The 55,639-nt window shown below is 42.0% G+C and overlaps 2 protein-coding genes and 1 pseudogene across 2 annotated transcripts; all 3 read left to right on the top strand.

Annotated features, from left to right (window-relative positions):
• Nucleotides 1–11,675: 11,675 nt before the first annotated feature.
• On the top strand, nucleotides 11,676–17,047 carry LOC132893980 (b(0,+)-type amino acid transporter 1-like). The gene is made up of 6 exons (XM_060933164.1): nucleotides 11,676–12,386; nucleotides 12,600–12,733; nucleotides 12,850–12,979; nucleotides 13,141–13,265; nucleotides 13,664–13,751; nucleotides 16,817–17,047. Exons 1-6 carry the CDS (start codon nucleotides 11,676–11,678, stop codon nucleotides 17,045–17,047), a joined length of 1,419 nt encoding a protein of 472 aa, XP_060789147.1.
• Nucleotides 17,048–31,505: 14,458 nt separating this feature from the next.
• LOC132893675 (b(0,+)-type amino acid transporter 1-like) lies at nucleotides 31,506–47,542 on the top strand (annotated as a pseudogene).
• Nucleotides 47,543–50,399: 2,857 nt separating this feature from the next.
• Nucleotides 50,400–52,207, top strand: LOC132894604 (rho-related GTP-binding protein RhoB). The gene has a single exon (XM_060934668.1). The coding sequence runs from the start codon at nucleotides 50,464–50,466 to the stop codon at nucleotides 51,052–51,054; it is 591 nt and encodes a 196-aa protein (XP_060790651.1). The 5' UTR covers nucleotides 50,400–50,463; the 3' UTR covers nucleotides 51,055–52,207.
• Nucleotides 52,208–55,639: the final 3,432 nt, after the last annotated feature.

Raw genomic sequence — 55,639 nt, 5'->3', positions numbered from 1 at the left:
AATTACATCTAATTGGAAAATAATGAGAGTGATCCACTTTTGAGACGTGTCTTTTCAGATCCACCTATTACTGTATTCCAGAGAGCACCAACCATAAAAGATAAACTCGTAAGGAGCTATTTACCAGCTCCCAAACAAAAAACATGGTTACAGACAGAGCTAAGGGGAACTTATAAATGTAGTTCCTGTAAACACTGTGGAGGAGTTGTCCAAAGTAAATGTTTTCATGACCTGAGGACACAGAGAGAGTACAAGACAAATGGGTTTATTAATTGCAATTCAGAATATGTGGTGTATTGCTTGAGATGCCCATGTGGATGTTTTTATGTGGGTAGGACGAAAAGAAAATTAAAAGAGCGTTTTTATGAACATAAATATGCAATAAGAATTCAGAATGAGGATTATCCTATGGCCAAGCATTATAAAGATGCACATCACAGTGACCCTTCAAGCCTGAAAATCCAAGGCATTGAAATTGTAAAAACATCAATCCGTGGAGGTGACAAACTGAAGTTACTATTACAACGGGAAACTTTTTGGATTTGGAAGTTAAAAGCAATGGAGTTTCCAGGCTTGAATGAGGAAATAGGCTACACACCTTTTTTGTGATGGTTTTTGGCTTTGCATGGTTCTATCTGAAAGAAAAGATTTTTATATTTTTTTCTCTCTCTCTGTACCCTTTGTGCATGTATGTGGGTTGTGTATACTTGCAGTGACTGGAATATATGTGTATTTTTGATGTTTTTGCAATATTTTGAATGATGGCTGTCTTGGATTGGGAGCCGTGTGAGAGGCGGGCCCAAGCCATTGATTGACAGTTTTTGATGGAAAATTTTTTAGTGCTGGGAGCTGTGTGAGGGGCGGACTCAGCAATGTGTAGAGTTTCAGGACTAATTATCCAATTGTCTTCACCTGTCCTTTTCTACATCTTGAACAAAGCTACCTTGTTCCTTTGTGATATTGCCCTGAAGAAGGCACCCATGCCGCTACGCGTGGGCTTTGTTTTTAATTTGTCCATGTAGGACTTGTCTAAAATATTAAAGACATTTTAATCTGGAGTGCCTTAGTCAGAGATTTTTTTTTCTCTTTTTTGGCTGTAAATCATTATTCCTTTCAGAAAACTGAAACACGGATTCTAGGTATGGCCATGGGTGCGTGCATTCCCCAGAAGAACCACCTCCTTCCATTCTGCCATCAACTGATCATGTTCAAATAATGCTGTGGAGAAATCATTGAACTTGATTTTATACAGTCTATGGATGTGACGTGACCCTAGTGATTACTGATAGGCTGTCTCAATGTCACCTGTGGAAAAAAAATGTTTTAGAAAAGAAAACATCCACTTTCAAAGCTGCTTCATAGTAATGAGTAACGAGGACCTTGATAGAAATGTAGTGGAGTGAAAAGTATATTTGTCTTTCAAATGTAGTGAAGTTAAAGTCATAAGTTTCCAAAAAAATACTCAAGTAAAGTACATATAGTCAAAGTGTACTTAAATACAGTTGTGGCAGCAGGGGCGTGGTCAAGCGTCAGTTTGTGACCGGAGGGCGGAGTCAGGGAAGGTAAGTGGCAGAATCACTACACCTGATGTCAGTTAACATGTGTTTTGTGTGTCTTCGCCAGTGACCGCACCGTATATAAGGAGAGAGAGGGCAGAGGAAGGGAGCTCTCTCCCCAACCAGACGCCTTGTGTGCGTGCGTGGCTGGGAGAGTGGAAAATAAGTACACTGAAAAGTGGAAAATAAAAGAGTTTTGTTGAACTCAGTTCTGGCCTGCCGTCCTTCTGTGCTCCACCCACCCGTCAGAATTGCTGCAACAGTATTCAAGTAAATGTACTTTGTTACTGTCCACCTCTGGAATTAAGCCGAAGAAAGTTAATAAGCATCCAGTGTCTAGTGTCTTTTACACATTCCTCAGTTTTATTAAGTTTGTGTCTCTTATCTGGCTTTGCTAAAACATACAACTTTGTGTCATCAGCATAACAGTGGAAACTAAGACAAAATAATATTACCCAGAGGTAGCATATATAAAAGAAAAAGCAGTGGGCCTCAGACAGAACCTTGTGAAACACCAAACTTTACCTTTAGTATAGAGGTTTTTCACCTGACGTCACAGGGTCACGTGACGCCCTGGTGTCCGCCATTTTGAAGGTCAAGCTAGCTAATGTCAACAACATAGCTAGTATGTTACTGTAGCAATGTTTACGTTCAGTCATTTGGATGACTGTTAAAACCTTTCAGTCTCAAGTTTTTCCTTTACTGTATTTACTAGTTTACTGAGCTAGCGCGCTCGGGCAGGCCGGGAACTAGCGCGCTCGGGCAGGCCGGGAACTAGCGTGCGCCGGAGCGCGCTAGCTCCCAGCTTGCCCAAGTGTGCTAGCTCAGTAAACTAGTAAATACAGTAAAGGAAAAACTTGAGACTGAAAGGTTTTAACAGTCATCCAAATGACTGAACGTAAACATTGCTACAGTAACATACTAGCTATGTTGTTGACATTAGCTAGTGCTAACAGCTAGCTGCTAGTACACTGCTACAACACAGACACCGACCCTAATAATACAGTTCTTGGTCATTGCCTGGTAACAGCAAATTTATAATGGGCCATGTCTCAACAGACTAAGAAGTTATTTCAATGACATTTAATAACATTTTGTTTATCCTGAGGACCGAAAGTAAATGAAAATGTGAACAAACCTTAGCTGTAATAAGATGGCGACCACCGGCTCCAGGGACGACCCACTGATGTAGGCATGTTACCCAGCCTGACACAAAATATTTGTAGGCATCCAAACTCTTATACGCTTTCAGATCAATACCTGTGTATGGCGATGGGTTTTTAACGACATAGGTATACAGATCATGTGGGATACAGATATACAGGTATACAGATCTAGCGGGAGTCGCCACTGTTGTGACCGCTAAAATGGCGCCATCTACTTGTCGACATGGCAACGGTCACGTGGGTCGAAAACCTCTATACATAGAAAAGTCACCATTTACCAGAGGTGGGTAGAGTAGCCAAAAATTGTACTCAAGTAAGAGTATTGTTACTTTAGAATAATATTACTCAAGTAAAAGTAAAAAGTAGTCATCCAATTAATTACTTGAGTAAGAGTAAAAAGTACTAAGTGAAAAAACTACTCAAGTACTGAGTAACTGCTGAGTAACTTTTGTTTATTGATCAGGATGTCATAACAGGCAGAGATTTCATATATATTTCACACAAACTGTGTGTGTGTGTAGTTCTGTGTATTAACAATAACAACAGAAGCTCAAGGCGGTCTGCACATAAACCATAACACTGTGTGTGCGTGCGTGCGCATGTTCACTCCATGAAATGACTGTTCAGCTTTAACAGCAGCTGGCTCTCAATTTTGCACTGTGAAGCTGTGACCTTTTAGCCGTGAACAGGTGAAAACAATAATAAATTAAATATTAACTAATTAAATCTTTACAAAGTAACATAAAACAATGGGTAGAGGTTACAAAGAAAAAGAAGAAAAAGGCAGTCTGCACATAAACCATAACACTGTGTGTGGGCGCGCGCGCATGTTCACTCTGTGAAGTGACTGTTCAGCTTTAACAGCAGCTGAACATCACACGTAATATCTCCTCGTACGAAAAAGACTGGAAATAATCCTGTAAGATGCGATCAACGATGTTAATCCTTTCATCTCCCAAAAAGTTCTTTACTGGATCCATCTCGCAGAGGAGTTAGCAAGTGGAAGTAACAAGCCAAAAGGTTGCTAACTAGCTACCAGTGCCCAGCTTGGCTGGGTGGTGGTGGGGATTGCTAGCAAGTGGTCAAGCTAACAAGCTAATACCCTTCCTTTTGTGAACAAGCACTTGTAGACAAATAATAAAACAAATCTCACAGAAAAAAAAACCACCTAAAGTCTTCACAAATCCCTCTAATCCACAAAAAATACAGTAGCTTGAAAAATGGAGATTTCACAAACGATATGTTACGCGTTTTATTTAGTAAGTTTTTATCAGTCTTCAAATCAAATCAAATCAAATCAAGTTTATTTGTATAGCGCTTTTAACAATAAACATTGTCGCAAAGCAGCTTTACAGAATTTGAACGACTTAAAACATGAGCTAATTTTATCCCTAATCTATCCCCAATGAGCAAGCCTGTGGTTACGGTGGCAAGGAAAAACTCCCTCAGACGACATGAGGAAGAAACCTCGAGAGGAACCAGACTCAAAAGGGAACCCATCCTCATTTGGGCAACAACAGACAGCCTGACTATAATATTAACAGTTTTAACAGGTATAACCCTCAACTGTCCTCATGGGGCCGTCCTTCACAGGAGCGGTGCGATAAAACTCCGACCAGACACAGGGCACCAGGATGGATCAAGCAGGTCCGAGGGGCAGAAGAAGCCAGCATCTCAATCCCAGGATCAACATGTAACTCAAAGGGACAGATTGGAGGGGGGGAAGAGAGAGAGAAAGAAAACACAGGTTGTTAGGTATGCCCTAAAAATGACAAGTATTAAATCTGTGTGGTAGGCTCGCAGAGACGAGAGTCTTTACATCAGGCATAACACACAACAATGGCATGTTAATATAGTAAAAAAATATCATGACCTGCTCTGGCTGGATGCTTGATTGGGTGATGGGAGCACACTCCTCAGCAATGATGAGATGCAGATGGGACCCTTAGGGCTGGCCAAGACAATTCAGTTACATTTCACCGGGTCTGGGACATGCGACAGAAAGTCTGTCTTCCATTCCCAGTTTTTGACCAGAGCCGTGTACAACTGTAACGCTATTGAGGAGCTGACATTAGGCGAGCAACCTTATTTTCATGAGCATTTTTTGGTTTCACATCAATAAAAAGTGATTGTTAGGAAGATTTTTTGTAGTTTTATTTCTTGGTTCTCTGGTGTGTGTGTGTGTGTGTGTTATCTTGCCATCTGAGGCTGCAGTGCGTCAATACATTTCCACAAAACAATGTATTTTACAGTTATTTATGATGTTACAACAGGGCTAACGTCTGCCTATGAAGACAGCCAAAAGCACACAGCCTACTTACCGCAATGTTTCCTCAAATTCGACGTTGGGTTTTTATAAGCTGAAACGTCCACTGGTTTGGGGAGACACATGTGACACCGCATAACATAACCTATTATTTTTTGTTTGGAGAGTGAACATGGTTTGTATGTGTGGCCAGGGGTGTGCCTCTTTAGCTTGATGAGAAATGCTGGCCGTTGTCTCTGCCATTTTTCTTCTGCTTCCGTGCTCTTTTCCACCTGGACTGGTCTTGCCATGGGAATTTTGTGTGCGGGCACGCGCAGCGGCTTGGCTCTGTTTGATTGGCGAAATGGAGTTAAACCATAGCTGAGCCACTATGGCTCTGGCTGCTACATTTGATCGGTGAGATGCTGTCATGTGACAGAGCCTCTACTGGAAGTCTCGACAAAACATAAACAGACCACGCATCGCACGGATCAATAAAAATAAAGTAGAGAGTAATGAGCAGAATATAGCCCAATGTAACAGAGTAAAAGTACCGCTTCTTCTTCACAAATATACTCAAGTAAAAGTAAAAAGTATGCTGCATTAAAACTACTCTTACAAGTACAATTCATCCAAAAAGTTACTCAAGTAAATGTAACGGAGTAAATGTAGCGCGTTACTACCCACCTCTGCCATTTACATCAACAAACTGATAATGATCAGTTAAATAAGACCTGAGCCAGGAGAGGACTGTTCCCCTAACTCCAATGGCATTTTTTAATATGTCAAGGAGAATGGTCTAATCAGAGGTGTCAAAACCTGCACTAAGGTCAAGCAACACAAGCAAGAAGACACAACCCTGATGAGAGGCCAGTGGTAGGTCATTTACTACTTTAACCAGTGCTATCTCTGTACTATGAATACAACCCCAATTCCAAAAAAGTTGGGACAAAGTACAAATTGTAAATAAAAATGTAATGCAATAATTTACAAATCTCAAAAACTGATATTGTATTCACAATAGAACATAGACAACATGTCAAATGTTGAAGGTGAGACATTTTGAAATTTCATGCCAAATATTGGCTCATTTGAAATTTCATGACAGCAACACATCTCAAAGTTGGGACAGGGGCAATAAGAGGCTGGAAAAGTTAAAGGTACAAAAAAAGAAACAGCTGGAGGACCAAATTGCAACTCATTAGGTCAATTGGCAATAGGTAATTAACATGACTGGGTATAAAAAGAGCATCTTGGAGTGGCTCTCAGAAGTAAAGATGGGAAGAGGATCACCAATCCCCCTAATTCTGTGCCGACAAATAGTGGAGCAATATCAGAAAGGAGTTCGACAGTGTAAAATTGCAAAGAGTTTGAACATATCATCATCTACAGTGCATAATATCATCAAAAGATTCAGAGAATCTGGAAGAATCTCTGTATGTAAGGGTCAAGGCCGGAAAACCATGCTGGGTGCCCGTGATCTTCGGGCCCTTAGACGGCACTGCATCACATACAGGCATGCTTCTGTATTGGAAATCACAAAATGGGCTCAGGAATATTTCCAGAGAACATTATCTGTGAACACAATTCACCGTGCCATCCGCCGTTGCCAGCTAAAACTCTATAAATCAAAGAAGAAGCCGTATCTAAACATGATCCAGAAGCGCAGACGTCTTCTCGGGGCCAAGGCTCATTTAAAATGGACTGTGGCAAAGTGGAAAACTGTTCTGTGGTCAGACGAATCAAAATTTGAAGTTCTTTATGGAAATCAGGGACACCGTGTCATTTGGACTAAAGAGGAGAAGGACGACCCAAGTTGTTATCAGCGCTCAGTTCAGAAGCCTGCATCTCTGATGGTATGGGGTTGCATTAGTGCATGTGGCATGGGCAGCTTACACATCTGGAAAGACACCATCAATGCTGAAAGGTATATCCAGGTTCTAGAGCAACATACTGTATGCTCCCATCCAGACAACGTCTCTTTCAGGGAAGACCTTGCATTTTCCAACATGACAATGCCAAACCCCCCTCCTAGAACTGCCACCTTATTGTGGTGGAGGGGTTTGTGTGCTTGAATGATCCTAGGAGCTATGTTGTCAGGGGCATTATGCCCCTGTCAGGGTTTCCCAAGGCAGACAGGTCCTAGGTGACAGGCCAAACCAAGAGAGGGGCTGGACTTTCCACTTCTCTGGAGTCACCCGTGGTGAGCAGCGGCGGGCTGGTGTGGGCTTGCTTATAGCTCCCCAGCTCAGCCGCCATGTGTTGGAGTTTACCCCAGTGAACGAGAGGGTCGCCTCTCTGCGCCTTCGGATTGGGGAGAGGGCTCTTGCTGTTGTTTGTGCCTATGGGACAAATAGCAGTATAGAGTATCCGGCCTTCTTGGAGTCCCTGGGAGAGGTACTGAGGGGTGCTCAGACTGGGGACTCCATTGTGCTACTGGGGGACTTCAATGCTCATGTGGGCGACGACAGTGACACTTGGAAGGGCGTGGTTGGGAGGAACGGCCTCCCCGATCTGAACCCGAGTGGTGTTTTGTTATTGGACTTCTGTGCTAGTCACGGTTTGTCCATAACGAACACCATGTTCGAGCATAGGGGTGTCCATAAGCACACGTGGCACCAGGACACCTTAGGTCGGAGGTCGATGATCGACTTTGTAGTCGTTTCATCTGATCTCCGGCCCTATGTCTTGGACACTCGGGTGAAGAGAGGGGCTGAGCTGTCAACTGATCACCACCTGGTGGTGAGTTGGATCCACTGGCGGAGGAGGAAGCTGGACAGACCTGGCAGGCCCAAACGTATGGTGAGGGTCTGCTGGGAACGTCTGGCCGAGCACTCTGTTGGGGAGGTCTTTAACTCCCACCTCCGGAAGAGCTTTTCCCAGCTTCTGAGGGAGGCGGGGGACATTGAGTCTGAGTGGACCATGTTCTCTACCTCCATTGTGGACGCAGCTGTTCGGAGCTGTGGCCGCAAGGTCTCCGGTGCCTGTCGTGGCGGCAATCCCCGAACCCGGTGGTGGACACCGGAAGTAAGGGATGCCGTCAAGCTGAAGAAGGAGTCCTATCGGGCTATGTTGACCTCCGGGACTCCTGAGGCAGCTGACGGGTATCGGCAGGCCAGGCGTGCTGCAGCTCGGGCAGTTGCGGAGGCAAAAACTCGGAACTGGGAGGAGTTCAGGGAGGCCATGGAGAAGGACTATCGGTCGGCCTCGAAGAAATTCTGGCAAACCGTCCGGCGCCTCAGGAGGGGGAAGCAGTACTCTGCCAACACTGTTTACAGTGCGGGTGGGGAGCTGTTGACCTCGACTGGGGACATTGTCGGGCGGTGGAAGGAATACTTTGAGGATCTCCTCAATCCCACCGTCATGTCTTCCACTGAGGAAACTGAGGCTGATGACTCAGAGGTGGACTCATCCATTACCCAAGCCGAAGTCACTGAGGTGGTTTGCAAGCTCCTCGGTGGCAAGGCACCGGGGGTGGATGAGATCCGCCCTGAGTATCTCAAGTCTCTGGATGTTGTGGGGCTGTCTTGGTTGACACGCCTCTGCAACATCGCGTGGCGGTCGGAGACAGTGCCTCTGGAGTGGCAGACTGGGGTGGTGGTCCCTCTTTTTAAGAAAGGGGACCGGAGAGTGTGCTCCAATTATAGGGGAATCACACTTCTCAGCCTCCCAGGGAAAGTTTACTCCAGGGTACTGGAGAGGAGAATTCAACCAATAGTCGAACCTCGGATCCAGGAGGAACAATGCGGTTTTCGTCCTGGTCGCGGAACACTGGACCAGCTCTATACCCTTCATAGGGTGCTCGAGGGTTCATGGGAGTTTGCCCAACCAGTCCACATGTGCTTTGTGGATCTGGAGAAGGCATTTGACCGTGTCCCCCATGGTATTCTGTGGGGGGTGCTTTGGGAGTATGGGGTTCGGGGCTCTTTGCTAAGGGCTGTCTGGTCCCTGTACGAATGGAGCAGGAGTCTGGTTCGCATTGCCGGCAGTAAGTCAGACCTGTTCCCAGTGCATGTTGGACTCCGGCAGGGCTGCCCTTTGTCACCGGTTCTGTTCATAATTTTTATGGACAGAATTTCTAGGCGCAGCCAGGGGCCAGAAGGAATCCTGTTTGGGAACCACAGGATTTCATCTCTGCTTTTTGCGGATGATGTTGTCCTGTTGGCTTCTTCAAACCAGGACCTTCAGCATGCACTGATGCAGTTTGCAGTCGAGTGTGAAGCGGCTGGGATGAGAATCAGCACCTCCAAGTCCGAGGCCATGGTTCTCGACCGGAAAAGGGTGGCTTGCCCTCTCCAGGTTGGTGGAGAAGTCCTGCCTCAAGTGGAGGAGTTTAAGTATCTCAGGATCTTGTTCACGAGTGAGGGAAGGATGAAGCGTGAGATCGACAGGCGGATCGGTGCAGCCTCCGCAGTGATGTGGTCGCTTTACCGGTCCGTCATGGTGAAGAAGGAGCTGAGCCAAAAGGCAAAGCTCTCAATTTACCGGTCGATCTACGTTCCGACTCTCACCTATGGTCATGAGCTTTGGGTAATGACAGAAAGAACAAGATCGCGGATACAAGTGGCCGAAATGAGTTTCCTTCACAGGGTGGCTGGGCGCTCCCTTAGAGATAGGGTGAGAAGCACAGTCACTCGGGAGGAGCTCGGAGTAGAGCCGCTGCTCCTCCACATCGAGAGGAATCAGCTGAGGTGGCTCGGGCATCTTTTTCGGATGCCTCCTGGACGCCTCCCTGGGGAGGTGTTCCAGGCATGTCCCCCCGGGAGGAGGCCCCTGGGAAGACCCAGGACACGCTGGAGGGACTATGTCTCTTGGCTGGCCTGGGAACGCCTCGGTGTTCTTCCCGAGGAGCTGGCCGAGGTGTCTGGGGAAAGGGACGTTTGGGCTTCCATGCTTAGACTGCTGCCTCCGCGACCCGGTCCCGGATAAGCGGAAGAAGACGAGACGAGACAATGCCAAACCACATACTGCATCAATTACAGCATCATGGCTGCGTAGAAGAAGGGTCTGGGTACTGAACTGGCCAGCCTGCAGTCCAGATCTTTCACCCATAGAAAACATTTGGCACATCATAAAATGGAAGATACGACAAAAAAGACCTAAGACAGTTGAGCAACTAGAATCCTACATTGGACAAGAATGGGTTAACATCCCTATCCCTAAACTTGAACAACTTGTCTCCTCAGTCCCCAGACTTTTACAGACTGTTGTAAAGAGAAAAGGGGATGTCTCACAGTGGTAAACATAGCCTTGTCCCAACTTTTTTGAGATGTGTTGTTGTCATGAAATTTAAAATCACTTAATTTTTCTCTTTAAATGATACATTTTCTCAGTTTAAACATTTGATATGTCATCTATGTTCCATTCTGAATAAAATATGGAATTTTGAAACTTCCACATCACTGCATTCCGTTTTTATTTACAATTTGTACTTTGTCCCAACTTTTTTGGAATTGGGGTTGTAGGTTTTAATCCTGACTGATACATTTCATGGATGTTATTCCTATGTAGGTAGGAGCCACATCTTTTTCTAGGATCTTGGAGATAAAGAGAGGAGGTTTGATACTGGCCTATAGTTGGACAGCTGACAAGGGTCGATGTCAGATTTTTTAATAGGGGTCTGATAACTACTACTATAAAGGATTTAAATACATGGCTAGTGTTAAGTGAAGAATTGACTCTTTTTAGAAGAAGCCTTTAAAGTATCTAAAGAAACACTTTTCACTTTACTGATGAAATGTTTATTCACAATATTTTACAATAGTCTTAAATTACTTAGAAGCTCTCAAATGGCTATGGTTTACATTTATATTAAATTATAGTCCTGGACTGAGAGTGCTCATTTCCCTTAAACTGCATATGACATGGATTTTTTTGACGTATTTCAATAAACATACTGCTGAAACATACAACTGCAAATTTTGAGACAGAAATAATAAAAACTGATGTTTTTATGAAGCAAAAAGTTTTGTGGGTTTACTAAAAAATTGTCCGTTCATAAGTCGGACCCAAAATGCATCATACAACACCGCCATGATGTCGTGTTGGTTGCAAACTTACTGTCACATATTGCATTTCACTACGGCAGACAGTAAACGCAAACAAATCTTCGTGAAAAACAAGCACTTAGCAACCAACGTGACATCATCAAAGTGTGTCCTACATAAAACTCAGCCCAGTCCTCTGGAGTTTTTTTTTTTTTTAGGTATAGCTGGGGTTTGTGACTAAATTTTAATAGGATTTTCTTTTGCTGATACAGATTTTCCATGTACAAGTGTTTTATGTGCCCAGTAGGTAAAAATGAAAAACCAATTTGCTTCATACTGTATGTACTTTAACCTCCCTTCTTCAATTTAACCCCAGCTACTAACTACACAGATAAATTAACATAATTCTCAAGGTTGACCAAAGATTTCTGCACTATACTACATACCAAGCTGTCTTAACTTTTAATATTTAATCAGAAATACAAAGGTCAAAAGGTAATGTGCATGTTGTACATTACATTTTCACACATTTTGCAACATGCACATCACAAAGAATGACCATTTGATGAATATATGACATGTGACTGTTTTGTTGGGTGGCGCGATGTCCTGGGTTGCAGAACTTGCAGAATAAGATACTTAGGATCTTATTACCCATGCTTTGTGTATTTTATTTAACAGAAACATTCATTAAGCTCATTTTCACTCACACAACAGCAGCATGACAAGCAACAAGTACGAAGGGCTGAAACTGAAGCGGGAGGTAGGGTTAATTAGTGCGGTATCTCTGGTCGCAGGCACTATGATAGGATCAGGGATCTTTATGTCCCCTCAGTTTGTGATATCCAATGTTGGAAGCCCTGGAGCGAGCTTGATCATCTGGGCTGTGTGTGGCCTGGTGACTTTATGTGCTGTGCTCAGTTATGCAGAGCTTGGTACCATCTTCCAAGAGTCTGGAGGAGATTTCATCTACATCTTGAGGATCTGTGGACCTTTACCTGCATTCTTTGTAGCATTCACGTATGTAATCGTGATGAAGCCGTCAAGTATTGTAGCTGTAGCCTTAAGTTTAGCTCAGTATGCTGTGGCTCCTTTTTATCCAGGCTGCATTCCACCTACAGTGCTGGTGAAATGTCTTGCAGGGGTGTGCATTTTGGTAGTGACTATAGTCAATATTTTGAATGTTCGCTTCACCATGGCCATTCAGATTATCTTCCTGGTGGCTAAAATTATGGGTCTGATAATAATTATTATTGGTGGAATAGTTACCATGGCCCAAAATGACCTGGGAAGCCTTGGATATCCAGGCATTGCCTTTGAGGGCACAACTTTGGAACTCAGTACTACTGGAATGGCTCTGTATCAGGGACTCTGGTCTTTTGCAGGATGGGTTAATCTAAACGTTGTTCTTGAAGAGGTGAAAAAGCCAGAGGTAGGTTGCATGAGCTTTTGTCTCAATATTATATACTTGACACAGTATATCTTTTAATATCTCAAATTGTTCAAATGGTATAGTCAGTTTGTAAATATGCATCATTCTCTAGAGGAAACAGAAATCTGTTTCTGCATGAATGACTTTTATGAAATTTGTAAATTCAGAAAAAATTAATTGTACTGAATTTTAAATTATATCCATTGGTGTAAGGTAAATCTCCCCCGGACATTCATGATTGCCATCCCAATGGTAACAATCCTCTACCTGCTAGTCAATGTCAGTTATCTGGCTGTCCTGAATCCTAGAGAGATGATAATATCCAGTGCTGTGGCAGTTACTTGGGGGTAAGTCATCTGCTTGCGATTGCAGAACATAATGCTTGTAACACCTCTGGAACAGCACAAAATTCATTAAACATAAAGAAGACCCACTTAGCTCACCATCTTTTCTCTGAGAACAGCAATAAGGTGTTGGGCAGCTGGGGCTGGATGATGTCTATTGCAGCAGCATTATCTTCCTTTGGCACACTAAATGGATCTTTCTTCAGTGGAGGACGAACTTGCTTTGTAGCTGCCCGAGAGAGTCATATGGTAAGTACTAATGAAACCTTTAATATTTACAGTTATACCTTTTAAAAATATACTATGATGATCTGATTTGTATTTGCATCAAGAACACCCTAAATGTCTGCCCTAAGATGTTGTGTCCTAAAAGGCTTTTCTTTGGTGATTTTTTTTTTTTGCTTTTTCAGCCGAGCATTCTGGCCATGGCCCATGTGCGACACCTCACGCCTTCTCCAGCTCTCATCTTTACCACCATCATTGCCTTCATTGTGCTCATTTTTGGAGACTTCCAGCGCATAATCAACTTCTCTAGGTATGGATAACAGTAGTCCAGTACCTTTTATTATTATTTCCACTTAAAGGGTAATATACCGAGATCAGAATGCTTAATAGTGCTTCTGAATAATAAAATTAATTAAGGGTGCAATAAATGTATAGTAAATATCAGCATACAACAGCATTGCTGTTGCATAAATTATATGACTGATGATAAACACATGACAAAATTGATTATAAGAGCTGCCTGTTCATAATAAGAGTTATTATACATGTGAAAATACAGCAGTATCAAATCATTTGGCTGAACTCCATGTCTTTGAAATCGCAACAATATAAATGTGTATTTAATTTAGGTTATGCATGTCATGTGATGTGATCAGTTTTATTGCATCAACCTCTTTTTCCTCTAATTCCACTCCATTTGATCTTCAGCTTCATATCCTGGTTCTTCCATGGACTTACGATATCATCACTGCTCTATCTAAAAATTAGAAATTCGGATATTCCTCGTTTATACAAGGTGAGAGAGATTCACATGCTCAAAGCCCCCCAAACTGTTAGGACTGGGACTGTTTTGGCCTCTAGAGGCCGCTGTTATTTCCTGTTTTTTGTCCATGTTTGTTTGGCCTCTAGAGGTCGCCACTGTGTCCTGTGTTTTGTGTTGGTGTTGATTGCCTGTTTTCATTAGTGTCACCTGTTTCCAATTTATTTTGTGTATTTATACCCCCTGAGTTCAGTCCTCTTGTCACGGAGTCTTTGTGCTATGTTTAGCTCCAGTTACCTCTGTTCTGTGTTCCTTGCCGTTGTCACTTTGGTTTTGCACTTTGCTTTTCTTTTTGGACTTTGTGTTTACTGTTTTTTGATCTTCTGAGCGTTGGTATTTTGCCTTTTCTTTTCTAGTTTTTTGCTTTTGTATTTAACTTTGACCTTTTGGATATTTTATTTTTTCCCTTCATCTTCTGAGCGTTTTTTGGATTATATTTTTTTGTTTGGACTGTAAATATTGTATATAAACTTTTTGATACTTTTCTACTTCCGCCTCACGCCTCTGCACTTGAGTCATCCTAGTGGGGTTTGCTGGATTATCACACCAACGAACCAGGTTCGAATCCCAGCAAAACCCTAACACAAACACCTAATTTATTTTTTATTCCTATATGATGAGGTGCAAATAACAATAAAACTACCTATAGTGCGATATTTCTCCAAAACACTGGTTGCAAAATTATCAGCACCCTTACAATTAATACTTGGTGTTGCCTGCCCTAGAGAAAATAACCGCACTGAGTCTCTTTCTTTCTTATCTATGTCACAAATTACTCCCCTCACTGAGACCTTTTGTTTACACTTTCATGTGCCTTTGTATTGACTTGAGTCTCGTCTCTGCCCTGTCCTATCACTGGTGTTTTCCCAAGTGTGTCCAGGTGTTCTAAGTTAATTTGTCTGTCTAAGTTTGATTAGTTTGTCTTTTTTAAATTTATTTATTATTTAATGACTTTTCCGTCAAGGTCGGAACTGTTGACTCCACAATCACCTTCACGTGCAGACTGAAGACCCACGTCTTCAGGCTGCACCTGTCCCCTGCTTCCCTGCCCACTGTGTAATTGCACAGTTGTCTTAGCTGTCTTGACCAGCCCAGGCTGTGTACTGTCCAGGCTGGTCATGATGACTCGGTTCACCGTTGGGGTTTTATTTTTCTCTATTTAGTTGTACTTTGGGTGGCATGGTGGTGTAGTGGTCAGCACTGTCACCTCACAGCAAGAAGGTTCTGGGTTCGAGCCCAGCGGCCGATAGTGGCCTTTCTGTGTGGAGTTTGAATGTTCTCCCTGTGTCTGTGTGGGTTTCTTCCGGGTGCTCTGGTTCCCTCACAGTCCAAAGACATGCAGGTTGGGCTAATTGGTGGCTCTAAATTGATCGTAGGTGTGAGTGTGAGTGGTTGCTTGTCTCGATGTGTCAGCCCTGTGATGATTTGGCGACTTGTCCAGGGTGTACCCCGCCTCTCGCCCATAGTCAGCTGGGATAGGCTCCAGCTTGCCCGTGACCTTGCACAGGATAAGCGGTTACAGATAATGGATGGATGGATAGTTGTACTTTGTCAGCTCATTTGTATGGTTGGCTGCTTGTTGATTGTTACTTCAACAGAATATTACACTAAGTGTTACTGTCACATGTTCAGTTGGCACTATAATTTTCTTGTCTGGAAGTTCAGCACTTTATGTACCAGACTTTTGCATTTGTTGTACGTCACTCTGGATAAGAGTGTCTGCTAAATGCCTGTAATGTTGGAAGCATAATGTAATTTAATGTAATATTTATCCCCTCTTGTGATTTTTGTCTCATCAGTCTTGTCATTAATTTTGCATTCCTAAGCCTTAATTAAAAGCCTAAGCATTTACTTGTTCCTTTGTTTTGTATTTCTAGTTAGTTCTGTGTTTTGACCTTGCTTGTACTCTTGTTTTTTTTTTTTTTTTAAAAGGGTGGTTCGGGCAGCATGGTGGTGTAGTGGTTAGCACTGTCACCTCACAACAAGAAGGTTCTGGGTTTCAGCCTAGTGGCTGACGGGGGCCTTTCTGTGCGGAGTTTGCATGTTCTCCCTGTGCCTGCATGGGTTTCCTTCGGGTGCTCCAGTTTCCCCCACAGTCCAAAGACATAGGGTTAGGTTAACATGGGGCAGCCATGGCCTGAGGTTGGGCTGAAGTGCCCTTGAGCAAGGCACCTAACCCCTAACTGCTCCCTGCGGCATTGCTGCCCACTGCTCTGGGTATGTGTGTGTGCTTAAAGGCTTCTTGATTCATCCCCATTTTCTTCCCTAATACCACAAAAATAAAGCACAACGGTACCCTTCTCACCCTGTCTAAACAGCCCTATTCAAAACAAAGTGCCTGTTTATTTAAATTATAATGAGCCACTGCAATTTTGCTCTTTTCCAACGATACTCAAATGCAGAAGAGATAAAATAAACATTTAAGAATTTTTTTTACATAAAATAATTAATGGATGCGTCAGACTTTAGCACAGTATGGCTAAATGTCATGAAAATGAGTAAAAATGAATATGTAAAAAGATTAAGTGATACAAAAAGTATGTTATTTTCAGTCATTTTGTCATGGTCCTAATAGTGTGTGTGTGTTTAAACACGTATTTATATTTTCATTACTTGATTTGTGCAGGTCAATGACTGTGTCTCTTTTGTGTTGAATTTTCTTTGCTGTTTCTCATGTCAATGGATTACAAAAGCATTTTTCACATGTGCAACCTCATATTTATATCTCAGGGAAACAGGACATGATGAAAGGCACCAACAGGTTTCCTGCAGGACTGAGAGCAAATATAAACTAATACATTTTTCAAGAATGACAATTTATTTGACTTTGTACAATAATTACATTACATTGTTGTTTCAATTATTTTGGCACAAATATTTTTAGTGTAAATGCTATTCTTTAAAAAGTATTTCTGTTGAGCCATATTTTGTTAGAACAAAGATACATAGATTCTCTGACTGTTTGAGTTGACGTGTTTAATATTTATGAAGGAAAAGCAGAAGAAAATGAATGGATAAATGTTTGTGTATGGTTTTCTCAGGTACCCATTTTTATCCCTGTCCTGGTGCTGCTGATGGCTGTGTTCCTGGTTCTAGCACCCATCATTGACAATCCTCAGCTTGAGTACCTGTATGTCACCCTCTTCATCCTAAGTGGAGCTTTAATTTATATTCCATTCATTCACTTCAAACTGTGTCCAGGCCTGCTGGACAAACTCACAGTGATCCTGCAGCTCTTCCTGGAGGTGGCGCCAGCTGATAAAAATGTATAAAACACCACATCAGCTTGTAAAGCAGAGTGTCCCCCCCAGTCAATACTGGGCTCTTAAAATGTTTTTTTCATGATTTTACCAGTGTATATGTGCAGTGAGCATTCAGAGTCTGTATTAGTTGTAGAAGTAAAAAAAAAATGTGGGTATGTTGCCTTTTATGAAAATAAAAGACACTGTCTTGGCTTATAAAGATCTCATTCTCATCTCATTATCTCTAGCCGCTTTATCCTGTTCTACAGGGTCGCAGGCAAGCTGGAGCCTATCCCAGCTGACTACGGGCGAAAGGCGGGGTACACCCTGGACAAGTCGCCAGGTCATCACAAGGTTGACACATAGACACAGACAATCATTCACACTCACATTCACACCTACGGTCAATTTAGAGTCACCAGTTAACCTAACCTGCATGTCTTTGGACTGTGGGGGAAACCGGAGCACCCGGAGGAAACCCACGCGGACACGGGGAGAACATGCAAACTCCACACAGAAAGGCCCTTGTCGGCCACGGGGCTAACCCGGACCTTCTTGCTGTGAGGTGACAGCGCTAACCACTACACCACCGTGCCGCCCTTCAAACACAACCATGTTTCTCACAGGCTTGTTGCTCTCAAAATGAATTTTTGTAAAGTTTCTGACAAGTATTTTGTGATTTGTTAAACAACAAATTTTGGGACTAAAATGAATTATTTTTCCAAATAGCAGTCTGAGAACGCCTTGAGACATCCTACTTTCCAGCCATTGAAACTGTGTTCCTCAATCTAAACAAAAACAGAAGGGGGGAAAAAACAAAATGTCAAAAGGTTTGTTCTAGTAATGAAGAAGTTTGTTAACATTAAAGGTGTACATGTTAATGGTGCCTTCTCTGAACATTCATAAGTAAACTTTTGTGTTCTGTAAGGCTCATTTTAACACACACTCACTCACTCACACACTGAGTTGGCCTAGTGGTTAGCGTGTTTGCCTCTCAACGGGGAGATCGCGAGTTCTACTTGCAGTCGGGTCATACCAAAGACCATCATAAAAATGGTATCTACTACTGTCTGACAAGGCACGCTGAAATACAGATGTGAGTAGGGAGTCAAATTCTTGCAGTTAGCAGAGGACTAGCCTGCCACTGTAACCCTAACTTTATAGGTGGTGGCACGGTGGTGTGGTGGTTAGCACTGTCGCCTCACAGCAAGAAGATTCTGGGTTTGAGCCCAGCCGCTGGCAGGGGCCTTTCTGTGTGGAGTTTACATGTTCTCCTCGTATCTACGTGGGTTTCCTCCGGGTGCTCTGGTTTCCCCCACAGTTCAAATGCCGCTTTTCCACTACAAACGCGGCTGAGTTGGGCTGAGCCGTGCCGTGCTGAGTCGAGCTGAGTGGGGCTATTGGAGTTGCATTTCGACTACAACCGCGCTGAACCGTGCTGGCTGGAAGTGGGTGGACACATTGGGTGGAGTTAGCGAAAGTGGGTGGACGTCACGTGATGTCGTTAAGCAGCGCAAACAGTGACATCAGTGAGCTTTTAAGCGGTAGTCTCACGACCCGAATAGTAAACAATAAACATGGACATGGAATCGTTAGTGTTGCTGGTCTTGGTTCTGTGGCTTGTTGTCACCGACAACGCCAACAGATACTGGCAAGAGCGTATAGATGAGGCGAGGCACATAAGGCTTCAGAAATTCTCGTAATTCGTAATTCTTCTTCTTCCGGGTTTACAGTGTTTACAGATCCCAGCGTGCTCGCGGGGCGTGTGTGGGCATGTGAGGACACTCCTCCTCACCAATCAGTGCACAGGGGAGTGTCTGCTCACGCCCCCAGCCTCACTCGGCTCGCTTTGGCTCGCTTCAGCCCCACTCCAAAACGGTGCGAGTTTTAGGGGCTAAGCAGGGCTGAAGCGAGCTGAGTCGTGCTGTTTTTTGGTAGTCGAAACGCGAGCCGTGTCGGGCTGAAGTGAGCTGAAGCGAGCTGAAGTGAGCTGAAAAAGGGTAGTGGAAAAGGGCCAAAAGACATGCAGTTAGGTTAACATGGGGTGGCCTTGGGCTGAAGTGCCCTTGAGCAAGTTATCTAACCCCTGACTGCAACCTCAGGGTTCTTGCAGGATTCAGTAAGTTCAATTTTAGACCTTTTTTAGACTTTTTAAGACCATTATGAAAATTTTTTTAGACCAACACGAAGCATTACAACCTGCCCTACCCCCGCCCTTCCCAAAAAAAGACAATCAAGTTCAATTCTCAAAACAAAGTCATTTGTATTGGTAAACTGACTATCAGGGATACAAACTGATTGTGTGCTTATTTATGTCATATGGCAACATTAGTACATTATGTCACATAGCAACAAAAGTACAAGACAATAGAGTGATAAAGGGCATTTGTGCAGTAAATGCTGTCTGTAGGGGTTTGGTTTTTTCCCCTAACTGCAACAGAACTCATTTAAACTTTTGGTTAATGGTGTTCTGGTAATAAAACAGCGTTATTATATAATGCACTGTTGTCAGATGATGACTTTCTTGATTGCTCATGTGAACCCCATGCTGCAAACCACAGCATCGCAGACCTCCACTTGCTGTAGCAACCATTTCAACCATATTAACAGTAAAAATGCATACACATCTTTTAAAACTAATAGTTAAAACATACATAGTAGCCCCGTAGCACATGTGCTTCCAGTTAAACAGCAAACTCACGCAAGGCGGCAGCGATTTACCAATGAAATCAAGTCATACCTTGCGAGAGGTATACAAGGGAGACAGCAGGTTTTTAAGCAGTAGCGGAGCAAACAGGGGCCATTTGAGACAGAGGTGTGAAATCATTGCAAAATATGAATGCAAAATTAATAAATACTAAATAATAAAGCCAGGAAAGACACACCATTGGGGAGAGAATAATATATATTTTTTTAAAAAGAGCACTGTTAGAAAGCTGAATACGCTGACTGGACTCATGCGCTCCATGTTGTCATGGTAACGTTGACGACATGTAATGTGCACGCCAAGATTGTCTACAGCAAGGGTGCCCAAATTCTTCTCTACAATGGGCCAAAAGTTAATTCTGTGGGTGGGCCGCGGGCCAAAAAAACGAACGTCCACATTATGTTACCTTACATTTTATTGAAACGTGTCATTTTTATATAGGCTAAGATCATTAAACTCAAATGTAAATGTTTAAAGCAATTAAACACATATTTTGTATATTTATAGTAGGCCTACCTTTATTAATTTCAGAAGATGACAGAACATCCACATGGCTTATTTTAAGCAGTAGAAACATATTTGAAAGGAAAGCAACATTTCAGACTATATTACAAAAAGTGCTTTGGTAGCTTGAACAAGTTGAAAACAGTTGGATAAGGTCCAGGACAACCAAATATACAATTCTATTTAAAAATTAACTAAAATGTGAATTGAGCAATAACACATGCCCTTGTAACACTGTGCCTTTTAAGTCATTTGAAACCAGCTGGACTGCCCAACTTATGAAACCAGAGAGAATTTACTTTAGACTGAATGTGAAATTAGATTGAGTATTAGGTATGGAATTGGATAATGTGAACTGAGCAATATAGAACACAACACAACATTTCCCTCATGTTGTACCTGAAAGTGTCTCAAGGCCAGCCAGCTCCTGGGTCACTTCAAAATCCTCACTGACTCCGCACAAAAACGCCATCAATTGTGCATAGTCACATATGTCGGTGCTCTCATCGCAAGCAATAGAAAAGGCCGTAAATCTGGATGCTTTACCAATGATTTGTTCTCTGAGATCCTCAGCCATGTCCTCGATGCGGCGGGTAACTGTGTTCCATGATACACTAATTTGCGAAAAGGCCCGTGTCTGGCTCGGGGACACAGTCTCTGCAGCCACAGTCAGGCAACTTTTAACAAACTCTCCACATGACAAAGATCTCCCAGATTTCGCTATCATTGCGCTGATCTTATAGCTGGCCTTAGTTGCATTTTCTTGAGCAGATGACGGCTGCAATAACATGCGTTGTTGGGCACTGAGCCTGGCTAACAGTTCGCTAGCCTTCTGCTTTCTTATTTCACCACTGTATTTCGCAAACTGAGGTAAATGCAGTGGCGGCTGGCCCATAGGGGGCGCTCGGGCGCCGCCCTCTCAGATGTGGAGGGGAAAAAAATATAAAATATATCGATTATATATTTTTACAAATTTTATTATCAATGTCAGTTTTACTTAATAGTGTGTGCCTACATGCGATCTGAATTATTTAAACAACATTTCCACCAACTGACTCTCATTCAGTGGTGAATTTCCACCGATAGACTCGTATCATTTCTCTTCTTGGGCGCTCGGCAAAGTGCCCCAGAAGTGCAGCGAAATAGCCAATCGTGTATGGTTGCTCGGGAAAAATCATAAATATTTGGCCAATCAGCATCACCGAATTTAATGGTTTTGGGGCGCTGGAAATTTCGCCCCGCTACAGAAAATGCATCTCTCTCTCTCTCTCTCTCTCTCTCTCTCTCTCTCTGTCTTTGATGTTCAAAACTAGACTTTTGGTTCATATTGGACAATAATCACACATCTTTCTTGTCATAGTTTGTATTCACAACAAGAGTGTCAACACTGTGTTTCACTCCCCCTCTCTCTCTCTCGTTTCACAGAAATACACCGAGCTCAGAACACACACACACACACCTCATTTCATAGTCACTGTCTCACACAGAAATCTTACACTCGCCTTAGAATCAGACACACGCGCGCGCGCGCACACATACACACACCACCTCTCTCTCTCTCTCTCTCTCTCTCTCTCACTCAGTCCCACACTCATCTTAGCAACCTTCCTCCCTCTCTCTCACTCACTCATTCTCTCTCACACCCACACTCTGTCTCTCTCTCTCACACACTCTCACACTCACACACACACACTGTTCACACTGTTGATATATAGATTCAGCTGAAATTAGAGGTCTGCGCGGGTCGGATTTTTCAGTCCCGCTCCCGCCCGCGCCCGCATTGTGCAGTCCCACTCCCGCTCGCGCCCGCAAAGAATTATGATTTTCAGTCCCGCTCCCGCCCGCGCCCACAAAAAAATTACGATGTTCAGTCCCGCTCCCGCCCGCGCCTGCCATATTTTGTCCCACTCCCGCCCCCGCCCGCAAATCCCGCATGATGCAGACGTTCGCGTTATTTCTCAGGAAAGTTCTTGTCTTGACACAACGTCCCCTACTTTGAGTGGATTTCAGCATAAATATCTACAGCTCACGTTATTATTTACCTTGTTTTGGAATTCAGCATGTAGTATCTCTAATAATAAGTGCTGTTAAAGGATTATAATATTTAATCATGAATCACACATTTTTATCATATGAGAAACCATTGTAATTCTCTGATCAGCACAGAAAAGTAAATGGGCTTACTTTGTACCAATGGTGTGTGTGGTTTTTTTTTTTTCTTTATTGTAAAGTAGAGCGAGGAAGAGAAGTGAATTCATTTACTAGTCTACAACTTTAGTCAGAGAGACATGTTACACAGTGACGGTAGGCTTGAGTCAATGCTATCCCAGAAATCCTTCCTGTAATATGCAAATTTGGCCGCCTCTGATTGGACAGCCAAATTTGCATATTACAGGAAGGATTTCTTGGATAGCATTGAGTCAAGCCTACCGTCACTGTGTAACATGTCTCTCTGACTAAAGTTGTAGATTAACGCAAGCCGTAAATCATTTCACTCATGGTTTTCTTGCTAGTTGGGTGTCAACTGCAAGTCATTAGAGTGATCAAAGGATTTCCCCTTAGGGTGATCAATGGCAAATTTAAGATGCTATTCCTCTGGCAATCAAACTCTCTCTACAAATTCAAGCATCTTAAAATGTTTTAATTAATGCCAAATAAAATATCCAATGCAAATTATATATGATAGATATAAATTAATAATTTGTACATTTTATTTTAAGCACATTTTTAGTTAGCGGGACTGCAGCTTATCACCGCTCTCACCCGCGCCACATATGTGCACTTCCGGTCGCGCCCGCAATGAGCTTTCAAAATTTGTCCCACTCCGCACTGCTTTGCGGCGGGTCCCGCGGGACTCCCGCGGGAGTGCAGGGCTCTAGCTGAAATCATACCCTTGCTGTAAACTTCTCTCAAGAACTTGAGTATTGTATTCGATACCGTTCCTTTCCAAAGCATAAATGGAACCTAATATAGCTGTAAATTGTTAATTTACTTTATTTGTGAAACTGCTGATTTTGAGAATGAAATTAAATTATTATTGTGGAATTGTTGTCATTTTCTGACTGTTCATTTGAATGCTTATACTGGACTAGGCAGGGAACTCTACTGGCACACACCAGCCCCACCAAGAATTTTTTTCACCAGCCGCCACTGGGTAAATGTTTTGTTTCATAATGTCTACGGATGTTCTTTCAAAACTGCCACTCTCTGTCTACAGATAAGGCACACTGTCGAGGAATCGATTTCCGTGAAAAAAAATAATCTTGCCAACTATTTTTGAATTTTCTTTTATCCGTGTGCCACTGCCTAACACAGCGCTCATTGTAACCTCTGCTCCTCACTCGGGTCATGAGCCTGCTGACAGGCAGAAGAGCCAGCAACTCAACAGCGCCCCCTTGTCCCCCCTTATAAAACTGTGGTCAGAAAGTGAACTGCAGGCAACTCTTCGGAGCCGTTGGGACAGAAATTCCCAGCGGCTGGCACAGACCTAGCACTGACGGGCGGGCACAGACCTGGCACTGACGGGCGGGCACAGATGGGAAAAATGAGGCGGGCCAAAAAAAAAAAACGGAACATGGGCCAAACTTGGCCCGCGGGCCCCAAATTGGGCACCCTTGGTCTACAGTGTGAAAGCTCTCCGCGCTAATGTGAGCGGCTATTTAACCCACCGTTCCAGCCCAACACAGCTCCTTTTAGCGATAGTGTGCTTCAGCCTATTGCTCGCAGAACATTCTCGTTTTTCATACTTACGGCGGTGCTTGAAAGTTTGTGAACCCTTTAGAATTTTCTATATTTCTGCATAAATATGACCTAAAACATCAGATTTTCACATAAGTCCGAAAAGTAGATAAAGAGAACCCAGTTAAACAAATGAGACAAAAATATTATACTTGGTCATTTATTTATTGAGGAAAATGATCCAGTATTACATATCTCATCTCATCTCATCTCATCTCATTATCTGTAGCCGCTTTATCCTGTTCTACAGGGTCACAGGCAAGCTGGAGCCTATCCCAGCTGACTACGGGCGAAAGGCGGGGTACACCCTGGACAAGTCGCCAGGTCATCACAGGGCTGACACATAGACACAGACAACCATTCACACTCACATTCACACCTACGGTCAATTTAGAGTCACCAGTTAACCTAACCTGCATGTCTTTGGACTGTGGGGGAAACCGGAGCACCCGGAGGAAACCCACGCGGACACGGGGAGAACATGCAAACTCCACACAGAAAGGCCCTCGCCGGCCCCAAGGCTCAAACCCAGGACCTTCTTGCTGTGAGGCGACAGCGCTAATCACTACACCACCGTGCCGCCCTATTACATATCTGTGAGTGGCAAAAGTATGTGAACCTCTTTACTCACTATTATTCAACGCGCTAGTATCCACACTTCATCGCACTGCCAACACAACCGCTAACCTCCTCTGACTGCCACAGACTGCATAAACTCGGCGGGAACTTAGAAGGTAGAACTACGGTAGGCGTAGTGGACAAACTGGACCGTTGCATACTTGCCACGATCATCAGTGATTGAAGTTTTTTAGCAGGCAGACAACAACGCAACCGGCACATTTTTTATTAATGTTTTGCAGGCACTTCTAGGAACGGACTGAGTGGATGTAAGAATTTTAGACTTGGATAAATAAAATTTTAGACCTGGGATGAAAATATGTGTGTTTTTTAGACATTTTAAGGCCTAAAATTTAACTTTCTGAATTTCAGACTTTTTTAGACCCCGCGGGAACCCTGAACCTGGGCTGCCTACAGTGGTGGCTGGTAGTCTTTCAAACAGGGGAGGCTGGTCGGTTACGATATTTCCAGATTTTAAAAGAAAAAAACACATCAATTTTGCCCATACTCTTGCCTCTGATCTGGCTGATTGTTGGCAGGGTCACAAACTGTGAAATAACAGGTTCTTTTGGCCCATTAGCCTACTGTCCAATATACATGATGGTGGTGTTGGGGGGGGGGGTATATTTTAACATTTTATATTTTAAAATTGTGGCAGGCGGCACGGTGGTGTAGTGGTTAGCGCTGTCGCCTCACAGCAAGAAGGTCCTGGGTTCGAACCCCGGGTCCGGCGAGGGCCTTTCTGTGTGGAGTTTGCATGTTCTCCCCGTGTCCGCGTGGGTTTCCTCCGGGTGCTCCGGTTTCCCCCACAGTCCAAAGACATGCATGTTAGGTTAACTGGTGACTCTAAATTGACCGTAGGTGTGAATGTGAGTGTGAATGGTTGTCTGTGTCTGTGTCAGCCCTGTGATGACCTGGCGACTTGTCCAGGGTGTACCCCGCCTTTCGCCCGTAGTCAGCTGGGATAGGCTCCAGCTTGCCTGCGACCCTGTAGAAGGATAAAGCGGCTAGAGATAATGAGAGAGAATGAGAGAAATTGTGGCATGTTGTTTAAAAATTGATCATTACACTGAGTGCAGAATTATTAGGCAAGTGAGTATTTTGACCACAACATCCTTTTAATGCATGTTGTCCCACTCCAAGCTGTTTAGGCTTGAAAGCCTACTACCAATTAAGTATATCAGGTGCTGTGCATCTGTGTAATGAGAGGGGGTGTGGTCTAATGACATCAACACCCTATATCAGGTGTGCATAATTATTAGGCAACCTCTTTTCCTCTGGCAAAATGGGTCAGAAGAGAGATCTGACAGACTTTGAAAAGTCTAAAATTGTGAGATGTCTTGCAGACGGATGCAGCACTCTTGAAATTGCGAAGATGTTGAAACGTGATCACCGAACAATCAAGCGTTTCATTGCAAATAGTCAACAGGGTCGAAAGAAGCGTGTGGAAAAAAAAAGGCGCAAAATAACTGCACATGATCTGCGGAAAATCAAGCGTGAAGCTAACAAGCAGCCATTAGCATCCAGTTCTGCCATATTCCAGAGTTGCAACATTCCTTGAGTGTCAAAGAGTACAAGGTGTGCAATACTGAGGGACATGGCCAAGGTAAGGAAGGCTGAAAAACAACCACCACTGAGTAAGGCACACAAGATAAAACGTCAAGACTGGGCCAAGAAATATCTTAAGACTGATTTTTCTAAGGTGCTGTGGTCTGATGAGATGAGAGTGACTCTTGATGGGCCAGATGGATGGGCCTGTGGCTGGATCAGTAATGGGCAGAGAGCTCCACTCTGACTCAGATGCCAGCAAGGTGGAGGTGGAGTACTGCTATGGGCTGGTATCATCAAAGATGAGCTTGTTGGACCTTTTCGAGTTGAGGATGGACTCAAACTCAACTCCCAGACCTACTGCCAGTTCCTGGAAGAAACCTTCTTCAAACAGTGGTATAGGAAAAAGTCAGCATCTTTCAAGAAGAACATGATTTTCATGCAGGATAATGCTCCATCTCATGCGTCAAAATACTCCACTGTGTGGCTAGCCAGTAAAGGCCTGAAAGGTGAAAAAATAATGGCATGGCCCCCTTGTTCACCTGACCTAAACCCCATAGAGAACCTGTGGTCCATTATAAAACGTGAGGTCTACAAAGAGGGAAAATGGTACACCTCTCTGAACAGCGTCTGGGAGGCCGTGGTTGCTGCTGCACACAATGTTGGTCGTGAACAGATAAAGAAATTGACTGAATCTATGGATGGAAGGCTTTTGAGCGTCCTCATGAAGAAGGGTGGCTATATTGGTCACTGATTTGTTTTTGTTTTGTGTTTGAATGTCAGATATGTTTATTTGCAAATCTAGAGTTGTCATATCAGTGTACCTGGTGAAAATAAATAAGTGAAATGGCTACATATTTGGTTTTTATTAAGTTGCCTAATAATTCTGCACAGTGAAAGTTACCTGAACACATACAAATTCTCCTAAAATGGCCAAAACTAAAAACGCCCCACTCTAACTTCCATACGTATTCAGCTTTGATATTTATGAGACTTTTTGGTTGATTGAGAACATAGTTGTTGTTCAATAATAAAACTAATCCTCAAAAATACAACTTGCCTAATAATTCTGCACTCAGTGTATTGAAAGCAGCTCTTTGTCAGGAACCTCAGCAGTAGAGCTGGGTGCCACACATTTCATTCAGTGACACTTTCCCTATATTTTACTTATTTTGACTGAGAAATGTTTTATTGACAATTTTGATAACCCTTCACTTTTAATCCAGGTCTGTAGTGTGAAATGTTCTCGGTTGTGTTTTTTGTTTAAAAACGTTTTCCAAATTGTAGCTGTGTTTAATTCATATCCAGAGAAATATATATTCCAATATAATATACTCAGCATAAACATTTTAAATAGATTCTATATTTTTGGTCCATCCATGACATATTACTAAAGTAGCCTATTTACTGTTGTTGATGTGGGTCACTTGCTGTTAGCCAATTCACGTTCTCGTACCAGGAGAGCTGAAAGGAACGAGTATTATTCCCTACCTTTTTCACCAAGTCAATTTGAGGCATTGGCCTACCCTGCTCTTTAATTTTAATTTTTTCCTCGAAAGGAAGACTGGCAAATGGCTTCGCCAAAATTAAATCAGCAATGCTTGGCATCCGTGCGCAGCTTTCTTGCTAGCTGACTAGCCCCCTCAAGTTCAGTCACTCAAATAAACGAAATTTCTGGAACTAACATAGCAAACTTGACAACACTATATTTACACTTTATTTACAATGAAAATATATACAAACTAAAAAAGCTGGTAGAAACCGTATGTAATGAATGAAATCGAAATGTAAGCTGATCTCTTACAACCACAGCACTTGCGAATCCGCATGGGACTGAACTGATGTTGCCAGATACTGCTGACGTTATCCAGCCCAAAATATGTTCAAAACCCGCCAAAATACACTTAACCGCCCAATCTGGCAACACTGTACCGCTGCCTGTCTATCGTTGAAACGAGCTGTCAATCAAAGAAAATATCCAGCCGCTTTCACCAATCACCAGTCTCCTCGCGGAAACTGCCATGTCCCTCCCATGTGAGGCTCGGAGTCCGTGGGCGGGCATTTTCGCAGTATTTGTCCAATAATCGTCTTGCATTTTGAGATTGAAAAGCGCATCGCTCCCAAATGCCGTTGAAGTCCACTGAGGCTGGGAGTCCGTGAGACTCCGTGGGTGGGCGTTTTCACGGTATTTGTCCAATAATCGTCTTGCATTTTGAGATTGACAAGCACATAGCTCCCAATCCACTGAGGCTGGGCTGCATCGCGCTGTTGAGGGGGAAAAACTCACGCACACATTAGGCGAACTGGGGAAAGTTATAACGGAATGGTTTCGCACTGTAGTGGGTTGAGCACATATATTTCTATGATTCTGGATCTGAAATAGCAATGTTATAAGGTCGGCTATAACATAAGCCTAGCGCAATTCATCCTACACGATGTTCGTCATTTTTAGAGGAGGCTGAGCCTCCCTCGTTGTCTTAGAGCAATCCCCCGTGACTGCCTACTATGCTCTGTGTGTGTGTGTGTGTGTGTGTGTGTGTGTGTGTGTGTGTGTGTGTGTGTGTTCACTGCTTCAGATGGGTTAAATGCAGAGGATGAATCTCACTGTGCTTGAAATGTGCATGTGACAAATAAAGGTTTCTTCTTCTTAGGTGAGAGGCCAAGGGCTATGGAAATTGGCACCGCACCCATACACCTCAAAGAGCTGGTTAGTACTGGGACAGGAGACTGCCTGGGAAGACCAGATTCTGGTGTGAGAGGGACTTTGAATATATATACAGTACCAGTGAAAAGTTTGGAATCGCCTCTAATTCAGTGGTTTTTCATTATTTTACAATTTTCTGAATTGTAGATTAATACTAAAGTCATCAACATTATGAAGAAATATATATGGAATTATTTGGTAAACAAAAAAGTGTTAATCAAACCAGAATATGTTTTATATTTTAGATTCTTCAAAGTAGGCACCTTTTGCTTAGATGACAGCTTTGCACAGCTTGGCATTTTCTCAGTCAGCTTTACGAGGTAGTCACCTGGAATGGCTTTCAGTTTACAGCTGTGCCTTGTCAAGAGTTAATTTCTTGAATTTCTTGACCTCTTAATGTGTTTGAGACCATCAGTTGTGTTGTGAAGAGGTAGAGTGGGTATAGACCCCTTTCACATGACGTCACCGCGCCGCGAGATTTTGTTAGGCGCCATATTGGAAGACCAAGTACATGCACTCACAATATAAAACAAAGTACGAGCGAGAGTAAAGTGACACGATGGATGATAATTCTGGTTATGTGAGTACATTACCAGTTGCAGAAAGGGCACGGTATGTGGAGAAACTGGCTGTGATTGATGGGTTTGACCCATATGATAAGACTCGCGGCAAGGGAGAATGGAAACATAAGGAGGACCTGACACCAATTCTGCCATCTGTTTGCTACCCAGACATTGTAAACTATTTCTTGTTTACACCCAGTGCCTACACTCAGTGTTCAAACTATGCCGATATTTTCGGGGGGCCCCTTTTTTTCCCTTGGGGGTGTGTGTGCTTGCGCTTGTCTCGGAGCGCGGATCTCCAAACACATGAGAAGCCTATCTTACGCACATATCACACGGACTCCACACCTCCACACACGCATCGCGTCTGAAGTCATAACTCATCAGGGGAAATCGTGTCCACATTGGCATGTTCAAAAAACAACCTCGCGTCAACAATGATACCACACGCAAGAAAAAAAAACAGTCAGGCTACTCAACAACCAACCTGGCAGCAGCGAGCAAGCCCCAAACCATCCTAAATTATTCATCTCATCTCATCATCTCTAGCCGCTTTATCCTGTTCTACAGGGTCGCAGGCAAGCTGGAGCCTATCCCAGCTGACTACGGGCGAAAGGCGGGGTACACCCTGGACAAGTCGCCAGGTCATCACAGGGCTGACACATAGACACAGACAACCATTCACACTCACATTCACACCTACGGTCAATTTAGAGTCACCAGTTAACCTAACCTGCATGTCTTTGGACTGTGGGGGAAACCGGAGCACCCGGAGGAAACCCACGCGGACACGGGGAGAACATGCAAACTCCGCACAGAAAGGCCCTCGCCGGCCACGGGGCTCGAACCCGGACCTTCTTGCTGTGAGGCGACAGCGCTAACCACTACACCACCGTGCCGCCCCATCCTAAATTATTATTATTATTATTAAATTGTAGAAGTCTGGGAGGCTTGCTCCTCATACAGTTATCAACTTGGGGCCACTTTAGCATGTTTTAAATCTGAATTTCTTGTGTTTGCTTACCTCAAAGTGTCCGCAGATCATGCACAGACTTATCCATTATATCCACAGTTTTTTGCCAAGTCTCACACAGGTTTCTTTCAAGTCTACTGTTGGGCCAATAAATCATAAATAAAACAGCTCAGATTTGTTTGTTTAAGTCGTTTGCCACTCCACTTTATTCTCGTGGGTTCACATACCACTGCCATTATTATCCCCTTATCACGAGTTTGTTGGTCTTCCAAAATGGTGCAGGGTCTGTTTACTTCCGGTTTCGGGTGACGTCAGTGAAAGGGGTCTATACAGTGAATGGCCCTATTTGAGTACTGTTCTAATCCATATTATGCCAAGAACTACTCAACTAAGTAAAGAAAAATGACAGTCCATCATTACTTTAAGAAACGAAGGTCAGTCAGTCCGAAAAAGTTTGGGATGAGTTGAACCGCAGAGTGAAGGCAAAGCAGCCAACGAGTGCTCAGCACCTCTGGGAACTCCTTCAAGACTGTTGGAAAACCATTTCGAGTGATTACCTCATGAAGCTGATTGAGAGAATGTCAAGAGTGTGCAAAGCTGTAATCAAAGCAAAAGGTGCGTACTTTGAAGAATCTAAAATCTAAAACATATTTTGGTTTGATTAACATTTTAAAGTTTACTAAATGATTCCTTACGTGTTGCTGCATAGTCTGGTTGACTTCAGTATTAATTTACACTGTAGGAAAAAAAAAACATTGAATTTGAAGGTGTTTCCAAACTTTTGACTGGTGCTTATATATATATATATATATATATATATATATATATATATATATATATATATATATATATATATATATATGGGGTTTCAAAAAATTTGATATCATTTCACAATTTAATAACTTTGCCAATTCTCATTCAATTGACCTCAAATTTTAAAATGCACCAACTGCAATGCAGATTTGGACATGGCACAAAAAGTTCAAAGAGGAAGAAGGCTGTCTGTGCAGGGTGGCATAAGACTTCTGCACAGTATCAAGCTGTCATAAATATTAATATTTAATCAGAAATGCTTTGTACTTAATAGTTATTGCCCATGCTCCTGATCTTTTCTTTTACAGAAAGACGTGTTAAGCTCATTTTCACTCACACCCGTCAACATGACAAGCAACGAGCACAAAGAGCTGAAGCGGAAGTTAAGGTTAATTAGTGCGGTATCTCTGGTCGCAGGCACTATAATAGGATCAGGGATCTTTATGTCCCCTCAGTTTGTGATATCCAATGTTGGAAGCCCTGGAGCGAGCTTGATCATCTGGCCTGTGTGTGGCCTGGTGACTATGTTTGCTGCGCTCAGTTATGCAGAGCTCGGCACCATCTTCAGAGAGTCCGGTGGTGAATTCATCTATGTCCTGGGAATCTACGGACCCTTACCTGCATTCTTTGTGGCATTCACATTCACAGTTGTAGTAAATCCAGCAGGTCTTGCGCCTGTAGCCTTGAGTTTAGCTCAGTATGCTGTGGCACCTTTTTATCCAGGCTGCATTCCACCTACAGTGCTGGTGAAGTCTGTAGCAATGGTGTCCATTTTGGTGGTGGCTACAATCAATAGTTTGAATGTTTGCTTTGCTATGGCCATTCAGATTATCTTCCTGGTGGCCAAAGTTGTGTGTCTGATGGTGATTGTTATTGGTGGAATAGTTACCATGGCCCAAAATGGCATGGGAAGCCTTTTAAATCTTTGCCTTTGAGGGCACAATTTTGGGGCTCAGTACCATTGGAATGGCTCTGTATCAGAGACTCTGGTCTTTCGCAGGATGGTACAATTTAAACTTTGCACTTGAGGAGGTGAAAAAGCCAGAGGTAAGTTGTGTGTGATTTTGCATTGATATACTTAGTTGACAAAGTATATTTACACTACTGTTCAAAAGTTTGGGGTCACTTTGAAATTTTTTTATTTTGAAAGAAAAGCACTGTTCTTTTCAATGAAGATCACTTTAAACTAATCAGAAATACACTCTATACATTGCTAATGTGGTAAATGACTATTCTAGCTAAATTCTACTAAATGTCTGATTTTTGGTGCAATATCTCCATAGGTGTATAGAGGCCCATTTCCAGCAACTATCACTCCAGTGTTCTAATGGTACAATGTGTTTGCTCATTGCCTCAGAAGGCTAATGGATGATTAGAAAACCCTTGTACAATCATGTTAGCACAGCTGAAAACAGTTTAGCTCTTTAGAGAAGCTATAAAACTGACCTTCCTTTGAGCAGATTGAGTTTCTGGAGCATCACATTTGTGGGGTCGATTAAATGCTCAAAATGGCCAGAAAAATGTCTTGACTATATTTTCTATTCATTTTACAACTTATGGTGGTAAATAAGGGCGTATTCACACCTACGTTGTTTGGTCCGGACCAAACGACCAAACGAACCAAATTTCCCTTGGTCCAGACCTTTTGGGTTGGTCTGAATACAAACCACCGAACTCTGGTCCGGACCAAACAAGCGGACCGAGACCGAGCTGCAAGGTCGGACTCGGTCCAGACCAAAGGAACCCTGGTGCGGACCTTTTGGAGGTGCGAAAGCAGACCGGACCTAATCCGACAGTTTTGCTTTTTTGTACCTCGGGAGCTTCCGTCGTTTGTCGAGCATTATGGGAAACAGAGTCTTGACACTCCACCGCAAAGTGCAAACACTGTTTCGGTTGTCAAGGGAACCTTACAACAGTCGTTCAGTCATTCAGACCAGTGGTAGGCTAGACTACAGAGTACAAAAAATGAGTAGGGGGCAAACGTGGGCCGAGGAAGAAACGCGTACACTTGTGGATATATGGGCAGATGTCCACATATCTGAGCTTTTGGAGAGAACACACAAAAATGCCGACGTGTTTGCTGTATTCAGTGAGAAAATGAAGGAGAAGGGGTTCACACGCGCCCCAGAACAGCGCTTTGTGCGCGTGTCATCTCTAACCAATAGCTGAACGACCTCAGGGCGCGTGGCTTTGTTGACAGATTTTGGTCCGCTTACTAAAATGTACAGTGTGAAAGTGAACCGCACCAAAATGAAAAAATAAAAAAAACATTTGGTTCGGACCAAAGCAAGTGAACTATCGAACTATCCTGGTCTGAATACACCCTAAAAGTGTGACTTTTCATGGAAAACACAAAATTGTCTGGGTGACCCCAAACTTTTGAACGGTAGTGTACATGGTACATTTTCTCAATCTTTTCATATCTCTATTTGATCTAGGATACTCAGTTTTTGCTAAACATGAATCAATCCGCAACAAAATGTTAAAATATTTCATTTCATATCAATTCCATTTTATTTGTATAGCACTCTTTATAATATACATTTATACTGTCAGAAAGCAGCTTGAAAGAAACTGGATGTAGATTCAAATCCCTAATAAGCTGAGGTAGTAGCAGCAGCAATGAATAACTCTCTGAGATCACATGAGGTAGAAACCACGTGATGTTTACAACACCCACTGGGATATTCAACTCTGGCCACAGTATCACCTGAAAATGAGTCTGGAGTGGTCTATTTGAGGTGGCATTCACTACTGATTTGACTCTAAACTTGCTGAGTGGGATCTTTTGCATGCCAAGTGTTAACTGACATTAAAGCAAAATAAAAATTAAAACGACCTTTCCCAGTGTCGTCAAATGGTTGACTATATAATTGGCATCATCTAGTCTGAAATATTTTCAGACAAACAAAGTAAATATCACTGCTTTCTTTATTACCTGTCTTGCTGTTGTTGGTTTTTTTTTCACTGCCCAACTAGTTGGCATCTTTTCACAGTCAAGTAATCGATACAAGTCAAGTAATCAAGTAGTCAAGTAATTGATACAACCCATATCAGATAGTAGGATTATAAACCAATTCACTATACAGGTGTCAAAAAGTAAAGGCCAATGATATTAAAGGTTGAAACAGTCTTCAGCACAGATATGCTCCAGAGGAAACAGAAATCCAAGTTGATGAGACCTCTAGAAGTGCATGAATGATTATGAGATTTATAAATATAAGTAAATAATTGTACTGAATATTAAATTATATCCATTTGTGTAAGGTAAATCTCCCCCGGGCAATAATGATTGCCATCCCAGTGGTAATGATTCTCTACCTGCTGGTTAATGTCAGTTATCTGGCTGTCATGACTCCTAGAGAGATGATAACATCCAGTGCCGTAGCAGTTACTTGGAGGTAAATCATTACAGTTTGCACGCACAGAATTTAATTCATGTAAAACTTCTGAAACAGCACAAAATTCATGTATTTATTATTTAAAAAATGACCCACTAAAGATCATTATCTTTTATCTGAGAACAGCAATAGGGTGTTGGGCAGCTGGGGCTGGATGATGTCTATTACAGCAGCATTATCTTCCTTTGGCACACTAAATGGATCTTTCTTCGGTGGAGGACGAATTTGTTTTGTAGCTGCCCGAGAGGGTAATATAGTAATTAAAAAGTAAAACCTTTAGTATACATTTAAAAACACAACCCAGATTCCAAAAAAGTTGGGATACTGTGTAAAACAAATAAAACCAGAATGCTATGATTTGCAGATCCTTTTTGACCTATATTCAATTGAATACAGTACAAAGACAAGATATATAATGTTCAAACTGATAAGGTGTCTTGCTTTTGTAAATAGACATTCATTTTGAATTTGATTCAAAAGTGTAACACTTTTTTGGGGGGATGTGTTCCAGGCATCAAATTCAGAAAGAGTGCATATTTACAATAAATAAATAAAGTTTTTTATGTGCAGAGATTTCTCTGGATTCTCTGAATCTTTGGATAATACAGGGTGTTTAAAAAAATGTGATATTATTTGAGATGTAACTATCCCAGAAACTACATAGTTCAGGCAAATGAAACTGAACAGGCTTAATTAAAGGAATAAGCTTTATTCCTCAAAATCTGAACGAGAAATTCAAAGGTATGTGGATTCCATGAACAATTTCACAAATTTTCAATATGGAGAAAAGAAGAAACCTTTATTTGTCACATGCACACTTCAAGAACAGTGAGATTCATCCTCTGCATTTAACCCATCTGAAGCAGTGAACACACACACACCCAGGGCAGTGGGCAGCCACACTACAATGCCCGGGGAGCAGTCAGGGGTTAGGTATCTTGCTCAAGGGCACTTCAGCCCAAGGCCGCCCCATGTTAACCTTATTGCATGTCTTTGGACTGTGGGGGAAACCGGAGCACCCAAAGGAAACCCACGCAGACAACATGCAAACTCCACACAGAAAGGCCCCTGACGGCAGCTGGGCTTGAACCTTCTGGCTGTGAGGCGACCGTGCTAACCGCTACACCACCGTGCCACCATATACACGCCACCTGAGACACAGACACACACACAGCCTTCCTCTTTGAACTTTTTGTGCCATGTCCAAATCTGCATTGCAATTGATGCATTTTTAGAGAATTCTCTCATAAATGCACGCTGCACAGTCTTGTTCGACTGTGTTCAAGCGTACTCGAACACACAAAACACCTTTTCTTTTCCAGTGAATGGCATTTCTATACCTAAAAAGATAAAAGCAAACAACATTAAACATAAAATTTTGAGGGCGGCACGGTGGTGTAGTGGTTAGTGCTGTCGCCTCACAGCAAGAAGGTCCGGGTTCGAGCCCCGTGGCCGGCGAGGGCCTTTCTGTGTGGAGTTTGCATGTTCTCCCCATGTCCGCGTGGGTTTCCTCCGGGTGCTCCGGTTTCCCCCACAGTCCAAAGACATGCAGGTTAGGTTAACTGGTGACTCTAAATTGACCATAGGTGTGAATGTGAATGGTTGTCTGTGTCTATGTGTCAGCCCTGTGATGACCTGGCGACTTGTCCAGGGTGAACCCCGCCTTTCGCCCGTAGTCATCTGGGATAGGCTCCAGCTTGCCTGCGACCCTGTAGAAGGATAAAGCGGCTAGAGATAATGAGATGAGATGAGATAAAATTTTGACCTGTTTCCACACATGCTGTTAAAATTTGAGGTCAATTGAATGAGAATTGGCAAAGTTATTAGATTGTGAAATGATATCAAATTTTTTGAAACATCCTGTATTATGGATTGTCGGTGGTGAAATCCCTAAATTCCTTGCGATTGTATGTTCAGAAATGTTGTTCTCAAACTGTTGGACGATTTACCCATACAGTTTTTCACAAAGTGGTTAACCTTGCCTCATCCTTGCTTGTGAATAACTGAGCCTTTCCAATAACCAATTAACCTGTTTACCTAGAATTTTCTCGACACATTTGATCATATCACAACTTTCCCAGTCTTTTATTGCCCCATACAGACTTTTTTTGGAACATGTTGTAGGAATCAAATTCAGAATGAGTGTATATTTGCCAAAAAAAAAGTTTATCAGTTTGAACATTAAATATCTTGTCTTTATATTATATTCAATTGAGTCATAGCATTCTGTCTTATTTATTTTTTTATACAGCATCCCAACATTTTTGGAATCAGGGTTGTCCACCAAGAATAACATTATTATTATTATTTTACAACCCCGATTCCAAAAAAGTTGGGACAAAGTACAAATTGTAAATAAAAATGGAATGCAATGATGTGGAAGTTTCAAAATTCCATATTTTATTCAGAATAGAACATAGATGACATATCAAATGTTTAAACTGAGAAAATGTATCATTTAAAGAGAAAAATTAGGTGATTTTAAATCCCATGACAACAACACATCTCAAGAAAGTTGGGACAAGGCCATTTTTACCACTGTGAGACATCCCCTTTTCTCTTTACAACAGTCTGTAAACGTCTGGGGACTGAGGAGACAAGTTGCTCAAGTTTAGGGATAGGAATGTTAACCCATTCTTGTCTAATGTAGGATTCTAGTTGCTCAACTGTCTTAGGTCTTTTTCGTCGTATCTTCTGTTTTATGATGCACCAAATGTTTTCTATGGGTGAAAGATCTGGACTGCAGGCTGGCCAGTTCAGTACCCGGACCCTTCTTCTACCAGCCATGATGCTGTAATTGATGCAGTATGTGGTTTGGCATTGTCATGTTGGAAAATGCAAGGTCTTCCCTGAAAGAGACGTCGTCTGGATGGGAGCATATGTTGCTCTAGAACCTGGATATACCTTTCAGCATTGATGGTGTCTTTCCAGATGTGTAAGCTGCCCATGCCACACGCACTAATGCAACCCCGTACCATCAGAGATGCAGACTTCTGAACTGAGCGCTGATAACAACTTGGGTCGTCCTTTTCCTCTTTAGTCTGAATGACACGGCATCCCTGATTTCCATAAATAACTTCAAATTTTGATTCGTCTGACCACAGAACAGTTTTCCACTTTGCTACAGTCCATTTTAAATGAGCCTTGGCCCCGAGAAGACGTCTGCGCTTCTGGATCATGTTTAGATACGGCTTCTTTGGACTATAGAGTTTTAGCTGGCAACGGCAGATGGCACGGTGAATTGTGTTCACAGATAATGTTCTCTGGAAATATTCCTGAGCCCATTTTGTGATTTCCAATACAGAAGCATGCCTTTATGTGATGGAGTGCCGTCTAAGGGCCCGAAGATCACGGGCACCCAGTATGGTTTTCCGGCCTTGACCCTTACGCACAGAGATTCTTCCAGATTCTCTGAATCTTTTGATGATATTATGCACTGTAGATGATGATATGTTCAAACTCTTTGCAATTTTACACTGTCGAACTCCTTTCTGATATTGCTCCACTATTTGTCGGCGCAGAATTAGGGGGATTGGTGATCCTCTTCCTAGCTTTACTTCTGAGAGCCGCTGCCACTCAAAGATGCTCTTTTTATACCCAATCATTTTAATGACCTATTGCCAATTGACCTAATGAGTTGCAATTTGGTCCTCCAGCTGTTCCTTTTTTGTACCTTTAATTTTTCCAGCCTCTTATTGCCCCTGTCCCAACTTTTTTGAGATGTGTTGCTGTCATGAAATTTCAAATGAGCCAATATTTGGCAGGAATTTCAAAATGTCTCACTTTCAACATTTGATATGTTGTCTATGTTCTATTGTGAATACAATATCAGTTTTTGAGATTTGTAAATTATTGCATTCCATTTTTATTTACAATTTGTTCTTTGTCCCAACTTTTTTGGAATCAGGGTGTATGATGGACTTCAATTATCTTTTCATCTTAATGACCATCTGATTTGAGCTTGTGTATCAGGCACACTTCAAATCTCTGACCTAAGATATTATATCCTCTGATGTTTCTTCCTTTGTATTTTGTTGCTTTTTCAGCCGAGCATCCTGTCCATGGTCCATGTGTGACGCCTCACTCCTGCTCCAGCTCTCATCTTTACCACCATCATTGCTTTCATTATGCTCATTCCTGGAGACTTCCAGGGAACAGTCAACTTCTTCAGGTATAACATATAACATTTACAGCATCACTGACATTATAAGCGCAATGCATTTATTATTATGTCCACTTAAATAGTACAAAATATGACTTATAATATACACAGATCAAAATGTGCAGATGCCTCTGAATAAAGATAATATTTTAGTGAGCAATAATTTGGGTATATTGCGTAATATACAAACCCAACACAAGGTGGCAGGATATCAACTATTACAACATGCCCCTTTTTAAGTGGTGCCTTTAGAGCACTTTTAACAATGCAAATATAATAAGAATATATAAGAAAATAGAAAGAAAAACTTGTATGTATTTTACAATCTGTTGGACAATACCTCACTTGTGGATATTTCAACATCATTCCCAGTTAGCCAAAGCCAATGTGGAACACTATTTTTGTAATGTGTATTTCTTTTGTTCCCATTTAGTTACATTCAAGGTGGAACATTCTACTTTTGTACTGAATTTTTTTTTTAAACATTGTAAACAACACACACGTAAAATAGAGGTCCCAGGACATGTCTTACTATAAGGTTAGGTCCTCAGCACCTGCCTTTGTACACTGTGTACACAAAGCTGGGGTCTTTTGTAGAGGTGGTCTTCTGTCCGGATCACCTGGGTACCGGTGATGGTTTTTCTGGAGACACCGGCTTCGAGGGGACTGATATTTTGACAGGACAGTCATTAGGCGTTGCTGTGTGAGAAGTTGACTCGGTGGCGACCGGGTTGGTCACCTCACTGTTAGTGGTGTCAGGTGGGGCATCATCACCACTGTCAGGGAAGCTGAGATCTGCATACTGGGGTGAACGAGCGGTTGGTTGTGGCCTGACTGGATATCAAGCCTTGATATCATGCTAGTTGCGCCTGAGTCAACTGTTTGTTTCTGTGATGATCCAGTAAGAGTCTGGATGTTTGTCTGCAATGTCTATGTAGCCTGCTTTCCACTCTGATGTGCAGTCCTCAGTGTACCAGATAGGCTGCTGTGGCGCATAGCGTACCTGTGAGGCGTGCTGAGGTTTCAGATGGGCTGCTCTTCTGTCTGTGAGATTGCGCTTTTGCTCCTCAGTGAGGTGAGTGGAGGCAAGTGGCTGACCAAGCCGAGTGTTTATCCATCTGTTGAAGAATAACTCAGCTGGTGATGGTAGGTCTGTACTGATTGGGGTGTCAAGATAGGCCAGGATAGCTAGTGTGATTTCAGCATCAGTCTTACACTTCTTGAGAATGTTACGCACAGTTTGGATTGCATGTTCGACTCTGCCATTGCTTTGGTGGTGGTAAGGACTGGAGGTGGTGTGGTGGATTTCAAACAGCTCACAGAACTTCTGAAACTGGTCGGACCGAAAGCATGGACCATTGTCAGATATGATCCTCTCAGCCAGACCGAATCGCCTGAAGTTGTCATTCAAGCGGACAGTTACGACACTGGTGGTGCTGCTTCATAGTGGGTCTATGAAAACATAGCCAGAAAAATAATCAATGGACACAAGAATAGGTTGGCCTTGGAAGTCCATGAGGTCACAACCTAGAACCTCCATGGGTCTAGTCGTGGATATTTGCCTCCCTGGTGGGCGGGGTTTCTTTGCACCGTGCATGTGGCATTCACTACAACTATTGACAAGATCAGTGATGTCATCCTGCATTTTTGGCCAGTAAACTGTGCGGCGGGCTCGCTGAAGCGTGGCAGATATGCCTTGGTGGCCATCATGTAAGCGCTGTAGTGTGTCTGCTCTCATTGTTGATGGGACAATTACTCAACTACCCTTCATTATGAGGCCATCCGTGAATGAGAGCTCGTCCCGGAAACACCAGTAGCATTGTAATGTGTCTGGGACGTCTTGCATACTTTCAGGCCACCCATTGCTGATCAGTTGGCCTAATCTGGAGAGCACAGGATCACACTTAGCCCATGTTTACATTAGACCGTATCAGCGGATCATCAGATTAACGTTTTTAAAACGATTAGTGTGCACACAGCAACACCAATACACGATTTGCGTGCACACAGCAACACCAATACACGGATACGCTCGGCTCCGCAGGCATCCTGCGCTCCAAATCACTCCGCCCTGAACAGCGAGTGCCCTCTGGAGGGTGCGCACTCCGGCCTTGCGCAGCTCACAGAGCGCGCGAGTGTAGTGCACAAGCTGTGATTCGGGACTGAGCCGCTGTGTGTGTGATCCCAGCGCATATCACTTACCACTTGCAAGTGGAAGGATGGCAAGCCTAAAGACAATCATAACTACACAATGGGCAGTATTTGCATCAGTATTTGCAGTATTTTTTCATACTTTTATACTCTTTAATGAAAGGTGATACAAGGCGGAAGTCCGCGCCGTTTTTCAGCAGTCGCGTCACATGACCAACGCCAGCGAATCAGGAAGGTGGATGTCACAGTGACGTTGTCCAATGATGATGCCAGCTAGAGCTCAGCACAGCGTATCCGCGTATTCTCAATGTTTACACAGCACCGGAGCTGACACGATCTGGATTGAATACATGGACCCTGGCGGATTCCCGTTTCCCGGCGTTTCCAGGCGGTTTAATGTAAACGGACAGTGCATCTGCGAAGAAAACGAGACAGATACGGTCTAATGTAAACTTGGCCTTAGTTTCCTCTTGCAAGTTTGCCAGGTGGGTGTGCCTTATCTTGAGAACCTGAGCGATGCTGACATCCAAGCCTGGAATTGTTGGGTCTGAGCCTGGTTTGACCAGCCTGGACAACGTGTCAGCGAGAGGCACATGTTTTGCACCAACGTATTTGACATGAACATCGTAGGTGCGGAGTCTCAGAAGCATTCTTTGTAGGCGTGGTGGAGCAAGACTGATGGGCTTACTGAAAATGGATTCCAGTGGTTTGTGATCAGTGTGAATGTCGACACATCTTCCAAACACATACACATGAAGCTTTTCACATGCAAAAAGCACTGCCAAGAGTTCTCTTTCTATGTTTGAATACTCACTCTCGGTTGCTGTCAGTGACTTGCTTAGGAACTTCACAGGGCGTCCATCTTGTAGGAGCACTGCCCCAAGCCCTTTAAGTGATGCATCTGTCTCAATGACCACCTGCTTGGCAGGATCAAAGTGTGTGAGCTTCATTGCTTGCGATATCCCTGCTTTAACACTCTCAAACTCAGTTTGCATTTTAGCAGTCCAGGTGTATCTAACATCTTTTTTCAGGAGACCACGCATGCTAACAGTTTTCTGGGCCAGATTTGGGATGAAGTTAGACATGAAGTTGACCGACCCCAGGAAGCTCTGTAGCTCCTGTTTGTTTTCTGGAGTGCTCAGCTGTAGAATGGCTTTCACCTTTTTGGGACAAGGTTCCACACCATCTGGTGAAATGATTCTGCCAAAGTACTCAATTTGTGTCTTTTTCACCTGGCACTTGTCTGGGTTGAACTTAATCCCAGCAGCCTTAGCTCGGCTCACTGTCTCCAGTAGGTGGATGTCATGTCGCTGTTCCGTTGAGCCCTGAATTTTGACATCGTCAGCGCAAGGAAATGTGCCTGGGATTCCAACAAGAGCTTTGTCCATTTGGGTGCAGAAGATTTCTGATGACACAGACAGGTGGAATGGTAAGCGAACAAAACAATATTTCTTGAATGGGGTGTTGAAAGTGGTCAATGGCTGACTTTCTGGGCTCAGCTTCTGTGTCCAGTAGCCACTTTTGGCATCCAGGGTTGAGAAGTATTTTCCATTTTTGAATGTTTTTTTAGCATTTTCCCATGAAGCAGTGTAATGAATGTTACGCACTAAGCATTTGTTTAAATTCTTGGGATCTAGGCACACCCGGATATCACCATTCTTCTTGACGACTATCACCAGGTTGTAAACCCAGCTGGTTGTTTCTGGGCATGGACGTATGATTCCTTCTGCCTCCATACGATCCAATTCATCCTTGAGTCTGGGAAGTACACTCACTGGGACCGCACGTGGGGGGAGTTGTACAGGTGTAGCACCTGGTGTCAACTTCAACTCTGCTTCGCCATCAAACAAACCGACAGATCCATCGAACATTTCTGGAAATATGTGCTTCAAATCCTCCAGGGGATCACCGGTCTCTTTTCCCAGGGGTAAGTGCCGTCGCCATTTCTTTTGTAGGGATACGTAGTCCACGTCTGACTCCTCTGTGACATGTACAGCCTCAACATTAATGTTTCTCTGAATGCACACATCAGATATCTTGACAAGTTTGAATTGCTTGCAAAACTCAAGTCCAAGTATGAGCTCTGTACCCACGTTTGTAATGATAATTTCAACACTGCGGGTGATGCCATTGCATGTGACTTTTGGTTTGATTTTGCCACAGACTGGTATACTTGCTCCAGTCACACTACGCAGTCGGATGTTGGCTGAAAGTAAGGAAGACTCCATGATATTCAGTTTAGGCAAAAATGAAATCGGCATACATGTTGTCATTGCACCAGTATCGACCTTTCCTTGTAAGCAATGGTCAGTCATGGTGTGGAAAGTGACATCAGCCATAGCTTCACGTGCACTGATATTAGTGGGTCTAACAGTACCTATGTCATACTGGTCACATACATCTTCATCTGCGCTTATTTCAGTGTCTGCATGAAATGCATTAGTGGTTTTGACTGATCTTTTGAGCCTACACACTTTTTCAAAGTGACCAGGTTTTCTGCAGAAGTTGCATTTAGCATCTTGAGCCGGGCATTTGTCACGAGTATGAGTTTGTCCACCACAGCATCTGCATTCCCTGCTTGAGTCAGCTGTTGCAGGCTTGAACTCACGCTTGGCAGCAGGGGGATCGGTTGCTGGGAGCTTCGTTTTCGGCTTACCTCCCCATTGCTGGGATCTCCGAGATGGATCATGCGAGTACGTTGCATGCACTGGTGTCTCAGTGAAACGCTGCATTGTTACATCCACAGACTCATATCGCCGTAACATCTCCAAGCACGTTTTTACTGTAACTGTTTTATCCTTAGCCATTAGCTTGTGTTTGCATTCAACATTAGTGCAGCCATGAATTAGTTTGTCAACAATGAGAAAATCGGAGCCCACAGAAAAGTCAGCTTGTTTGTGCAGTTCAATAATGTGACTGTAAAATGCTGTAGTATTCTCACCAACGTTCTGCTTTGCATTGTAAAAGTCCTCTCTGGCCTCGTGAAAGTGTGTCGAGTGTGTGAGGATTTCATCAAGGCATTTGAGCAGCTCTTCCACCGTGGTTATTTTACAGTCAGGGTCTTCAGCTTACTTGGCTTCAACAAGTCGTTCAACATGCGCACCTGCCCATATAAATACATGGTTTAGCTTAACTTCGTCATATTCCTCATGGAGGGGGCCATTAACAATTCGCTTGACTTCTTTGTGCCACATGCGATATTGACTATAAACGTTTCTGGAATTCCAGTCGACTTGGGTCTGAGGTTTGTAGTGCTGTGCCATGGTTGACTCGTCCGAAGATGTCTAGCAGGATATTCGGCTCGAAGACACGATAGAGTCTACATACCCCTTTGCAAAACATTACGCACACATTTTTACTGAGTTATCCCCTTCTATTGGCCGCAATGTTCAAATTTCGGGGTCACCATGTTCAAGTTTATGCTGAGTAAGCAGCCATCTTTATTGAGATAGAAAATAATTGAACAGCATTCTGGGTATATTGCGTAATATACAAACCCAACACAAGGTGGCAGGATGTCAACTATTACAACACCAGCCTAGCCCTGTGATGACCTGGTGACTTGTCCAGGGTGTACCCTGCCTTTCGCCCGTAGTCAGCTGGGATAGGCTCCAGCTTGCCTGCGACCCTGTAGAACAAGATAAAGCGGCTAGAGATAATGAGAATGAGACAACACCAGCCTCAGTCCACTCCTTGTGAAGCTCTCCCAAGTTCTTGAATCGACTTTTCTTGACAATTCTCTCCAGGCTGTGCTATTCCCTATTGCTTGTGCACCTTTTCCAGCCAGCCTTTTCAGCAACGACCTTCTGTGGCTTACCCTCCTTGTGGAGGGTGTCGATGATCATCTTTTGGACAACTGTCAAGTCAGCAGTCTTCCCCATGATTGTAGTCGTGTGTACTGAACTAGACCGAGAGATACAGGGTATTTATAACCATGTTCTACATGGTTTTTTTGTGCTGTAGGCCATCATTATCAAAATAGAAAAATGCTTGAAACATTTTAGTTTACATGTAATGAGTCTCGAATATATTAAACTTTTCACTTTCTTAAATAACTGATGGAAAATATTCAGCTTTTTCACAATATTTTAATTGTTTGAGATGCACTAATATACACTCGGTCTCAGCCTGGGTGGGTCATGTGGTGGGTAACTGACGTCACAATCTGACACCTGAGTGCGATATTTGAACCTCAGAGAGCATAAGATGGCAGTGCCCAAGGATATTTTTATTTTAAAAGAAAAACAATATGTACACAGTATACAGAAACAAATATAAACAAGTTGTGGATATTATCTGTCAGTATAAAGGAGTTTATTCTTAGGGTTTTGTTTGATTTTCTTTTTTTTTTTTTAAATCCCTTCTCCATTATGTTTTTTAATAATCTTGTGGGCCATCCATATTTTTGCTCTTTTCCACTGATACTCCAATGTTGAAGAGATAAAATAAACATTTGAGCCAAATTTTTAATAAAATAATTAATGGATGCCTCAGACTTTAGCACAGTATAGCTAAATGTCATGAAAATGAGTAAAAATGAACACATAAAAAGATTAACTAATACAAGAAGTGTTATTTTCAACCATTTTGTCATGGTCCTAAGTGTTTGTGGGATTTTTTTTTAAACACATGTATTTATATATCCATAACTTAATTTGTGCAGGTCAATGACTGTCGCTTTTGTGTTGAATTTTCTTTGCTGTTTCTCATGTCAATGGATTACAAAAGGATTTTCACATGTGCAATCTCATATTTATATCTCAGGGAAACAGGACATGACTAAAGGCAACAACAGATTTCCTGCAGGACTGAGAGCAAATATAAAATAATATATTTTTCAGAATGACAATTTAGTTTACTTTGTATAAAATATTACTTTGTTTCAATAATTTTGGCACTTTTTAGTGTAAACACTATTAGTTTAAAAAGTATTTCTGTTGAAAATGTTCTAACAAAATACCAAAGATACATAGATTCTCCTACTGTTTGAGTTAAAGTGTTTAATATTTATGAAGGAAAAGCAGAGCAGAGGTGGACAAAATACGGTACCCAACTTCACGACTTAAATCAAAGTACAGATCCCACTGGTCAAATGTTACTCCGATACAAGTGAAAGTTGTTCAGTCAAATTTTTACTTAAGTTAAAGTACTGAAGTGCTTTCTTTTAAAAATACTTAAGTATTAAAAGTACATTTTCGGTCAATGCATTGTTGTATCATTGTCACAACGCTAACAAAACCTAATGCCTCTGAAGCAACCGACTGGATTTACAAAATGAACGTATGCTGTGCCATCATGGTGGTTTAACGTTAAGCTAGCTAGTCAGTGAAACTCCACCTGAAATGCTAGCAAACTCTTTTCAAACTCAAAATCATATTGGGTAGCTAATGTTATGAGAAAAGAAAGATTTCTATCTTCTGTTTAATTGGCAAGATTATGCTGAAATATTTCTGAAAGGACTTCAGATAAGTTACCGTTATTCATGTTAGAATAACGCTGTTTTTACATGCTAACTAACAGTGTCCAAGTTAACCAGCTATGTGTTAACGTTAGCCGTGGACAAGGCGATGGCAACTTGGCGGGCAAATCCATAGAAAGTCATTTGACTAACCAGACTGCATAACTATTGCAATGTTATCGCTAGCTCTAAAAGCACAGACAACTTCATTGCAAGCTTTCTCTTGGAATAAAACGTTCACAGACCTCAATATGCTTCCGCAGGCCGGACGGTGAGTTTTTGGAGGCTGTGATGTGGTTCGTTTTCGGCAAACAAAGCAAACATTTAAAATGAAATGAGTCTTTAATCCTTTCAGAAAACTGAAACATGGGTTCATGGGCCATGAGTGCATGCATTCTCCAGAAGAACCACCTCCTTCCATTCTGCCAGCAACTGATCTTGTTCAAATAATGCTACTGGGAAATCATTGAGCTTGATTTTATACAGTCTATAGATGTGACATGACCCTAGTGATTACTGATTGGCTGTCTCAGTGTCACATGCAAAAAAAAAATAAAAAATCACGTTTTAGAAAAGAAAAGGGAAAAAAAAAATCCATTTTCAAAGCTGCTTCATAGTAATGAGTAACGAGGACCTTGACAGAAATGTAGTGGAGTGAAAAATACGATATTTGTCTTTCTAAAGTAGTGAAGTCAAAGTCATAAGTCTCATTCTCATTATCTCTAACCGCTTTACAGGGTCGCAGGCAAGCTGGAGCCTATCCCAGCTGACTACGGGCGAAAGGCGGGGTACACCCTGGACAAGTCGCCAGGTCATCACAGTAAAGTCATAAGTTTCCACAAAAAAAAATTAAGTACAGATACTCAAAAAGTGTATTTAGGTACAGTACTCAAGTAAATGTACTTTATTACTGTCTACCCCTGAGCAGAAGAAAAATGAATGGATTTTTCTCAGGTACCCATTTTTATCCCTGTCCTGGTGCTGCTGATGGCTGTGTTCCTGGTTCTAGCACCCATCAGTGACAATCCTCAGCTTGAGTACCTGTATGTCACCCTCTTCATCCTAAGTGGAGCTTTAATTTATATTCCATTCATTCACTTCAAATTGTGTCCAGGCCTGTTGGACAAACTCACAGTGATGCTGCAGCTCTTCCTGGAGGTGGCGCCAGCTGACAAAGATGTATAAAACATCACCTCAGACTGTAAAGCAGAGCTTTTCACCATCTTGTACTGATCAGCACTGGACCCTTATAACTATTTGTTATATTTTTATTACCACTGTATTTTTTTATGCTGAGAATTTCGAGTTTGTCTTAGCAGTTGGACATTTTGCCTTTTTGTGAGTTTGTTTAAATGGGGTCCCCATTTAATGATACATAGTTATGCAATAAAGTTGCTGACAAAGTGGTGTTGGGGGTGGCCAGAGATTAATTTAAGGTGGCCTAGGCCACCACTGGCCACCCCGTGGCTCCGCCCCTGAATGGGGAAGCCATGGCCTAATGCTCAAAGTAGCAGCTTTGGAATTAAAAGGTTACTGGTTGGATTCCCGAGACCAGCAGGAATGGCTGAAGTACCCTTGAGCAAGGCACCTAACCCCCAACTGCTCCAGGTATGCTGTATATCACTCTGGATAAGAGCTAAATGCCTGTAATGTATAAAATGTCATAACATGCTGTGTTGACTTACAGTACCACTAGAAATTAGCAAACAATTCTAATTCTAATTATATTTCTTTACATTTATGAAGGATAAATAAATCCCTGTGTGTGTGTGTGAGTATGTATGTATATATATGTGTGTATATATATATATATATATATATATATATATATATATATATATATATATACATACACACACACACACACATACATATACATACATATATATATATATATATATATATATATATATATATATATATATATATATATATATATTACACACACACATATATATATATATATATATATATATATATATATATATATATATATATATATATATATATATATATAATATATTACACACATATATATATAATATATTACACACACACATATAATGTGTATATATATATATATATATATATAATGTATAATGTATATGTGTGTGTGTGTATATATATGTATATGTGTGTAAAAAGAAAAGACAGAAAATATCTGATAGAAAGGAGTTTTTTTTAAAAAAGTATTGATAAAAGGAAAATAGATTCACATCCTTTTTAAGTACTTTTTAAAAAAAGATTTAAGCTTGAATGGGGTTTTGGGTGTTAGTTTGTTGTTTGTTTTGTTTTATCTGTAACCGCTTATCCCATGCAGGGTCGCAGGGGGCAAGCTGGAGCCTATCCCAGCTGACCATGGGCGAGAGGCAGGGTACACCCTGGACAAGTCGCCAACTCATCGCAGGGCTGAGACACAAACAACCATTCACACTCACGGTCAATTTAGAGCCACCAGTTAACCTAACCTGCATATCTTTGGACTGTGGGAGGAAACCCACACAGACACGGGACGAACATACAAACTCCACACAGAAAGGCCCTCGTCGGCCACTGGGTTCGAACCCAGAACCTTCTTGCTGTGAGGCGACAGTGCTAACCACTACACCACCACATAAAGTGCACCAACTGCACTTTCAAGCCTTTAAAGGATATTTAGTACCCTCTATTACATGAATCCCAACAGGATCCCAATAATACAAGCAAACAAGAACGTTATTCTAACCTAGTATGAAACTTAGGTTTGGTACTTAGGTGTCTCATCTCATCTCATTATCTCTAGCCGCTTTAACCTGTTCTACAGGGTTGCAGGCAAGCTGGAGCCTATCCCAGCTGACTACGGGCGAAAGGCGGGGTACACCCTGGACAAGTCGCCAGGTCATCACAGGTCTGACACATAGACACAGACAACCATTCACACTCACATTCACACCTACGGTCAATTTGGAGTCACCAGTTAACCTAACCTGCATATCTTTGGACTGTGGGGGAAACCGGAGCAAACCCACACAGACACGGGGAGAACATGCAAACTCCGCATAGAAAGGCCCTCGCCGGTCACAGGGCTCGAACCCGGACCTTCTTGCTGTGAGGTGACAGCGCTAACCACTACACCACCGTGCCACCCCATACTTAGGTGTGTTAAATGTGTTTCTTTCAAGAACAACTAGATAGAGCTCAGATTACATTTTACATTTATTATTATTTGGCTGATGTGCTTCTTCACCAGTGAAGGGTTATAATTTGAAGCAAGCTGTATTGTCTCTGTTGACAGGCTAATAATAATAATTTAAACATTTGTTATATCATAGCTTCATAGGCACATATTTTGTTTGTTATGACAACGAAAATGACCGAAATCCCCACACATCCCAAAAGAGCAGTAAATAGCTGTCACTACCACAGAAAGCAGCCCATCAATTACCCACCGCACGTCATAGCTAAGATGGACGTCTACTTGGTCTCGCGAGATTTCTAAACTTTGACGGGAATACGAGTTACCAGCGAAACAAAATCCGTTTATTGCAAGCAGCCATAATATATGTATAGGCTACTTTTTAATAATTTTTTTCAAACATTAGGTCCAAAAACAAACCCAAAGAGGTTGACTGATGCTACATTTAATATGGCTAATGTGAATTTTAGCTTTAAATACAACATTCTACTCAATCTGATTTGTTTATAAAATAAATAAAAACCACAATGAATATCCTGACAACGAAATGTTAATAAAATAAAATAAAATGTCTTTCTGAGTATCACGAGGTTTCTGATTATTATTATTATTTTTTTATTTTATTTTACTTATTAATCGTCTTGTGAAATGTTTTTCCTGTTATAGACGCGCATGCGCAAGTCAAAATAGCGGCCGGGGCGATTCTGGTCCTCGTGGCGAAAGAATAAATCCCGCCCTCTGTGCTGAGTCATCCAATAAGATTGCGCGTGTAAACCCATGAAGTCATCGCGCAGCGTTTGATTGGACTGCTATATTAAGAAAGCAGCGAGGTTGCTTTATAAAGCAGTTCTGCCCTGCAGCTGTTCATGAAAACGCTGGGCAGACGGACTGAGTGTTGCGGCGGCGTGATTTAATCCAGTGATCGTGTATAATGGCTGCGATCAGAAAGAAGCTGGTGGTGGTCGGGGACGGCGCGTGCGGCAAGACGTGTCTCCTGATCGTGTTCAGTAAGGACGAGTTCCCTGAGGTCTACGTGCCCACGGTGTTTGAGAACTACGTGGCGGACATCGAGGTGGACAGCAAGCAGGTGGAGCTGGCACTGTGGGACACGGCCGGCCAGGAGGACTACGACCGGCTGCGACCCCTGTCCTATCCGGACACAGACGTCATCCTTATGTGTTTCTCTGTGGACAGCCCTGACTCACTGGAAAACATCCCTGAGAAGTGGGTTCCCGAGGTCAAGCACTTCTGTCCTAACGTTCCTATCATATTAGTGGCCAACAAGAAGGATCTGCGCAATGATGAGAATGTGCGCAATGAGCTGGCACGGATGAAGCAGGAGCCGGTGAAGGGCGAGGACGGGCGCGCCATGGCTGTGCGCATCGGTGCCTACGACTACCTCGAGTGTTCAGCTAAGACTAAAGAAGGCGTCCGGGAGGTGTTCGAGACAGCCACCCGAGCCGCGCTGCAGAAAAGAACGACGCCCGCGCCGGGATGTGGTCAGTGCTGCAAGCTGCTCTGAACTGCTCTGGCTAAACTGAACTCTTCTCAGAACACTGACCGATCACGACGCGTCCTGCTCCGGCGCTACACGAACGCACACGCAGAACAGTAGCTGTGGCTGTAAAAATGGGCGCGTCTCCTGTTTGTGAAGTATTGAGTCCCTCTAAAGCCCACTGACAGGGAGACGGGACACTGATTTGCCCCCTTTGCTCGTTGCATTATGGGATCAGACGGCTGGGGGTCGATGGCAAACTTACTGGTCTGCTGCAAGTCCGACAATGCGGTTTACAGCTTTGAGCAACCTTCTTAGACATTTATAGGGTCAAAATTTGATGCCTTGGGTTTTCTTGCTCCCAGGCATGACTAGAAAGATCTTGAAAGTGTTGCTTACACTGAAACTGATGCCACACAGACCTGCAAAAGCTTGAAATACATGAGGATGGATGGATGGATGGAGTTGGGGATGTGGGTGGTCAGGGCTCGGGGCTGTTTCATTGTGCTTTGCTCAAAATTCAACTTGCTTTTAAATCACAGCCAGTGAAGTGTGTGTGTGTGTGTGTGTGTGTGTGTGTGTGTGTGTGTGTGTGTAAAATTAGTGCATTAAAATGTTCCCATACAGATCTCTCATTCTCACACACACACACTTTTTTTTTTTTTTTGCACTGGGTTACAATGCAGTCCAAATGTACATAAGGTTTAAATTATTCTTTTTGCTAATCTTCTGAGGTTTTCAATGCCAGGTCTATCTACCATGAGCAGTATAATCAACTGCACTGAAAGAAATTGCCGTTTGTTGTCTGAAAAGTGTTCGATACCACCGAAGAGGCACACAGCTTAAGACAAGATTTACAATAAATGCTTCCCCCACACACACACTTCTTAATGTCTGTGGTACTTTTAAAGTTTGTTTTAAAATTATGTTCATGGTTCATATAGTAAGCTACCAAGTTTACATAAACCCAGCAAGTATTTGACATGAATGAATGTTTTACAGGAAATTAAAAAAAATATTAAATGTGTCATGTGTGTATATATAAGTGTGTCTTGTGTTTATGTTGACAGAAGCCTTCAGGCTTCAGTGGTTGTGTGTAGTGTATTTTTTTTTTTTTTAAATCTTGTGGCTTTAACTGTATAACTGGTTTTACAGTAATAAAAATTGAAATAAAACAAGAGTGGGATCAGATATTTGCACCATACCACCATTTTAAGTTCCATCTAACTGCAGCCAGTCGTCTAAACATATTATTTCATAGTTGTACATGTACAGTATTTATACACATAGATATTAAAGAAGAAAAAGATATTGCTGTCTTTCCCTCTATGTATTTCCGTCATGCGTGTTAAAATGGATGATAACAGCCCTGCTTTACGGTTCGTTATAAAACCTGTTTGAAATGAAGCAAGAAATCCAGAACAAAATAATCACCCAAAATTGTTAAGGGCGAAATTCAAAATGTAGCATGAGATATTTGAATATTGGGCCATCTGAACAATCATTTTAAGTTAAACGCCTCCTTTAGTTTTGGACAAGATACAAATGACTACAGCTAGCCCTGGGGGGGGAAAAAAAAAACATTTTCCATGTCCTGTGATAAGGATATATCAACATGAGATTTTGGTTTGCTATTTTGACTTTGAAGTGTTTGGTGTTTTGACGTTCCACTTAAAGTAAAATCGCCTGATGCGCAAGATGTCGGAGGTTTTTTTCATCGCCACACAATAGATACACATTCCCTCGGGCTACAGTAGATGTGAGATCTCCTGCAGATCTTTACAAACTAGATTTAATTGACATTTCAGTTAAAGGTGACATTGCTAATTTGGTGAGCGGTTATCTGTGCTTTTCTCATTCGCACGTGAATGTTCAGGGTTGCCTATTAACATGCCCAGGCTAGTTTACCAAGCTTAAGGCCAAAGCACAGTGGTTTCAAATATGTGGAGAACATTCTTGCAAAACACAGAAGGTTGTCATCCTTATGATGCAACTAAGATAAATGAAAATGACAATAAGAATACAGTGTTGTTGATAATAATACAAGATTATGACCTAGAAATGCTTTTACACTGTGATAACACCTCTGTGTTGCAGTTGGCATAATTATTTTTACAATTGTAAATGCAAAAATTTAAAACGATGTAACAGACCCAACAAAGGAAAGGGTGATAAATCTTATCCACCATATAATAGCATACAATACTCCCTGATATGATTTTACCTCTTTGTATTCTTATTATGATAATAAATAGCAAAAAAAGATAAGTGAAGTAAAATAAATGAAATGTGGCCTCTTTCTCCCCAAAAGTACTTTCCTTCCTGATGGCAGTATTGACCTGATAAGCTCATCACTTGATAAGATATACAATAAAATAATCAATAAAACACTTTGGGGCATGTTGTTATAGGAATGTAATTAACAGTGGAGTGGCGTGATGCAGCCAGATATCCTGAAGTGTTCTATTCCTCATATCGCAGCAATTTGTCAACATCCACTCAATAAATTAGCTCTGTTCTCATGTTATGACAGATATAAACAGTTGTTTCCTCAACAGCTACCTTCTGTGACTCTCTTGAAGTTAGTAAGATAAAAACGCAGCTTACCATTTTGCACAGAAACCCAGAAAGTGTGTAGTCATGGAAACTGCTGGAAAATGTAAAGTTACAGCTTTACCTCTGACTGTGACATAGAGCTGACACTGGATACTCCTTCCAAACAAATGCTAGTTGTAAATAAGCATTTCTTTACAGAAAACATTACCATATCAACAGTTACACCTTCTTTTTTTAAATTGCATTTACATTTGCGGAACCCTGTGTAGGTTGTTACTACAGTATAAAAAGCATAATCTATCAGAATAAGTGCATTAACATAAATCTGAAATGTCTCTTACAGTCGGTACGAGTGTTAGAGCTGCTGTTATAGAAAATTAATCAACACCTGACCAATCAGAATCAAGAATTCAACAGAAAAATTACTACTACTGTGATATCAGCACTGCTTTCTTTCTAATTTATGTATATTAGATATATGCATAATTATATGATATTATGGGTGTCTGTGTACGTATGGATATGTGTATCGTTTTATATATATATATATATATATATATATATATATATATATATATATATATATATATATATGTATGTATGTACTGTATATATGTATTGTATGTGCATATATATATATATATATATATATATATATATATATATATATATATATATATATATATATAAAGTATCTGTATATATGATTTGGTATATATTATACCATGCTGGTATGTTTTCTTTTTTGTTTGTTGCTTTTGTTTTCTTTTATATATATTTTTATGATGGCCGAAAGTGATGTTTGATTAGTGGTGGTATAGACGGTTAGGATTTGATAAGTTATTTACTTCTTCCTAATCCTTTCCGAACATTATTATGTTATTGTCTTATGGCTACGCTATTCTGTTTGTTCATGACGATGTTTTGATTATTGCATTTTTTTTCCTTTACTGTTCAGAATAAAGCAATCAATCAATATTATGACAAGACTACATTACAAGTTTATGCATGATATACTAGTTGGTTCCTCTGTTAGGCCATTTATCCTGATATACACAGTGACTTGATTTGAAGTTTGATATTTGCCTTCTATGTCATTTTTGATTGGAACCACTGTATAAAATGTCTTGTTGCTGGGCAGGATATTTAGAGTTGAATAAAAAATGAAATAAAAATAGATGACCTACTTCATGCTGTTGAGTGCCAGTTGACTGATCTATTATGCATCCTCCTATCAGTAAGAGCAGTTAGGGCCTGTCAAAGCTTTCAAATACACTCAGAGCTACATCCTTTATATTGGGAGTCTGACTGTTGCTGTATTATTTCACCTGAGCAGTATGGAGTGTAGTATTTTCATCCTGAAGTCTTTGCGTTCTCTTGGGTGAACATGGGGGGGGGGGAGAGATATAGGCCATCAAAGAGGAGAAGAAGCACATGGAGAAAGCTCAAGGGAGGATGATGGGATAGCTCAAAGGGAAGTGTGTGGGCTGACTAGTTTGGTTGGTGGAAAGAGTGGATTTATTGATTTATTTATGTATTTTAGCTTCCTTTTTTGTCCACTGTTTCAGGGCCATATGTCACTGGGGTACTCATCAAGGCAAATCGGAGAAAAATCTGCTACAAAGATCTCGTCTGTAAATCTAGATCCTATAATTACACAGGAATCATACAACAGAAATAAACTAATGTGAGATATGACCTAAATGTATGCATTTGTGCATAGCAAGTGCAAAATAGGCAGACAATAAAACATTCAATTCAATTTGACTTTCTCTCTCTCTCTCTCTCTCTCTCTCTCTCTCTCTATATATATATATATATATATATATATATATATATATATATATATATATATATATGGGTCTGTCTCAGAAACTGGGTACTGTGGGGGTACCCCACTAAATATACTGACAGTCAATAAACTATATGGTTTTGAATGGTGTTGTTGGTTTTAATTTGAAATAAAATGATGAAAGAAATAATACAGATAAAACTAAATCTTTGATGTGAATACTCTATTCAGAATTTGGCAAAAATTCTGCAAATTTGTGGAAAA

The sequence above is a fragment of the Neoarius graeffei genome, chromosome 11 (genome assembly GCF_027579695.1).
Source record: "Neoarius graeffei isolate fNeoGra1 chromosome 11, fNeoGra1.pri, whole genome shotgun sequence".
Lineage (NCBI taxonomy): Eukaryota > Metazoa > Chordata > Actinopteri > Siluriformes > Ariidae > Neoarius > Neoarius graeffei.
Note: the sequence above shows the minus strand (reverse complement) of the source record. Positions and strands in the feature narration are given on the sequence as shown.

Excerpts from the sequence above, each read along its gene's own strand:
- LOC132894604 (XM_060934668.1), top strand. The coding sequence starts at position 50,464 with ATGGCTGCGATCAGAAAGAAGCTGGTGGTGGTCGGGGACGGCGCGTGC.
- LOC132893980 (XM_060933164.1), top strand. The coding sequence starts at position 11,676 with ATGACAAGCAACAAGTACGAAGGGCTGAAACTGAAGCGGGAGGTAGGG. Across the intron at positions 12,980-13,140 it reads CTGCCCGAGAGAGTCATATG|CCGAGCATTCTGGCCATGGC; the intron begins GTAAGTACTAAT and ends TTGCTTTTTCAG. Across the intron at positions 13,752-16,816 it reads ATATTCCTCGTTTATACAAG|GTACCCATTTTTATCCCTGT; the intron begins GTGAGAGAGATT and ends TGGTTTTCTCAG.